The sequence below is a fragment of the Perissodus microlepis genome, chromosome 19 (assembly GCF_051167445.1).
Source record: "Perissodus microlepis isolate ML-2025 ecotype Zambia chromosome 19, ASM5116744v1, whole genome shotgun sequence".
Classification (NCBI taxonomy): Eukaryota; Metazoa; Chordata; class Actinopteri; order Cichliformes; family Cichlidae; genus Perissodus; species Perissodus microlepis.
In genome coordinates, this window is record NC_140479.1 from 15,148,016 (window position 1) to 15,220,104 (window position 72,089).

Genomic DNA, 72,089 nt, shown 5'->3' on the forward strand with positions numbered 1-72,089 from the left:
CATAAGAAGTCTGAAACAGGAAACAGGGCTGCACATGAGCACGAAAATCATGTTTACTATGCCTGTTTTCTACCATAATTTTATTTCTGGTTTCAATATTTTCTGGGAAGCCCCCACCGCTGAAAAAAAAATACCTAGAAACGCCCCTGTTTCTAGGTTACTTTCCTCTACTTCACTTTGAATGCACAGCTTTTAATTTTACTTTTTGATACTTTGACTTGCGGAAAGATTATTACCTCTAATTATTTAAATAAAACAATTGAAATTAAAAAAAAATACAGTTGTTTTATTCTGATTACAGGCCGAAAGATATTTGGCTCGACCCAGGCAGTCAACCTTGGTTATAAAGCCTCACCACTGACAGCCCAAGCAGCCAGTCTGCTTCGGGGAGGCGGTTTCTGAGTCCCAGAGGCGTCCAATCGGATTCCTCGGTCTGCTATGGATTCCAATTTGTCTGAGGCAAAGTTTTTGCGTCCGTCGCTCCTCTATACTAGACCTGCCTACTGCCTGCCTGCTTACGGCTGAGTGCTCCTGCTGGGGGAAAAAAAATAGAGCAGATAGAAGAAGAAAAGAGGCAGAGTTGGAGGGAGAGAGAGAAAAAGAGAGCGAGAGAGGGAAGCCGGGGGTGGACCGTTAATTTCATCCACACACCGTCTTGAATGCGTGGAGGAGAGTAGACTGAGCTGCTGTAAAAAACATCACCTCGCCGAGGACCGGAGGACTTACGAGACAAGCAGAGAGCGTCTATATATAAAGCTTTATATATACATGTATAATATGGAACACTATGATGGAGAAAATGACTATATGCAACAAGAAGATGACTGGGATCGGGATCTCCTCTTGGATCCTGCATGGGAGAAGCAGCAGAGAAAGGTAAGGGCTTTGACTTCCTTCTGTCTCCCGTGCGGAAGTGGGATTTTTGCCTGTGATAATAATTAGGCTCTAATAACACAGCTCATTAATATTATCGCCACAAGTCCGCTTGGATGTGCACTTGGCGACTTTGGCTCCAGATCGATCCGTTAGTGGAGCCAGCAGACAACCAACGGCAGCCCCAAAAACCAGCTGGCAGTGGTTTGCTTTAATTATCAGGCTCATTATCGCGGCCAAAATCACCTGTGCGGCTTCTTTGGGTACTTTTAAATGCGGCTCCAAAACTTTTCTCGCCTACAGATCTCGGAGAGACTTGCGGATATCCCGCAGAGCTGTAGACGTATATGGACCGTGTGTAGGAACAGCACTTTACGTGCAGCAGGAGGGAAAGCGTATGAGGAGGGACAATTAGAAGGCGGACGGGACGGCCACTTTTTCAGCGCAACAGATGTCAGCCATGCGCTTGACTGCATATGGTGTGTACCTGGCCCCTCCTGTCATCTGGCTTATGATGAGACGTGGATTAGGCCATGATTAACAACCCGGGGATGGAGTGTATTTGTGTGAGAAGGGGGGTAAACTCACCATAATTCCCTCCGACTCCCCTTTATTTAGCCATTTTACGCGCGGATTCTACGTATTTTCTAGCGCCACTAACAAAGGAGTACTTGTTTCTAGTTAGGAAGTTGTTTGCGGTGTTATTGCCAGTGATAGAAAGTTAGCCATTTGACTTCTGACACTACTTTTCTTCCCCTTTGAGTGATTATGAGCGCTGTAACCCGAACTGCACAGTTTATATTTTCAATAAAGAGCTTTAAGACGTCTTAACAAGTCCGGATCTTCTACACGCGTCTCCCAGCTGCTGCTCGTTTTCCAAATGGAATATGAATGGTCTGTTTCGAGAATGGGTGCTACTTTTTCCCCTCCCTGTTCCCCATACTTGTCCTCTGCTTTGAAAAAGGGGGAAGAAAAACGCTGTGGAATCTGAGTAAGCTGTGGTTTGGTTTGGGCTGGGCTTGGATGGGAGCAAGCGTGCCCAAAAATGGTAATAATCGGCCCCTCTTGCTGCTGTTGGAAAACTTCTCCCCGAGTTTCTTTCTTGCTCTACGAAGCTCTCGGCTTCTGGTTTCCTGGATTATGTCATCGGCAGGCTGCTACCGGTCGAGAGCAGATGAAGGGGAAGTAAAGGAAAGGTATGCGGGGTTGATGTCAGGTGTGAACAGTAGACAGAAGTGCTTCGGACATCAGTACGTAATTGTCTCCTGCTGGCGCTCCTTTAGGAGCTTTTGGTATATAAAGGTCATCATGCAACAAACGGGCAAGTTTCATCTGGCTGTTTTGTTCTGCCCATATCACAAACAAGTCAGAATTTGTGGTGAAACACTTGCCTGTGATAACCTGCACATTCTTGTGCCTGCATGGCCCTCATTGATCTAATCATCCAGCAGAGAGCAAGAATATTTATTCATGTAAGCTTCCCCTTGTCTGACAGAGCACTGATGATGGGTTATGTTGAGGTCTGACCAGACACAATTACAGACTGAGAGGGATCACAGCAGCCCCCACCTTCCTCTTCAGGCCTGCACCTCTGTCCTTTGCCCCAAGGAGGGCATAGATAACTGTCACACGCGTGCACGCTTCTCCGTGTTCACGCAGCACTCAAAAATTCCTCCCAAGCTTCAGCAATCAGCTCTACTGCTGATGTACAGATAACCAGGAAGCCTTTCATTCTTTCAGTCTCTCCCTCATAACTTTCTTTATTCTGATCTTAGTGTTTAAGTGCTTCAACATCTAAGATGTTGGTCACTGTACTTAAACATAGAATGAAACGATAGCTGATTATTTGAAGGTTTTTGCTGTTGTAGAATATAACTGGAGTTATCTAAACTCGCTGTTGTTTGGATACTGATACAGACCACCAAGATGTGATAATTAGGTGGATAAAAATTTACAACCAAATTAATTCTCTTTGGGGCCAAGTGGCCATATGTGTCCATGCTGGGTGTCTCTTTACTGTTCAAGGGTCTTTTAAACTTTTTAACAGTGCAAAAGTACAAAAAAGAGCACATTACACAGGTGAGGGCTTTTTTCCAGGCTCTTTTGCAATTCACTAACACACACACACAAGCCTGGCGTGTCTGAGAGTGCTTAAAATATTTGGAGTCCGATACAAGTCTTGACCTGACTCCCATGCACAAAGATATCTTCTAATCTTGAAATCCTAATGTCTTTGCATACCCAGGTGTCTGCTGCCCTCTGCCAAAGGTTACATGAAGCTCACATATTGTCACCTTTTATCACATGATACATTCCTTAGTGATCACTCAGAGTGAACTTTATCGTCGCGCTCCTTTAATTTTTGGTCATTTTGTTTTTCTGTAGCTGGAAGGTGGAGTTCAGGTGTTAACTGCTCTAGCTAATTTGTCCAGGTTTGTCCTTATAAGGGTATGAGCTGCAGCACGTTCCACCAGATCTGCCTGTAAACCTCCCGCCTCCTACTTCCCATCTCACACACCCCTAAACTCTGTGTTCCCAACCCACACCCACATTCCCCTGGCCAGACTCTACAAGCCAGGTCACAGATCAGAGCCTCTGATCTCACGATTTGTTCACCTTCGCCAATAAAGTGGAGACAGACGCAGAGCATACCTGTTCTCTGAGGCAAAGAGCAGAAAAGTGTGTGTCTCTTTAATTTGTGGTGACTGCCAGCAGCAGAATCAACGTGCTGATCAATAGATTTCTCTGAATTGTGATGTCAGAGAGTTCATGTGCTATGTGGCCAGGAAGGCTTTGCAGAGGCTTGCCTGTCTGTCTGTGTGATGCATATGTGGGAAGTGTCTGTAAAGCGAATCAGTCACCACTGTGATCAATCAGCACTGGGCGTGGCTGTCACAGGCAGCAGACTTCCCAATTCGGCACCCTGCCCAACATCCACGTACAGTCACTCAACCTCTTCTGGAAGAAGTAGCACGATTAATTTGATAAGCAATAATTTCAATAACTGAAGTAAAAATTTCAAAGATTTTCCCATGTGGCGATCTGCTGAGTGATTTCCTTCACCATACATGGATATTTTAGTTCTGTAAATAAGCAAGTCTGTTGGCTGCTCGTGTCCTAAAAAACATCAAGTTTCATCACTCAGGAAACTGACTCAACACATGAATGACGGTGTGACGTTTTACTTCTAGTAAGAAAACCTGTAAGAGATGAGTGTTTTGTTCCACACTGGCAGCTGTTTGCTACATTGCATAATAGGATGTGTAATGTCAGCTCTGGCCACCTCTCAAAATGCTTCCTGTCATCAAATTCCTCTGTTCCCATGATGCACCTTTCCACATCCTGTTTTTTTTTTTCTTTCTCTTTTTTTTTTAAACAAAAGGAGAAGAGTGTCAGATCGTTGGTGACAAAGTGGTGGATGTCAAAAGAGTAAAAAAACCCTCCAGCCACCCACCTTCCTCTCTGTCTCTGTCTCCCAGGCAGCTCTGCTCTCCACACTGATCAAGGCGTCAAGTGCTGAAATGTTGCTCCTCGTCACTACATAAAACATGAGCAGGCTGAAGAGTGTGTCACATTTATTTTCCATTTTCAGTAAACTGCCCGCCTGTGTCATGTGATGTTTTCCTTGCTGCGGCCTGTCATTGAGCCCTGTTGACCACTGCCACCAAGGACTGCACTCAATCATATGTGCTTATCATCGTTTGTGTACATAGCGCTTGAATGATATTTTGAGCCAGTAAAATGTCATTTTGTCAGTGACCTTATGAGAGAAACAGGGTTTTAAGTCCTATAATAGCAGTTAAATGAAACGCACGATAGGACTGAGATATGCAGAAAATATGAACAACAAAAGAGAAAATGCTTTTTGTTTTTTAAACTTGTGAGGGTCAGTTTGGGAACATAAATTAATACGTGTATTTAGTTTGTTTAAATATATAATATAATCTAATAATATGGATAATATTTGCACTATTTCCGGTCTACAAACAAACAGAAAAACACACACACAGTCAGTGGGAAGAGTTGTTGCTCAGCCAACTTTAATGTAAAACATTCCCAACATGTGCTTTGCAAAATGTGCAATAGTCAAAGTGATAGTGTTAAAATATGTCCACAGTCATGGTTTAACATGTGAACAAATTCAAGTTATCCGCTTCCTCGGGGCGAGACAGGCTACAAAAAAATACAAGCAAAGACCTTTTCTTGGTTTATCCTAAACCGTTTCCAAGTTTGGAAGATGAATTTGTGTTAATGTTCTTTATATCTTCCTAGGAAAATGGGAAACATTTATTAATATGTATGTAAACATGGATTTAAATACAGAATATAAGGTAAAAACAGAGTTTTAAGCGCTAATGAGCTTGAAAGTCAGTATTTGGTATGGCGATCTTTATTCTTCACGCAGCCTGAACTTTCTTAGGAAAGTTTTCTTCCCTTGATGATTCTGATTACGAGACTGGACGTCAGTGGAAAAAGCAGCCAAAGACCTTCAGAAAGCCTGGAGAGCTATTGCCAAGGTTAAGAAGACGAGATGTGACATGTTGCTGGGATGTGTTAGCCACTCTCCCGTTTCTGTGATGTATCTTTATATTTAGAGGACTTTTTAAAAAAAAAACAAACGACCATGTGTGGACTGTGAAGAAGTCCCGGTCGTTTCTCCGATGCGGCCTTTATCTGATTCAGAGATGCTTCAGGGAAGTGAGCAACCTTTTGTCTGTTTGTCAGCAGGAGGCGGTTCAGCATCCTTTTCTCAGTCACTTAGTCATCTGTCAGGGTGGCTGCAGCTCCCTGTGAAGCACTAAAAAGTCTCAAAATTCAATATGTGAGTGAAAGATATCTTATTAGAAGACTCAGGAACTCCCAGGTGGATCCTACTGTTGTGGTTACTGCAGCCAGACTATAAATCCCAACAGGGGCTCCCAGGAGAAGCAGTCATGATACCCCGGTCACGGCTCTCAGGGCTCTGTCTCGTTTTCTGTATTGATGGGGTCACATGCTGACACCCAGGCTGAGAGGGCACGGGATCATCCACTCTCCCCATCATAGGAAGTTTTATGTGCGTGCTCCTAGCTCAGCTGGAGGGGTGTGCTTAGAGGAGATGTGCAAATTTTATATTCCAGATATTAAAGAGCAGAAGTTTTATCTTGAATTGAAATGCAGTGCTTTAATGATACAGACGTGTTTATAATTTTGACTGAAATAGATTTTTATTCATCAAAGAAGCATTTACTGTCAACCTGTTGAATGCTACATGTGCGTTCCCATGAAAAACTGAACGTTTTCCTCGTTTCTTCCAGTTTTCTCATTTGGGATTCAAACCAAAAACAAGATTCCTGCCATGAAACTGCTTCCTTTCTTCTTTTGTAAAATCTTCCTGTAAACTGATCCGGCGTGAACGCGATGTGGGTTTGATGGAGTCGGTTTCATAATTAGCTGAAACATCTTGTTATCTGCTGATAATGAGAAGCTTTCAGTCTGGAGGAAACCCTCTCCTCTTTATGGCCTGAAGCTTTTGGCACATGTACGGTGTGTCAGAAGACTCTGACCTGTGTCTAATGACTCTTACATAACCCCACTCTGCGTCTCAAGAAGGTGTTTTATTCTGCCGGGGCTTTAGTTGGAGGACTGGTGTCACTGTTTGCCCAGGAAATGTCAAATTGAAGGAGCTGTTTTTACTTTAATTGCTTCTTATGTGATGTTCCCTTACTGAGTTCATAATTTTTGGAAGAACTACTGGATGCACTGGCACACAGTTGGACATTAATGGTTCTCAGATGTAACTCAATGAGTTTTCATGATTACCAGCTATGCTATGAAGTAGGTATTGTCTGTATCTTGTGAGTCTGTGTGTGTTTGTCTTCAGGGGAAAATTGAGACCTGACGACACCTTCTTTCTTCAACCGCACCGGCTTTTTTGAGTTTATATTGACTGGATTTGTCAAGGAAATAACACTGCAACAGTGCAAGGCAAAGGCATGAAACTTTGTTAGTTCAAAGTAAAGAGTGCTGGAATCAGAGGGGCAAATGTCAGTTCCCACTTTATGTCTAGTTTCCTTATGAAGTGCAGGAGTATTTTCTCAGAACTCACTGGCATTGTGGTGGGATCTTTTTTCTGGCATGAGTGTGCTTTAGGTCCCTGCATTTGGAGCATTGCTTAGTGTTTGTTTTTTTTTGTTTGTTTGTTTTTTTACCTGAATTTTTCCTTGGATACAGATTTTTCCTGATCAGATGCTGCTGGAAGAATTAGTTTAAACTTGAATATCTGAATAGCCATGTGCAGCACTGTGGATGTATCTCCTCTGTGTGTGTGTTACCATGCAGTGAGAGCCAGCGACTGAGAAAGTTGTTCCCAGCTGTCTGAAGAAAGAAGGTCGGACCGCTGCACAACTTCTCGTCTGTTCTTGGCCTGCAAAAACATTTCCATGCCGTCGGTGAAATTCTCATCGCTGAACAGTTTCTCCTTTATTTGTTTCAGGAAGGTGCATGCTAATCTATCCTCATCCAGCTGAACAGTACATCTTAGTTTGTAAGAATCCACTGTTTGAAAAGTCAAATGTGAGCAATTACCAGGCTCTTATCTGAGCAGCTCCCAAAGGCCCGGGCCCTGATGCAAATTCTTGACTTTTCTCTAGCTCCAAATTTAGAAACGTTGTTTAAAGAAGTCAACCCCAAGCCCTCGGTCATTAAAACAGTTTCAAGACCCATTGTGCAGTGAATTTTAATTACTTAGTTTCACGGGTTTGGATACGTTTGACTGCTTTGCTTCATTTGAAGTTTCATGAATGACAATTAATGCTGCATAGACTGCAGTTTGTTGTTATGTGTACGGCATTGTAGCCTCTTTGAGACCCCAGACTTTTTAGATTCTGCATTAACTCTGAGCTTTGGGGTCAAGGTGCATTTCCTGTGGAGACAACACTGCCGATCCCAAAAAAATAAATCTGCTCAATACCCAATATGCAACCATGTGTGGATCCACTGCACACTTATGGTCACATGTTTTCAATACCGTACGACCCAGAGGGGCGTTTATAGATGATCTGTCTGCATGTTTCCAAGAATTTTTTTCATGCACCACATGGGAAGGATGTAGTCGAGTCTTTCTTCCGCTAATGCTATTAATCACACCACATGCATTCTCAAGTGCATGTGCTGACTGCTTTGAAGCCAGGAGGGGGTTTGTACTGTACTCAGAGGGTCTGTGCACATGCTAGTGTATTAGCTTTAAGCCTCCTCATGGGAGCAGCTGTAGTGCGTTTCCTATACAGAAAAAAAAAAGGGGGAAAAAAAAAGCTTTGAGTAAACAGACACCATGGTAAAAACAGGGCGCAGGCACACCTTTCCATTCATTCATCTGTGTGGGTGTAGCTCAGGGGCAAGAAAGGAGAACATGGGGGGAGGAGGCAGTGAGTGGAAGAAGAGACTCGGACAGAGGAGCTTTCAGGGCTCGGGACAAAGAGAGTGTGTTCAAGAGGCCGTCTATTGTCACATTGTCAACCTGGATTCAATAATTCATCATCATCAGCAAGGTTAGAGTTTGAGCTATCAAATGACTTCCCTCTTCAGGTGCTTTAGCTTAGCATAAACACTGGAAACTGGGGAGATGGCTAACCTACACCGATTAATAAAAGAGAAGATTTGTTTCTATTCCTCAGTTTTTGTAGGAGAAAAAAAGATGGTAAGGTTCAGTCACATGGGTCCACAGACTGGTCAGTGACCACCTACTAACCACCAGTTATGAGGGCAAAAATTAGTATTACCCAACTGGTTGCAAATGGTTGCCGACAGTCGCTGTGGAAAGCTTCATTCATCCAGTCCTAGAGCAATTGCAAAAAGTGTCACACCCTCAGATAGCAGGTAACCTCGTTTTCCAGAATTTGCTTTTGAGTTCATTTAACATTGAAAGAAATGGTAAAACAGGACTCATAGCACTTAACGACCAGCTGCAAAGTTTCCAGACTGAGGGGAAAAAACAGGAAGGACATTCCTAATTAGCAAACGAGCTAAGAACATGGTCAAATTAAACAAATGGATTTCCAGGAAGCAGTTTGCCACCCTTTTTACAGAAAATAATCCTACACCCAGAATATGGAGGCCTAGTAACTATAATATTCCTGAATTCCAGAGTCTGATCTTACACTTCCTATTCCAGATACTCTTTTTTTTTTTTTTTTTTCTTTATCAAAAATCTGCTTTTGTTGATCACTTCCCACATGATGTAAGATTGTTTCTTGGATGGCTTAACTGATTTTGGAAGCTCACTGACAAAGTGGATGTGAAAAACTCATCAGATATAGGGTTAAAAACAATCACTACAAACATCATTCCATAACATCAGCTTGAAACATCTTATCCATCATATTATATTTTCTTTTTCCTTCCTTTCATCCGTTTCTCTCCCTCACTTCCCGTTATTTACTTTCTCTCCACTATCTATCCCCCTTTGTGTGGCTGAGTGGGTGGCAATGGATTTAAGGAAAACTTGTTTTGTTTTTTTCCTCCGTGCTTGTTTTAGTCTGGGCATGTTGAAATCTCCCTCCAGCTTTATCAGGAAGCCACTGCGCACAGGGTGGTGCATCACTGTTTGCACTGTGTGTAGTAAATGGGCAATTGGAGCATTTGAACAATACAGACGGGATGTTTCTTAGTGTTTTATTTACACTGTGGGCAATTAAGTCTAATTCAGAAGGAGGCAAATTCACTGCAGTGACTAAGCCTTCCTAGGTGGCCAGAAAGAGATGAGAGGAAGTAAATATGAAGATGAAAATGATCCTGTGAGTGATAATAAGTGAGTTCTTGGCGTGGGGAGTGTCACTGGGAAAATTGAGGCCGGGGGCTATTTGTTCTGTTGTACTCCTACACTCTTCTAAAGTGGGACAAGTATTGAACGTCTGAATTTCAATCCGTGGCTGCTATTGATCGTGTGGTCCACCGGCACTCATGGTCAGTTAGAGCGGACTCCCTGCAGGCACGTCACATTGTGGTCTGATGACTCTGTGCTATTTGTGATACGCGTTTAAATTGCACAGTAGCAGCGAGGGCTGAGCGACACCTCGGCTCCCTGCCCTGCTCTCTTTTGTCAGTTTCCTGCAGGATTAGCCTGCAACCTCCTGACGTCACTTCATTTATGACGGTAAGCAGCAGCAGCAGCTTCTGTGAAGTGCTCGCAGCAGATCTCATTACAAGTTGTAACAGACACCTCCCCTTGATGGCCCCACCCCGGCAACCCAAAGCAGGAGGAAAGCCAGCCTGCTGCTTGTTGGTGTGTAGTGGAGAGCCCTCGGCAGAGCGGTGGGGCAGCAGAGTGGTTTAAGCTGCGTGAAGTGCTGGCAGGTGCTGGTGCTGGTGGATGGACTTTAGGAGGGAGGGTGGTACAACCGTCACAGTAGCTAACTGTGGAGTTGAGTTGTAGTCTTGGCAGTTGTGTGCGCATGTGTCCTCCTAAACGCCCATAAAAGTCTTCCCACACTTTGTTTTTCTCAGTTTTTTTGAAGGATAATCTCTATGACCAAAAACTAATACAGCTCAGAACAGCCAGAGGAGAAACATATATCACATATCACTTTATCCACTGGTGTTGGATGGTTTTATTTGTATGAAGTTTTCTCTCCTTTCTGTTGATGATAAATTGTGGTTCAGCTGTGTTGCCCTGAGCACAGAGTTTCTCTCAGGAGCAAAACAAAAGTAGGAATAAAAGAACTTAAATTGGGTAAAATGGGGTACATTCATCCTTTCTAATAAGTCAAGTTATCCATTTCTTGGTGTGTTTGATGGCTTTGATTTATGAATCAATCACTGATCCAGCTGAAGGTCATCTCAGCCGAGCATTTACTAGATGAGACTCCAAAGGAAGAAAGAAGAAAGGCCACTGCTCGTTTCAATACTTTCATTAAAGTGTTTCATGTGGGGCCGGTGTGCCTCCATCATAGCTCTCTGCACATTTATCTCAGCTTGCAGCATCTGTCTAATCTAGGTTTGTGTAGCCATTTTTGGTCATTCTTCCAGATGTGGAAATATGAGCCCACATTTAAATTATTTTTATAGTCCACATACCATGTGACTTTTTGCTATTTGCTGTTTCTCTAAATGAGCAATGAGCAAATCATCCAGGCAGTCATTTCATAAGTCTTAAAAAGGGTTTCATAAACTTCATACAGGATTATGAGTACAATTACAAATGTAATTGCCACAGAAAATATGTGGTGCACATATTTAGATGGAAGCGTTTGATTGAAGCTTTTCTGCCACGTTTATTCTGAAAAACTGATATTTAAGCTAAACTCGGATGTTCTTTGGGGTCAGCAGCAGGTTGGCACCACTTTAAGGGGCTGTTTCATGTTAGAGCAGGTCAGCGGCCCCTGGAGCTGAGCTGTATAGGTCAAGGATGCTGTAACCAAGGTTTGGGTGCATGTATTACTTGGACCTTTGGCAGTGCTCGTTTCTGTTGAAGCAAATTTTCAGTTCAGGTTTTTTTTCTGAACTCAGAGTGTTACCACTTCTCTGTTTGACTCGCAGGTGGAACTGATGAACACGAAGTTTAATTTTGTATGTCTGGCTATCAACAGCACCAGACTGCACTGTTTTTATGGCTCAGTGCTGAAACTCAACCGAATTATACACAATAAATTGATGTGTACATGCAAGTCAACAGCTTTAGTGGCTTTCTTTCTTTTTCCTTCCGTGTAATGCCGTATTTAATGCTACATTAATATAAGAAATTGGATGAACAGGTCTCAGTATTTTCCCTTTTTGACGTGGGGAGCTTCACAGATAACATTTTTAGCCACAGAAAAACAAGGAAAGAACCTATTAAAGGCTTGAAACACCCTCATATGGCCCACGTCACATAGCTGTCCCTCGAGACTCTCCCATTAACATTAAAACACTGAACAAATCCGCATTTTTGAGAACTACTTTGGAAACAGATCATCAACAAACACCAAAAACAAATATATTCCTGTGTGAATTGTGCTGTCTGCCACAGTGAAACAATTACAAAGGTAGAAAGAGGAAGAGAACAACTACAGATATGAGGTTTTTTTTTTGGACATGTGAAAGACACACTGACTCATTGCTCTGGCTACCTGCAGAATTAAATATGTTAATTCAAGTAATTATAAATCGGGAAAGCATATTTTGTTTGCGAACTTGGAGAGAAATGTCTGTTTTCCTGGACGCTTCTAGTTTGGTGCACAGAAAATTACTGCAGAAGTGCATTGGCCTTAACAGGACATGTGCAGTATAGCTGATGGGTGGATGAGTTGAAAGTGTCTTTTGTTTGAGTGCAGTGTAGCTCCTCCCCAGCTCAGCATTTCTCTGAGTCAGGTGATGGTCAGCAGTGAAAAACGCTGCTTCGGCACAAAGCAGCACCACGACTGGCTACCTACCATCACACGACGGCTGCTGGCAAACCGAGCTCGAGCTGACTCACGATTACTCTGAACCCGGCCACTGTGCTTCATCGTATCTGTTTACATTGCTGTCCAACTGTTGTCAGAGACAGCTCAGGCATGACTCAGGACTCGAAGCTGTGATAACAAGTTCTCTTTACAGTGCCAGCATCTTCGTAAATTTGTATTTTTTTTTTTTAAACAAAATTGTATTGATACTAACTGCAAATAAACAATATAATTTAATTGACGCAAGCATATAAAAGAAACATTCAAACTACAAGTGTATGCACATGCTGTAAACTCAGCCTCCTGCAAAAACACAGACCTTAATGTTTGTTTAAGTACCAGGAACACAAGCTGTACTTTCATTTTGGACACATACGCTGCAGTGAAATGGGATCCGTCACAGAGTGGCCTTTATGCGGTGGGAGACTCCTGCTTTGAGCCAGCGAAGCGGGGAGATACATGTTCACGCTGGGCTTTTCAATGACTCGCTGCTCAGCAAGGCCTCTTTGATGCCCAGAGTCTATTTGAATAGCATCTGCACATAGATTTGCATCCAATTTGTGTGCTGTGAGATCATCAGAAGTGCTGCGTCTTCTTATCAGCTTGCGTCATACTCAGTTAGACATTTGTCTGGACATAAACCTGCTTGTTCTTAGTCCCATCAAATATGTAAAATTCAGCAAGTAGATAGAAGCTATTTGCTGTTTTATGGATGTCTTCAAAGTTTGCACTTTGTACATTTGAGGAAGAAGAAATAAAACTTCATATTGTAAGATGTTTTTAGTTATTTATTTCTAGTGCATTCAAAAGCTGCAAAAAGGTTAGATGGTGATGCATCTTTCAGGAGAAGTGGTGCTCAAAGTGCGAAAATTTCGAACAAATATTGCTGAGTACAGCTTCAAGTCAAGTCAGTTTTATATAGCGTATTTTAGCCAACCCGAAGTGCTTAACAGGCTCTCTTCCACAGCATGTCTTTATCCTGTCTTCCTTCTCTCACCCCAACCAGTCGCAGCAGATGGCCTCCCCTCCCTGAGCCTGGCTCTGCCGGAGGTTTCTTCCTGTTAAAAGGGAGTTTTTCCTCCCCACTGTCGATATATGGTTGTTGGGTTTTTCTCTGTATGTATTGTAGGGTCTACCTAAATATAATCTAAAGCGTCTTGGGGCGCTTGACTGTTGTTGTGATTTGGTGCTATATAAATAAAATTGAATTGAACAGATACCTTCATTCGCAATCCAGGTCTCCAAGAACCCACAACACCGAACATGCATACACAGACAATATAGTAAAGATAATAACTTGAAAATTAGTCAGAATGTCAGAATAAAAACGTTAAATTCCAACTGTGGTAAATAAAAGAGGAATAGATCATATTTACAGTGACCAAACCGTGAGGGACCTCAGAGGTGACTTAAAGCAACTGAGACTAGGTACAGCTGATTTCAACAATTGTTGAACAGTTTTTTTTTTTTATGAGGGAAGGCCGCCCAGAGGCAAAGACATCAAAGGCCTGATTGTCTTTAGTGAGGAGAGGGCACCGAGAGAAACTGTTGGATTATTTAGGAACCATTTTCTTTCTGTCATAATACATCTGGCTAAACATTAGCTTAACTGAGGTTGAATGCCATTTGATTTACCTCCCAACACGCCGTCACGGATAGATGCTTCCTTCTGTGCAGTGATGTGGTTGACAGTTGTAATTAGGGATGTCACCAGAGCCTCTACTTATGGTAACGTTCCATGCCAAAATTTTGAAAGTGCTGTGGGACTTCTTTCAGCGCTATAGGTAGCGAGTAGGGTTGTCAGAGAAATTGATACTTGGGCACTAATTGATAGTAAAGATTAAATTGGAGTTGCAGCAGAATTGACAGCATTGTTGCAGACTGGCAGCACAAACATGAACATGAGCACCAAAAACTCTGTGAAGTATCTTAAAGTTGACCTCACGCTTTTTATGGAGAATTTTTGAGACCTCACTAAAGCTCTCGTTTCAACAACAAGTGTTGTCAGTCCTTTGTGTCTGGGATGTTACAAGATGGTGCTAAATTTAATAGGATAACACAATTATTTGTGTCTAAGAAGTGTTATGTTTCTCTTAAAGTCCCAGTTTGAAGCAGAGAAAAGTTTGCCAACAACTACACAGAAACAGTGTCAACCTACCTTAACAAATATTTCATCAGCAATGACAATATGGTGCCAGAAGCACAGGAAATAAACAGAACTGCTGCTGCAAGAGCCACTGTAGTTCCAATCATTGCTAACCAAAATCTGCCTTAATTTCCTCAGTTTCTGCCCACGGTATTGAAAGCAGTGTCTATTCCTGGGTGTCGTATGGATTTGAAGTTCGAGCATCATGACAAATCCTGGTGTAATTTGGTAGAAATAAGAGTTTGGGAAAGAACTGAGCTGATTTCTATGGAAGCTGAAAGAAAATCTTTTTTTTTTTTTTGTCATTCGTAAGTCAAAATTTCAGGTTATTATCTCAGATGGTTGAGTTAGTAAGTCAAAATGTGGCTTAGATAGGGGGAAAAACATTTCAGTGGCTAAAAAGCTTTCGTAGATTTCTGGAATGTGACCTTGCTGGTAAGTTTTTGGTGCTTTGGACACTACAGAGGGAGCGCCAATGAGTTCCATTATATATGAAAAATTAGCCGATATCTCAAATACTGGGTAACTCCCACCAAAAAACAATCGAGATGCCTTAATGGAAAAACACGTTCCTTTAATTTTGGAGGCACGGTGGTTGAATGGTTGGCACCGTCACCTCACATTAACAAAGTCCTGAGTTCGAACCTAACCAGCTGGCTGAGGCCTTTCTGTGTGTTGCTCTAACCAGGTACTCTGGTTATCCCCCCACCGTTCAACGACATGCATGGGGTTTGGTTAGTTGGTCATTCTAAACTGGCTGTAGGTGTGAATGTGAGCGTGCATGGTGGTTTGTGTCTCTTGATAAACTGGCGATGTCACCATGGTGTACCTCGCCTTTTGCGCTGTGAAAGCTGAGATAGTTTTCAGCTCAACCATGACCCTGAACCGGATAAGCAGAAGAAAATGGATGGATGTTCCTTTTAATTCATTTTGTGAGGATATACTTTTAACTGACTAAATGTTCTGGTGAAAATCTTTGAATCTACAAGGTAAGTGTATCTGTTGCATAAACTGTCTGCATCTAAAACATATTTTTATTAAATAACATCACTGTTGCATCCTTTAGAAATCTAATGCAGCATCTGTGTTATTATGACCTGAGCGAGATTACATGAACTTTAGGAGTCCAACAGATCATCTCTGAAAAGTTGCTGACATCCAGGGAGGAAGCCACGCACTGAACACAGATGCTTTTGTGGTCATAAACTTGTGTTGCGTGGGGAGAGTGTGTGTGTGGACTCTGTTTTTTAAGAGCCTCTGAGCAGCCGAGCTGTTTGTTTGCGGGTCTCCAGGCTTTTGTGGTTGTCATAGCAACCGCCCAGTGTCGGGCACTCTGCAACATTTTCACAGACGAGCCGGTCTTTGTTAAATGAACACGCCGGAGGAAAGAGCTATCGCCACGCTTTGACTTTCTATTGTGACACACACACACATGAATATGCAGCAGGGCAGCTCCGGGCCACGAGAGAGTAAATATCAGTCGACCGGTCACAATGGCTGCTATTCTTTGTCGGTCGGCGCTTTTTGGCTCGTCCACAGCTCGGTCAGCACGCGCGGGAACAGTGAGGAGCGTGTACATGCATGTGTGCAAAGTGCCTCTGCCTGCACAGCATACAGTATCTCTCTGCACCAGCTGCACGCTGGCTATATGTGCTCCTGTGTCGCATGCTGGTTTTTTTTTTTTTTTTTTGCACTCTCTTTCTGAGGCACACTTGCCTCCTTGCATGTGTGCATGCTGAAGCAGCAGCCAAGGCAATAGTTAAATGTAATGGGATGACTTTGCTGAGTTGGCAGTTTGTAGTAACAGCCTGTTTGAGTGCCTGGTTGGATGGATGCTGCACCTGAGAGACTAGACTTTCACACGCCATCGCACGGCTGGACTGAAATGAGCTGTATTAATCTACAGTACCTGTTTTTGCAGATACTTCAGTGTCATGCATTATATTTGACATTTTTTTAGATCTTTAGTCTGTAGTTTTATGCACACATCGTGCACATATTTCGTGGTATCTCGTGCACATATTTGAGTACCGCCTAACTGGACTGCAAAGCTTAGCAGATTGAGTACAGAAACGCTGGCAACAATTCTGAGATCATTTTCAAGCAAAACTTCATTATGATGCTTTTCCTTTCCTCTGTTTTATATTTTTGTCAGGGGAATATTTTCCAGTTTTTAGTTGGAGATTTTAGGACACCGTCCATAAACAATAACCGCTCTTTTCAGCTGTTAATCAACATTTTATAGGCATAACAACTGGGCAGTTAATTGAAGGTGAGGGAGTTTCAGTTTTATTTGAATATTTGTCCAGAAGTTTTGTGATATCCCCCTAATTTTCGGTCTGGCTTTGTTGTGTTTGTCATCCAGAAACTGTAGAGAACTGTAATACAGGAAGTAACTGAGAGAACAAGAAAGTGAGAGTGAGTGGTTTAGTCATGCAGCTCTTAGGGGGACATACTAGGGAAACAACAGTGTTGGGATTATACCAGAGATGATACTATCACGATATTACAAGCACTATATGACATTATTGTGATTTTTAGCATTTTGTGGGATGATGAGTGTTGCACTAACATGTTGAGATGTAAATTGAGATTGAGATTATGTCCTCAACGTTAATCTTTGTTGATATACGATAAGATAAAGTTATCTCACTTCAGTTATTTTTCTTTTTTACTGTCAAATTAGGTTATTAAGCACATCAACCGTAAAACCTGCCATAAAATGGAAGTCTGCTATCAGTCTGTAATTAATTGGGGCCAAGTTGGCAATTACATGCAATCGATTTCTAATGATACAGCAATTAACTCATAAACCATCAAGAATCACGTATCTGTTGCAATCTACATAGACACAAATTCAGATTTAACTGTTAAAATTGTTCTCTGCAACCTTCCTGTTCTATAGAAAAATAAACAGAATACAACTAGCTGGCAGTCATTCAGACTGATTGCAACCTGCTGCCATGTCTGCATCTATAAATTAGACAGCAAGACCTTTTGCAGACCTTCAGTGATCTCTCTAAGAGTGGTTGCAGGCTGCCCAAGTCAGACTGTAACTGTTTGCAGAAAGGTTGCATCCTATCAACCTGTGCATTTGCCTTATGATGAAACGTGGTCTTGAGTGTGCAAAAAAAAAAGTTAAAATCACCAGAAAGCCACTATTTTTATTTATTTATTTGTTTATAGCTGTAAGGAGGTTGCTCTACTATTTTTTTTTTTTTTTTTTTTTTTTTTTTTTTGTGTGTGTGACTGAGCCATGAGCTTGCTGTGAACAAGGAGGTAGCTTTGTCATGTCCAGCATTAGATGTTTTTTCTGTTTGAGCCAATTAAAATGTAAGTTTGCTCGGCTAATGTTATCTTAGGATGGTAGTGCAAGAGCTGAGCCCTCTTCTTCACAGCATTCCCAGATTATTTTTGTTTATTCAATAAAATATCCATATTTAGTGTCCTGTATCGATACAATATTGCCATGCAAATTATTGCGATAGCATGCTGTATTGATATTTCCTCCCACTCCGCTAGATTATACTGGTAAGTTTTGGTTCAGCCAACTGGACCAGCGGCTCACATGTGCCCTGCAGCCTCAGCCTTGGCCTGGTTCACAGTTTTCACTGCCAGAGAAGTGAGTGCTTAAATATCAGTGTGGGTAGTCAGGCTGCATCCTCTAGTGCGCTTTGAAGGAAGGAGACAGAGGGGAATGAATGATGACCTTTGACCCTCTCAGAACACTCCCTTTGCTAGTTGGCACTCCTGCCCTTCCTCTGTTAGGGAGAGAGAGCACTGTGACTACTAACACAGAGAGAGAGAGAGAGAGAGCAAAGCAGATGCCTTCCCTTCATCTCTCCTCCAGGTTCAGGAGTCAGAAAGGTCATATTGTTCCTGTGCATGACATACTCTGAGCAGGATGGATGGAGCAGCGGCTCTTATTACACACCCGTGCAGGGATGTTAGGAGCCTCTGTTTAGGTGTGTTTGTTTACCTGTCTGACTGACTGGTAGCATCAATGTTCCTAAGTACACGTGTGACATAAATAGATAGTAACAGCTTCATGTTACTGTTGGGAGTTCTGGTCACCGTATTCATTGCTTTTGGTGGATTGTAGTACAACAAAATGCATTAGGGCAGAAGAGGTAACAGCTCAGTGATCAGATGTTGACAGACAGTAAGACTAGACTCTGGGTCAGACTTTAAAAAACAAAAACATGTTCCCAGATCCAGGAGTTGAGCCCAGAAAGTGACAACACTGAACTCATTTCTGCTATGAAAGATGTCGTAGTAGCCCGGTTTGGCTTACACAGTGAGTTCAGTCAATCAGCTACTTCCTGACAAATGACTGAGACCCTTGCTTCATTCTTTAAAATGCATGCTTTGGTGAGACTTTAATTTTAGTGCGTGGTTTCCTCAGTTTACTCTGTGTTCCCTAAAAGGTCAGCAATGTCAAGACAGATTGCAAATCCAGTGAATCATTCTAAAAGACTGCTAGAATTTTATAAATAGCTTTTTTAGTTGGTAAAATGATTAATGAAATGATGAAGCATTTTATATCCCAAAGGTCAACTTGACTGTGACATCACACTGTTTTTGGTCATTGCGCAATGCTATAACTCAGGAACTGAAGGGGGGAGGGGTTGCGGCTTTGTTTCATATTTGGTGCTCACCTATTGAATTCCTTTTTAAATTATTACTCTGAATTTAGAAAATATACATCCATGTAGGGCTGTACGATATAACGATATATATCGGATGACGATATAAAAACGTCTATCGTTTCATTTTACACTATCGCTTGTTTCGTGGTGTCGCAAAATAAACGTTTATGGCAATATTTTTTTTCATCATTTTGATGGTCACTGTAGTGGCTATATTAATTTATTAAAGTTCTCTCTTTCTCTTATATTTTATATAACCACACTACGGACCGGACAAGCGCCTCTTTTTATGGGTTGTCGTTAGCAACAATGACGGTAAAACCATCGCGTACAGAACACTTTCTAAAATACAGAACACTTTCTAAAATAGATGAATCAATATCCCTTCCTATTGCAAAATGGGAAGCAGATTTATCAATCAACTTAGACCCAAACCTTTGGTCTCAGATATGCTTAAAAACCTTTGAATGGATCAGAAATCCCAGTTTGCAATTAATACAATACAAAATATTACACAGAGTGCACTATACTGGTCATAGGATGTTCAAGATGGGCTATACGCCTTCCAACAACTGCTCACACTGCACAGCAAATACACCGGACAATTACATCCACGCTCTTTGGTTCTGTCCACCAGTTCAGAAATTTTGGCGTGAGATATGTGAAGACTTATCAAAGTGTCTGAAATGTAACATTCCAGCCTCCCCTTTAGTATGCTTGCTGGGCAACTTGGATGAGGTCACTGCAGAAATAAACACAGCCCACGTTGTTTTTACGGCCCTATGCATTGCCAAGAAAATGGTCCTCATTAACTGGAAAAATAAAAATAATCTTAATTCTAACCAATATAAAAACCATCTAATAGATCACATTAGTCTTGATACAACCTCTGCCATCACATTTGATCAATCCCTTTGGGCTCCTTTGATCGGCTTCATCACCTAGTGGGGGTGGGGGGTCATGGTTTGGTCCTGCCTTCGCTATTGTGGTTGATGTGGGGGTAGGGACGGCCTTAGGGCGTCTGGGGAGTCCCTAGGGACGTTTCCCTGGAGGGCCTAACCTGGGGGCTGTGGCCATGACCTGGTTAGAAGCTCTGGGGCTCTTGGATGGTGTTTTCCTTGTGGCTGCGTACAGCGGAGATGGGGGAGGGTCTGTGCTGGCGGACGTTGGTTACTGGCCCGGTAGCCTGGCTGCCCCTGGGAGGGTCCGGGACGGGCGTGGAGGCTTGGGGGTCTGGGGGTGCTCCGCCCCCCGGTCTGGGGTGCTGGCCGGGCCTTGGGGGCTTGGGTCCTGGCTGTTGTGTCGCCGGAGCAGTGGGCGGGTGGGTGCAGGGGGGCTCAGCCCCAGTGCAGGGGACCTCTGGTGCATCGGCCCAACTAGGGGGCTCTCTAACTGGTGGGGAGGTTGTTACATCTTTGCAGGTGGTCTCCTCACTACAGGAGCTCACTCTGCAGGTGGGGGGAGAGATATAGGAGAGGGGGAGAATGAACTCAACCTGGGTGTCTATTGTCTTGTGTAGTTTGGGAGATGATTGGATGATGGGGTGGGTGCAGTTTTCTCTGGGGTGGAGTCGGGTGGGCTGCCCCGGACTCTGTGGGGCCTCCCTGCTACTGCAGATAAGGAGGTGGTCCGCTTGCCTCCACCCCAGAGAGAAGGGTTACATCTCCAGGGTCTAGGTGCGGCTTGCCCCTCTGGGGGCGGGGGTACCTGGACCTGGGATATAGAGTATGTTTGGGGAGTGCGACTGTCTGTGCAGTGTCTATTTGTGTCTGTCTACACGTTGGGTGAGTGCCGAGTATTTGGTTGTGCATATGGGGGTGGGAATGCACGTCTGTGTCCGCGTGTGCCTGTTTGTCTGTGTCTATATGTCAGGTTGGGTCTTAGACTCAACCTCTCTGGGTACATCTCAGGCCCTCTAAAGTACGGAGGCCTATCTCCCCTCACCACACTCCCTGCCGGTGGCTGATGCCCTCAGACGTTGGTGTGTTGGTGGTCCTTGTCATCTGGGGCTGGGCGCTCATGCATGTACCGGCTCACTCCTGGTGGCCGATTGGCGGGGCCGGGCGCCTGTGGCCCAGCTGGGCTCCTTCCGGGGGGTGGGATGCCCTCAGGCCTCTGGCCTCTGGGCCTGAAGCTCGGTCCTCTCTGGCACAGCTGGCTGCCGGCGGAGCCCGCGGGCACGCCACTGCAACCCCCTCTGGCCTCTGCTCCGTAGCTGTGGGGTGACCTCTCGTTTGGGGCTCTACTCAGCTCTTCCCAGGAGGGTGGCACGGTTCCCCCCCCCCTTTGGTGGTCCTCCTCGGGTCCTTGTACTCTGGGGCCTCTGGATATCTGGGGCCTGGATCTCCTCCATACCTGCTTCATACCCTGGTGGACGGGGCTATGGCTCCCCACACTCCCTAGCAGATCGTTACATGGAGAAACCTTTGGAATACAAGCATGCTGATCCACACAGGTATGCACACAGGTGTACACACGGGTGTTCACAGACGCGGACTACACCTTTCTTGGCTGCTGCCTCAAAGCACATTGTGCGCTGTCTATCTTGCGTGCTGCACAATATCGTTTATTATTTAGTATCTACTGTTATCTACTGCTAGCTAGTTTATTGTGATGGTGCTGTTTTTATTATGTTGCTCTTTGTTGTTTGCTTTCTCTTCTGTTTTTTTTCTCCATACAGGTGATCCAGGCGTTTTGTTTGTTTGTTTGTTTTTTCCTTTCTTCCCCCCCTTCTCACCGTCTCTTCTCCCCTTTGGTTTTCTTTCTCTCCCTCTCTTTCTTTCATTCTTTCTCCCTGTCCTATCCCCCAGTCACGTCTGTCCCATTTGTAGCAACCGAAAATAAAATAAATACATAATTATAATAAAGGTCAATCAAATGGACCAATATGGCAAGGCCATGATGATCCACTTGGTAAAATAAATCCGCTTGGCATCTTTCTTGGCCTTAAGACAACAATTCTGATGGCTAAAGATCCAAACGGGACACAAAAAAAGAAAAAAAAAAAAAAAAAAAAAAACCCATCGCGTGTCCGCTTGTTTGTTTTCCACATAAACCTTTCACAATAAAGCTCAAGATCCTATTGAGACTTTTCAAAATAAACTGAATCACGTGAAAGAGTATGTAGAGTATTTACGGATGAGAAGCAACAAAGAGCCGTCAGGTGCTAAAAAATAAACCTTTGACTCAAATGTTAGAACAGGCTTTTCCCCGCAGCACGCTGTGTAATAAATACAAAGAAAACGGCGGCCGTTACAACTTATCTAAAAATATATCGTTTCATGCATCGGTTAAAACACTCGACTTCAGGTACACGACGCCCAGCTGGAAACACTTCACACAAGGAGAGCTGTCCGAGATTCACAGAATTTACAGAAAATGTTACATTTTTGTGATTTATATCGGGACGATAGATGTCTTATATCGGGATATGAGATTTTGGTCATATCGCACAGCCCTACATCTATGTAAACCTCATACAACTGCAACTTGGCTAGTTGGTGAATGCCTACAATCTCCAACGATCCAACAGTTTTCATCTGCTTTTCCTAAGTAGGACTGCAATGGCAGTTGTCTAAGCCCCAGCAACATTTTCCAGATCCTTCTGGGGAGTCCTGAGACACTCCTAGGCCAGGCAAGATCTAAAATCCCCCCCCCCCCCCCAGCTGGGCATGGTTTGAAAGGCTTCGAGATAGTAACTCTTGCTGGCTCTTCTTCATCGTCTCTGACTGTGAACATATAACATAGTTATTCCTCTCTGTACCATCAGTTTCTTTTTTTGTCTCCCCCTCAACTTCTGAGATGGGTTTTAAGCCTTCTTGCATGCCAGATGCATGGAGCCACAGCGCAGCAATCTGCAGAGCATCCAGACAGCAGTTTGGCTCGTCCTGCAAGGCTGTTTTTCCCGCTGTGCCTCCAAACTGAAGACGGCAGTAACCTGAATCTTATTCGATCTGCTCTGCCAGACCTTTATTCTCAGTTCTGGGTTTTGGATGGAAGGATGTAACAAATAAATGAAGCCAATATCAGATTATGGCATTGTCAGAAATGCACAGGGAAGCATCAGCTGTGGTTTAACTTTAGCTTGGTTTTCATTCGCGTTTTGTGGCTTTTTGGCCACATAGAGGCTTCTCTTGGATGTGCTTTGGGCTCAGTTTATACCACAAGGCCCTGTGTTTTTGTCTCTTTGGACCTCAGTTTCCTCAACGGCATTGTCAGAGTTCACCAAATTTTAATTAAGCGTGAATTATTTGTACTGATTTGCTTTGCATGTCTGAATCTACACATTTCTGTAATTTATTGGAACTAAAATTACAAACACAGCTAGGATTAAGCTTTTTTCCTGTTTCCCATGAACAGGAAAATGAGGAACAACTCAGCCTTTTATCATTTACCCTTGCGTATTCTTGAGCAAGGCACTCCTCTCCTGCACAGCTGTTCCTCCAGGGTGCCCTTTTAAATCAGAATGTGCTCTCTGTGAGCATGTCTGGTTAAATGCAATGTCCTAATCCATCACACATCAGGAAATCATCTGGGGGTCTGAGGAGGAGGAAAGTGCTGTATGACTGTTAGCAGCTCAGTTTTCCTGGAACAAAAAACTCTCTCCATCAGCACTTTCCTGCCCCACGAGCCAGCGTGAAGTGAAGGTAGGAGAAATACTTAGGATAGAGATGACAGTTTTTACCTGCCTAGGATCTACAGAGGCCCATTTCCATGTCAGCTCATCCAGACAGTATTTATTCTCATTACTGCAGGAGCTGCAAGCAGCAGTACAATTTTTCATGTTGTGGATTTGATTATAAAACAGAAAAACTACTTATTTTTTAACCATCTTTGTTAAACATTTTGGAGGAGATGCTGGAAAGATATTTTCCTAGACTCTATTTTTTTTTCATTGCAGTTTATCTGCCTGTTTCTGGGGTTTTGTGGGGACACGAGAGGCCCTGAGCTGGAGGCTGAGGCTTGAGAAACCGGTTGCAGTGTTGAAAACCGCCTTCCTGTGTCAAAGGCTCTGCCAGCACAGTCTGCCTTTCCTCTTTCGCCTAAACTCACCCTGCCTGTGTGTTTGGATATGGCAGGGGCTCGCACTCATGAGCTGGCTTGTTTCACTAAAAGGATTGTACTAATATGGAACTGGCAGAGAGGCAGGAAATCTTTTTTCTAAGTGAGGGTGATTAATGAAGTGGGAGAGAGGAGAGAGTGGGCAAAAAGGGGGAGGATGGGAGTAGAGGAAGAGGAGTGAGGGGAGGTGGTGGGTTTTTAAAGAAGAGGGAAATATGTGAGAGTTTTATGCCGTGAGAAAGGATTGTAGTTATTTAATTCAGTAGTGGGTAAAGCTCTTTGTAAGTGTTAATACTATTAATCATAGTCACTGCTTCAAAACCTGATTAATTCTTTAGTGCTTTTTTTAAATAAAAACAACAGTGGCTTACTCAGTCGCCTTTTAATTGAGTAATGTCATATGTCAGGATGAGTCTGCTAAAACAAGTTAATCTGTATCATCTATAATCAAGCTTCAGTCGAGCTGACCTTCATTAGATATTTAAAATTCCCAAATCAAATCAAATTATATTGGTAGATTTTTTTTCTTGTAAGTCTGTTAGGGATTTTTCTCCCATTTTCCAATATATGATCAGTATTATCATTTATTCCTGGTAGTTTGACAGGTTGAGGTCTACATATAAGTGAACCTATTAAATCCTTACAGCCACACAAAACAGCTTTGTAAAAAGCACTTTAAAGAATGGCAGTATGGTTGAAACAAAAGAAAAAGCTATTAAGTTTACAGAATTCTTTTATTTATTTGCTTATTTATTTATATAATACATTTTTCTTTTTGCCCCACTCCCTGCAGTTAAACTTGGTCAGTTTTATTCTTTTATTTATTCATCCGTATGTATTAACATTGCCCCAGATGTTCCCAGAAATGTCCAAACCCACAGAAATATGCATGTTTATTGACTTTAATAGTCCATTTTATTTTGGTTGCAGTGAGCTGTTATGCATAACAGCCACCAAGCAAATGCAAACAGTAACAAAACAAGTTTTACCAGTATATTAGCAGAATAACTTTAGCAAGAGTATCTGTGGGTAAGCAGCTGGCTTTGACATATCACAAATAAAAATTTCATGCAGTACATGTCTGTGAACTTCTATGTAACAGGTCTAGAGACTGGTTAGCAACCATCTGGCAAATGGTCACAAGGGAAAAGGAAGTACAACTCAAACCAGATATTAAGAATGTCCGCCTTCAAAGTAAAAGTTGCACCTTTTTAAATGTGTTGGTTGCAGCAGTAAGACTACATTTAATTTAAAGGTGAATTTTCTCTCTTTCTGCTTCGTTAGCATCTGCCAAACCGACATCTGCCATGCAAACTACATGCAACCTGCAAGCCATCACAAGAAAGTTTTCAGTATAGCACTCTTTGCAACCAATTTCATAGTAGTAACTACTAGCAACCATCTTTCCCTAGTGACCAGGAGTTACCATGAGGTTACCGACCGGCCTTTAGGGCTGCATGAATAGTAATCACAGCTACTGCATACAGATTTTTCCCTTGCAACCAGTGGTTGCTAGATGGTTGCTCACTGATCTCTAGCTGTATTTTACTAAAACCTGAGTCAGATTTCTTTCATTGGTGCTGGTGGTTAACAAAATACCCAGTGACATAAATTATTATAGAGTGTTTATAACCACTGAGTACAGGTTATCCAGGTTGAGTATCCTGTGGTATTAAAGGGTCCTGAACTGTGGATTCGGTGGTTGCCATGGGACAAACATTGCATGCAATGATGCTCACTGGCAGACTTCTCCGAAGTTGATGTGGAGCAGATTTCTCCCACTCTTGACCCCTGTTGTTTTTACAGCCTGCCTCAGTTCTGGGAGGCTGAGACCAGACAGAGAAAGAGAGAGAGAGCAGAGAATGGGGGAGGCCTCCAATTTTTACGACCCTCCAGTTCCTCCCACAGACACATTCAGCCCTTCAGTCATGCTTTCACTTTGCTCTGTTACACGTTATGATGCTGAAGCGGAAACAGACTGCGTTAAACGGCAGTAATGAGAACGATTTTGCACTGGCAGGACTCTGGAGCAGACATGTCAACAGCTTACAGAGATTCACAGCACATACTGTACTGACACAAACTGTACAAGGACCAAACAGTTGCACATGGAGTGTAGAGGAATAGTACGAGACACGCCACACCGTGGATTCATATAATGAGCAGTTTTTAATCGCTTTAGGTGCTTCACAGCTGCATGAGTTTTTGGTCAGTTTGCTGTATTGATGTGGGCAACTCTGTCCTTTTGTTGCAGATCCAAAAACAATGACACAGTTTTTTTTTTTTAAATCAGTGCCTGCTTTTCAACAATCAGACAGAGAGAAGTTGACGGTAGTAGAGACACAGAGTCTCAGTGAGCTACAGAGTTGAGATGATGGGCAAACATGGGCTTTCTTTAATATTGTTTTTTTAAAATAAAAGTAAGTCTTGAAGTTTTAAGTATATTATATTGATGTCACATCATATTGTGCCTGATGATACTGTGTAAGGTTTTTTTGACAATGCTACTCAACCTGCATCCTCCTCAGGCTATAAATATATATGTGCTAAGCACAGGGAAAGCCCTTCAGCCTCACTCTTAGGTAACTCTCAGAGGAGGTTTTCCTCTCTTAGCTCTTTTGGGAGTCCACCACGGCTATTAATTAAGTTGGGTTGGCAATCTTCTGCAAAGACGAGTTTGAGTCATATGGAAACTCATTGCACAGTTGTAGTGTCACTTTCATTCCCAAGGAGGAGCAATGGGGAAAACGCCACCTTTCCACTCTGTAGCAGTTGGTGCTGGACAAGCAACTATAACCTGGCTTGTTTTAAAACCAAGAATCCTTCAAAGTGGATCTTAAATCTGGTCTTCCAGGACAAAATGTTTTATTCCAGGAAAATAAATTATCATCCTAACAATTTATTGATGGAAAATTTGAAACAGATCAGATAGTATATCTTCATTTTTAACATTACAATAGAAAGACTTTTAGGTTGAGGACTGAACTGTGCTGGGTAATGTCGCTGGCAAGACCCACAAATGCGGTGACCTCAAGTGGATCTTGGGTCAACAAAATGTGCACATTTCTTTTATTAATTTTCTTTTTTGTAAGATTAGACTGACTATAGCTTTTCAGTTCAAAGCCATGCTTGGCTGTCTGCTCGTGCAGTAATCTGTCTCTCTGTGATCAGTGGAGCAGCAACTCTGAGCCCTGCCCTGCCAAGAGCCTCAGAACACCTGAAGGTGTCTGGGAGTGTAGTCCACAGCGCAGCCAGAGGGGGGTCATGTGATGGTGCAGGTGGCTGCCAGCCTGGACTGTGTGCTGTTGCCAAACTCCACAGTGACCCAGAGACTTAGAGAAACTGCAGGAGGGCCGGCTAATTCCTGTCAGGAGGAGGCCTGTCGTCCAACCCGAAGCAGCCAAACTTGCCCTCCTTCCAAGACATTTAACAAGCTAACATTCCTTCTGGGAACTTTTAGTCGTTTTCACAACTGTGCTCTTTGCAGCTTCACTTTGAGTGTTTTCAACACTCAGGTCTTCATAAACCTGCACTAATCACGAGTTTTAGGTAAAAACTCATTTTATTCTGCTCAGAGCATACAAAACACTCCACTTTGTACTTTTCACACCATTTCCTGTCTTTTTTGCTCTCCTTTAACATGAAGCTGTTTGCAGGTGGTTAGCAAAATTTCCTGATATAATTTAGATCGTCTTTCTGTTATTTTGAAGGTGTTTCACAAAGAGGAGGGAACAAAAGAGCTGGCACTTGTCAAGAATGACATCTTAGACAAAAAAGAGACAGAACATTGTAGGAATCTGAACCTGCAGAGCCAGCAAACACTCTTATCTTAATACTTTGATTAACTTGCACAGTGTTCACACAAGCTGCTGACACCACAGCTCTGCCTCGACTGTTTAAAACATTTGGAAAGCCCCTAAAGGGACTATTGATTAGAATTATTTCAAATATCTTAGTGCCTGTTGGAGCTTGACTTAAATCATGAGTAGTATTGCTGGAAAGTAGTATCTTCTGGGTTCAGGGAGTGTGCCTGCTGTTTGCACATAAATCTTCAGTGCTGGTCTTTTTCCGTCAGTCCTGCCCTTAGGGATGAAACACCATATAATCTGTCTGTTTCCCTTCACATCTTCTACAGTATCTACAGAGTTTCCTCCAGTTGTTTTTTTTTTTTTTTTTTTTTTGCTGGCTGAAACTCCACCACACGCCATCAACCTCGCACACATCTTAAACCCAGCTCTTCCACACTGTAGTTTATTGATAGCCGTGTAAACCTCACGCGACTCCATTTTTAAGCGTGATCTCATCGCGGAAGTTCCACAAGTGCTTCGAACCAGATCGCCAATGACTTTTAAGTGGCTTTTGTTCCCCAGCAGTGGAAAGCAAGCCAGTGAAAGACAGTGTTGGCTTTCATAAACGCCTGGCTCTGCTCCTGCAGGTCCTCCTTCAGCTCTCTGGAGGAAACACAGTGTCTGATCTGCGCACAGTGGATGCAATTAACCCGGGAACTCATAAAAAGGCGTTTTGCAGCAGGGTGCATAACGGGCCCAGTCCTCATGCCAGCTCCTGTTGGGCGGTTGAGGTCCTGCTCCAGATGGTTTCCATTAGCATGTTTGCATGCCAGCAATGCCAGACAATCCAAAGCTTGCTACACCTACTGTATGTATACAATGGTCCAGTGTGTGGAAGTTGAGTGAAGAAAATCCAGAAGTCAAGTTTGTCGGCACCACAGGAAAAGGTGAAAGTGTGGGAGCAGGGATTGCATCTGTCCATCAACAGATTTCCATTGATATGTAACTTTTAAAGGTCCCGATGTTGTGGTTTTTTAGTCCTTGTAGGAGAACTCCCTCATCCCTCATAAACTGTAAACGGAGCTGGCAGTGTTTCAGTATTTTGTTCACAGATATCCTAACCAGACATGATTTCCTGGCAGCTTTTCCCTGTGGATAGCAATGTTGGGCTAGACTGAAAAATGTCAGCATCTACTTCAAATTCTCAGAAAATGCACAAATTTTGTACAAACATTTGTAGTTCCCAAAAGATGAACCATGTTGATCCTCTTATTTTTTACCAAATTTGTGCCCTAAAGCTAACAGCATTCCTGTGAGCTGTTCTTTGTTTTACAGCTGATAATTCTGGTGCGCTCCTGTACCCACATTACTGTTATTTAATATGTCAGAGAAAGATTTAGTCCCATTATTTATGCCAAGTGCAATGAGCCAAAAATGCAGGATTTATGGCATTCACCATCCACTGTGCCCGTTACACTTACAGCAAAAAGGTTACAGTTCAAGACACAACAACAGTGTATACTTTGAAAGGGCAGATGAGGTCTGAAGGGAGGAAGAAGTGGTGTGTGATCTGGAAGGCTGAGAAAATGATGTTATAACCACCTAAGGAAAAAAAAAACACTTAATTAAATAAATCTGCTAATCCAAATAATCTGCTGCTGATGATATTGTCACCGTTGCTTGCTTGATTTTTTTGAACTAGTGCCAATATCATCAGATTGTAAAACTGAATAAGCCTGCAATACAATACAATGCAAACAAAGAAACTCTAGTTGCTTGATAAGTAAACTTGCCCCCTTTAAGAACCTGGTTGGCTCATGTTTGGTGTATATTTTGCAGCACATTAAATACACACATGTGACGGTGTTTTTATCTGATTTCTTTCCCCATCGTATAGACGTTTACAGCTTGGTGTAACTCTCACCTGAGGAAAGCAGGCACGCAGATTGAGAACATCGAAGAGGACTTCCGGGATGGACTGAAACTCATGCTGCTGCTGGAGGTCATCTCAGGTGAGGAAAAAAGCTCCTTGCTTAACAAGATTACCTGAATGAAAACAGCACTTGTTGATTTTTAGCTACCAGAATTCCCCTTACAGGACTAGTCCAAAATATATTTGTATAAAATGTATTTCTGACAGCTAAATCATAGTGTAGATAACACTCTCGTGTTTGTTTGAACTAAAGAAACACAATTTTAACAGCTTTATCTTCTATAATGTGTCTGGTTATGAGAGGAATTTAAATTAAGGCCTTCATATTTGATTATGCAGATGGAAACCAGAGCTGTAGGTCAATTTGAAGGTGGAGTTCAGAACGAAGTATTAAAATAACATTGTTTTTGTAAGATGTCATGCATTTTTGCTAATCAAAAAATATTTTTTTGTAATTGAAAATGTGTTTCTTGTCCAGGCGAACGCTTGGCCAAACCAGAGAGAGGCAAAATGAGAGTCCACAAGATTTCCAATGTTAACAAAGCCCTCGACTTTATCGCCAGCAAAGGAGTGAAGCTGGTTTCTATTGGAGCTGAAGGTGAGTGATGTCACATCAAAGCAAAGGTCAGACAGTTTCCACAAAACCCAGAATGACCTTCTCTGTAGTTAGTTTGCATTTCATGTTGTCACCTGTTGATTTTAATTAGGTCATCAGCCAAGTCAATAGCTACTGTTCTGTTGTAAATAGTTATGTATAATGTGGCCTCCGGCCCTCCCTCTCGCTTTCTCACCCGTTACCATGGCAGTGGCACAGGCTGCTGTGCGGTTTAATGAGATCCTTATTGCCGAGTGCTCGGGCGGAGCTTGTGCTTTGCAGTGCATTTTCTGAGAGTAGATCTTAGGATCAGCAATCCCCTCTGGGGCTGAGGCTGCTCATTGTTCAGCACAAATAACTTGGGGATGTCCATCCTCTTCCCGTCTGAGAGTAAACAAGTCTTTAGCAGAGTAAACACTCGACTTTCACTTTCTGTCTCTCTCACTCTCTCTGACTGTCTGTCCAGTCTTGGCCACATGCATAGTTTGCATACATGTGTTGCAACAAACAGGAAGCCTGTCAATGGCTGTAGATAATCTGAAAAAATCATATACTGTCAGATATTTTTTGGCTTACCGTTTAGTTTAGAGTGAAAGTAAACAGATATTTTGCAGAGTTCCTCAAAACGCTGAAAGATGGCTTTAAAAACTACCCAGAATTACTAAAGATAGTGTGCTGATTTTGCTGTTAACAGTTTAACATTTATGTTTCTGAACACATACTGCAATCCCTAGTTCACAGGTGTCGAACTCCAGGCCTTGAGGGCTGGTGTCCTGCAGGTTTTAGATGTGTCCTTGATCCAACACAGCTGATTTAAATGGCTAAATGACCTCCTCAACATGTCTTGAAGTTCTCCAGAGGCCTGGTAATGAACTAATCATTTGATTCAGGTGTGTTGACCCAGGGTGATATCTAAAACCTGCAGGACACCGGCCCTCGAGGCCTGGAGTTCGACACCCCTGCCCTAGTTCTTGAGTTGGAAACAGGTATTTCTATATATCGTCCAAGGCTGGGGGGAAATCCAGACCTCAAGGGTTGGTGTCCTGCAGGTTTTAGATCTCACCCTGGGTCAACACACCTGAATCAAATGATTAGTTCATTACCAGGCCTCTGGAGAACTTCAAGACATGTTGAGGAGGTCATTTAGCCATTTAAATCAGCTGTGATGGATCAAGGACACATCCAAAACCTGCAGGACACTGGCCATTAAGGCCTGGAGTCCCCTACCCCTGATATAGTCAGTGACTATAAATGTGTATCCCCCAACCTTTTGGCAAGTGGTTGCTGGGTAAGATCAGCTTCACCCAAAAATCTCCCTTTTTCCTGGAACTGTGAAAAAATGGGACAGAGAAAAGGAAATTGGAAAATTCAACTTCAGAGTAAAAGTTTTGCCTTACTGTTGGAATCAACTGGAGGGGAAACTTTTACTTTGAAGGTGTATGTTCTCTGTTTCTGCGGTAAACTACTGGTGACGACCGGCTAGCAACAAAGAAATCCCAAGGAGGAGTGCAGCACCATATATCTCTTTGTGACCTGTAGCAACCTCCAGCAGCCACTCACCTATCAGTGGGATTTTTTTCTGGTTGCCATATGGTTGCTGACTGGTCTTTAGGGCTGTGTGACTGAGGCCTAATGCAGTCAACTCAGCCACACAGCTCTGCCTATGATAACAGAAGTCCCACAAACCTGCATGTGCAAAGGGAGGTTAATCTTAAAGTGAGACAAGCGAAAATTTCTTCATCAAGGAACAATTAAAGGTAAATACAGGAATAAGGAATAATTTTAACTGTAAAAAGCACTCTTGTAGAGTCTGTTCTACTGAAAATAAACAAAACTAAAGCCTTAGAATTTAAGGTTAATAGATTCTCCTTCAATTTATAACTGTATTGACTAAAGATGTATTATATGTTTTAATGTTTTTGTGAAGTGTCCCTTTAATGAATATGATCCCTTGGACGGTGGCTAAGACGGGCATTACTGTCCCTCCCCAATGACTCCCTCCCTTAATAAGGTTAACCTCTGACCAGTCTTAACGCCTGCTGTTCAGAACCTCTAGTCTTTCCATCATAAGCCGGTCTCTGTCAGCGTCGTGCACAAATCTTGGAAGAACTCCTTAGCTTGAGAAGGTTTTAATGACAAAAGCTGAGCTGCAACGTAAAAAAAAAAAAAAAAAAAAGTCACAATTGTGCTTCATCTGCGTAAACATGGATTGAATGGAAAATTGATTTAACATATTTTTAATTCACAAGCTGTATAAATGTCAACTTTTTAAGTGGCTTATAGTATTATTTTATTTTAAAATATAGCAACTGAATAAGATTTTAGGTGAGTTTTGCAATTAGGGGGAATAATTAGTTACTCTGGTCCACCTCACATGAGCTCAAACTTGCGCCCATGAGGTAGATGAGTTTGACAGACCTGATCTGTAATGTCTAAAATATTAAAAAAAACTGGTTGTGTCATTTTTCCAGAGCTCGAGAGATATCAGTTATGTGTTCAGTGAGACCAGCAGTAGGAAAGTCAGAAATATTTGATTACAAACAAAGAACACCAGCGAATAATCACAACCGAGACAGAGCAGGTGCATTTTAAATTTAAATTAATTGAAATAACTTGAAATTAACTAGAGATTTTTTTTCTGCCCAGAGTAATAGTATAAAAACTCCTAAGCCAGACCAACATTCCAGACAGATTATCCGCCTGGAATCCCCTCCTAGCTGTGTTGGTGGGAAGTGACTAGTCGAAGGCTCAGGTCTTTGCGACTCCTCAGGGGGTTTGTTGTGGGTGAGGGATAAAAGATGGGGGGATGCAGTTTCAAATGGAATTAGAAGGATTTTTGTTCTTCCCCTGGTGGATCAGTCATGTTCATTAGAGCTAATCTCAACATGTATCTGCATGTGTCAGCCTGAAGCACCGAGCTCGACTTTTTCCTGCCTCCTAATTCAATCGCGGGCGTCTTTCGCACCGCTTTACATGCAGAGACATCTGACTGGCATCTCGCAGTCTAAGTTCGTCACATTCGAGCGGCCGTGCTCCAAGTCTTATTGGATTAGAGGCAGAAACAAATAATTATTGAAGGCGGGCAAACAGGGTGACCTGTTGAAGGGGATTTTCGTTATCAACAACACAGAGAGGGCTGGACACAGGCAGTTCATTCACAGCCTTCAGCTGCAGGCGCACAGCTGATTGACAGCTTAACAGGTCTTGCCTCAAATCACTGAATCATCACATGTTTCATTCATAAAGGCTTTGCTGCACACATATGGGAAATCATTAAAGTGGAGTTGAGTGTTTAGTTGACCTCTTGGTTATCTTGTTGTCAAATCTAAGCATTGAGATTAAAAGATTTTGAACACTGATATCTCAGCAAACAGCTGTTTTACTAAATAGGGATCAAAATATAGTGGAGTTCTTAGCAGCAAATGAGATCAGCCTCCCTGCGCGTGTGCTGTAACCTGAGCGTCTCCACTCTCTGTTTTGGTAGCTGGTTCGTGTGCAAGTGCATGTTAGGTTATGTGAGTCTGTTAAACTGCTGGCCTCACAAGCGTTCACTCAGTAGTTTAAATATAAGAAACTACTCCAAGTTGGGATGTCGGTGCCTTAGGATGACATCTAATTGCTGTGCTGTATTTTTAGCATCTTTAAAATATGATAATTTTAATGGAAATGTTTTCCAAACACCCAAAATACATATAAGTTTTGTTGCAACAACATTTACAGTAAATGCCTGTATCTATACAACACAGAATAGCCATATAGTCTTTTAAAAGCTGTTATAAGTAATCTTAACATCTAATATTACTGTACAAGTCTCACAGAGCAATATGATGGGTTTTTTTTTTTTTAATTTGTTTGTTTTTAAACGTGTCTGCGTTCCTGAGAGTTTCTTCTTTTATTTTTTTCCCCCTGTTGAAGGAGTTTTATTGAGTGTTTTTTAATCCACATCAAGGGACTAAGAATAGGTGCAGTGTGTAAAGCCTGATGTGGCAAAGTTTCAAAGTTTATGGCAATCCATTAAATAGATGAAACCAAAGGGCTTTGCCTTCTCCTTAGAGCCATGGACAAAATTGTCAGCTTTTAAACCTAAAAATTTAGTTTCTCTTTGCTTGAAAACCACCAAACAAGCCAGATGTGAGAAAAATATATTATAAGTGCCTGCACAATGCATCAGTCCTGAAATGTTACTGGTTTTCCCTCTTGCAGAGATCGTAGATGGCAATGCCAAGATGACCCTGGGAATGATCTGGACCATTATCCTCCGCTTTGCCATTCAAGACATTTCTGTGGAAGGTAGCAGTGTGTGTGTGTGTGTGTGTGTGTGTGTGTGTGTGTGTGTGTGTGTGTGTGGGAACATTTCCACACGCGTCTTATTCATTTGGTTTATTGAATAGAAGCCTAGCTCACTGTCTTCATTTGCAATTGAAAACACTTTTCATTGACACAGTGTCTCAGTGTTAAGACCTTTGTACTGAGCTTAAAAAAAGCTTTTTTTTTTTTTTTTTTTTTCAAGGTGGAAACGTTTGCGATGCGGTCCTGTCCATGGTTAACGTATATAATGCACTTACAGGATAATCCAATTTAAACGCCAGACGTTTGTAAAGTTGGCTTTGTGCGGCATTTCCACACTGTGTTTATTAGTGAACTTTGCTTTACTGGTTTGCTAAAAGAGGATGCTTGACACCATTTGGTATTGACTGGAAATAGGAAAGCATGAAACCTCCAAGCAGTCACACATGCTTTCCATTCTCTTCACCTCCACTTAATCCAGCACTAAACAGGGATTAGTGGAGAGTCGGTCAAAGTAAAAGCCCAAGAGTTCCTCCAACTTCACAATGATCCCTTCTCTCCAACCACAGAGACATCTGCCAAAGAGGGCCTCCTGCTGTGGTGCCAGAGGAAGACTGCGCCATACAAGAATGTTAACATCCAAAACTTTCACATCAGGTACGAGGCTGGAGAGGAGCACAAATTAAGCCACACAGATGGTTGTTTTACTCACATGCTAAGCTGCAGTTACAGTTAATCACATGAGATTGTGGAACCATAAACATAACTATCGGAGGCTCAAAATTTGATGTCAAACAGGGAAAATTAGACTAAAGAATGTGTACAAGCAGGGGTGCCTTCACCTCAGCTAAACACAGTTTTATCTAGGCTTAACCTCAGTGGAAAAATTTACCTTTTGTGCATTTTTGCTTTTGGCTGTTCATTGTTCTAATGCTCATTTATAAGCAAACCTTAAAATAAGATGAGGGGAAAAAGGAAAACAGCCCAGTTTGTTGCTTAGTGTTGGAAATATTTCTGACAATCAGGAGATACAGTAAGCAGATATTACCTGAGCAAAAGTTCAGAGCTGGATTACAGGAGGATGGTTAAATATCGTCCCGTCCACTCTGGGTTATGTTACCTTTGTCTTTGTCGTTTGTCTTTGTTTTGGAAACTCTGGGAAAAACAAATCTTTGCAAATGCACAAATCTCATCATGAAACGCTTAAACACCTCAGGCATGTTTTTGCTCGACTGGCAGGTGCACACACATATAAACAGAAGTGTATTTGTGTCACCTTGTGATCTAGATCTCTTCTAACACTATGAACTATGAATAACCTTAATGCAACACAGATTCTTAGGTTGCGTCCCAGCTGTGAGACAACCTCTCTAACAGGATGCTTCATCATGTGTTTAAATTCTGTATTTGGGTTTAGTCTTTGTTCGTGTTCGAGGACTTGCACTTTCAGGTATCCTGTTGCAACCAATTGTTGCCACCTATGCCAAAAAATTAAAGCGTAAGCCTCTTTCAGTGAAGTGTTTTTAAATTTTGGAAGTCCCCTACTGACACATGATACTTTCCTACTGGTAAGCTTTTTATGCATGAATCCTTCTACCCTCCAAATATCGGCAAAGGGCACTGCTTCAGTTAAAATGTGGTTTTCAGCTTGGCTGTTTCAGTGAGGTCTTTATGTGGAGTTAATTTTTTAAAACACCCGAATTACACAAACACATAATTTCATAAATAGCTCAGACTCAATGCAGATGAGAGCTGTTGCCTCAGACAGCGTTGATAGTGAACAGATCAGACTTGAAATAGCAGAGTGCACACCCTTAACCAGGAACAGACAGTAGACATCCTCGTAAAGTATACTGTGAAACGCAGGAAGTGGAAGTAATTATCCATAGACATGTTGCATGCAAATAATTAATCAAATTACAGCGACTAGCTGTAAGTTCTGAATGTGAAAATACAAGTGAGGATGCTACCCAGGCATCCCTATTTCAGGCCTGGCTGGGCCTGGATCCATGTCACAGAATGCCTCCATGTATGTTGAATTATTGAAAGAAGACCTCTGTGATCCTCAGATGTGGATGAAAGCTGAGATGAGAAGGTGGAGATGAGGTCATTTCAGGAGAATGGGATTGCCAGAGCAGAGTCCCGATCTTTGATGTGGTCTCACTGTGAGAGATGATAGCAGGGCTTTTGAGATGGAAGAGGAGGAAAGAGTACAGAGTTTGCTTTTTCTCTCTGAACGCTCGCATACTGCTGCTTCAGTTATAAGAAGCAATGAGCACCCTTGTAAAAACTCCTGTTGTGCGTTGCAGGCACTTTTTTATGGCGAATAATACATTAAGCATCCCATCTCACTAATTTGTTGTTTGGAGCCAGAAAGCACTAATAAACCTTCTCCAGCTTCCCCAGATTGATGATATTGTGAGGCTCCATCTCATCGTGCTGCATTTAGACCGACTGGTTTCAGCACCAAGGGCACCAATCAATGAGCCACAGAAGGCCAAGCTAAAAATATATTTCAGAGAAACAAAATCACGATCAAAATCAGATTTAGCTGCTATGCCTTGTATGGATTTTACAACCTGGGATCCAAAAATAATAGGATGCAATGACTTGGAAATCATTTAAAATCTAATATCTAATCTTAAAATCGCAAAATATCCACATGGTCGGCTTTTCTCCACATATTGGAGACACGAAAGGCTGGAAAAGTAGTGAAATATAAATAAGAGCAAAACAATTGACAATAGCTCAGTAATATGATACGGAATTATTTTTCAGATTACATCACGGTGCATGATAGTTTTAAATGATTGAGAATTATTTGTATACAAAGGCCTTCTTTGTGCTTAGGCTTACTTAGGTTGAAGGCAATGACGGTTTCCTTTATAAAGCACATTTTATTACACACAATCCTGATGTGCTGAACACAGAGGATTAAAGTCCTGTTTAGGTTAACGGTGCCTTAAGGCAGTGAAAATGGCAAAATATAATAAAACAAAAGAAAACCAAATAAAACAACACAAAAAACACCTGTGGAGTGTAAGCATGTGTGATCAAAGTTTGAAATTCCTTTTGAAAACCATAGACACCCCATGCTCTGGGTGAAAGAGGATCTGGCCATCTGGTGTCTTATGAACACATGGTTGAATTACCAGCATCTGGATGATATGGGAGTATATTAGTGCATATAACATGTTGATCATCAAATGGCCAAATGTTAACATTATTGCCAGTCTCATCAAAAGGGAAAGCATAGGCAGAGAATATCTGCATGAAGATTGTTGTACTGCATCGTTTAAATATGACAAAATGCAGTAAATGCTGAAGATGAATTATAAATAACTTTATATGAGTCACTAAAACCTGGCATTCTATTGTATTTATGCAGAAGAGAGCCAGTTGGTTTCTGCATACAATAAAAAGCGAACCACGTAACCTCTGTTAGTGAGTCGCAGTGAGATCGCTTGCCAAGACAATGGCTCTGGAAAATGAAAGAAAACCAGTACCAAGATATCATGTCTGTTCAGTGTACAAAAGTGTCTGAGCAGGAATATCTTTTTCTTTGAATGTGTTCCAGGCTCTGGCGCTCAAATTCCAACAGATATCAGAGTTTCAAACAGTTTCTCTTTTGAAAAGCACCAAAAGCCCCACCTTCTTGTCTCCTTTGGGTCCCGAACACACGTTGAACATCTGTCTCGTCTTAGTATGTCTTATTTCTTATTCTGTAACAAAAGCACAAAGGAAAATTTCATGGCAAAGGATAAAAAAAACGTTGAATTTCTTAAGAGCTATTGTTTGAGCACGTTTGGTGCAGAAGATAACGGTAAAATGGCACGTGGTGTTGGAATGATTCGGGGTTGACACAGAGCTGATTAAGGAGGACAGACTGATGGGGATGGTCTTGATTAAAGTTAAATTCCTGCCATTTTTCCTGATCACTCTTTCTCTGCCTCGTTCTCTCAGCTGGAAAGATGGTTTGGGGTTCTGCGCGCTCATTCATCGACACCGTCCAGAGCTCATTGACTATGGAAAATTGCGCAAGGTGAGTGTGCTGCTCAAAGGCAATGGAAACCCCGAACTGGAGCTGTAGACAGGAGTCACTGCGTTTCAGATGCCTCAAATAAACTCTGAAAATAAGACAAGGAAGTAACATGATTGTCTTCTGACCAATTAAAGAGAAACTCTAGCTGTACCTTCTGTACTGGTTGCCAGCCCCTGTAGCTAACTTTAATTACCATGCTTATATCTCCAATGATGATGTTAACTATTTCTATGGTGCAGTTAAAAGCAATGTAAAAGTCTTGATGATCTGCTGGTTGTTCCTGTTGCCAGGACGACCCCATGACCAACCTGAACACAGCCTTCGACGTGGCAGAGAAGTACCTGGACATCCCCAAGATGCTGGACGCAGAAGGTGAGCAGGCAGGGAGTCAAACTGTAAAATGACGTCACGAAGAGCAGATTTCTCGCCTCTCTTTGTTTAAAAGCAAAAATCTGCTGTCTCAGATGTTCTCTTCAGAAATCTGAAAGCTCTTTGAAGACCTCGGTGTCACCTTAACTCGATCTTTGTATATTGCATCACTTTATTTCAAGTTTCAACCACTCTAACTGCTTTAGTGTTTACAGCTGTGAGAGCTACTGTGCCTTCAGAAAAGAGTGGAGGACTGCAAAAAATACCACTTTTTCTGTCTATTTGTTGATTTTTTTTTTATTAATGACATTCTGCTTTGACTTTAAATGACAAACTTTTCAACAAGTGCGCGTTATCCTGATTCCTGAGAGGGTATATTTTGGCCTTAGCATTCACTTGTGCAGCTGTGCAAACAATGGGAGACTATTTTCTACTAAATGTAAATATTCAGTTCTTTCTCTACAAATAAATTAAGCCTTACTGACGTCATCCTGTATCTTCAAGTATGGTTTGCTCACCAAGTAGTTTTTAGATGTGAAAACTGGAGGTTTTCTGTTAAGAGATGTAGCTAAAGCCCATAAGCGCATCTGGTCCATACCACTGATTTTGTTTTCGTTCTAAATATTATTTATGTGATGAGTTTTGTTTCCTGTTTCTTCATTTAACTGTTCTGTGTTTAACAACCTCAACCTCCTCCCACTCAACCCTAACCTCCATCCCCTCCCTGACGTCCTCTCTTCCCCACAGACATTGTGGGCACTGCCCGTCCGGACGAGAAGGCAATCATGACCTACGTCTCTAGCTTCTACCACGCCTTCTCAGGCGCTCAGAAGGTATCCTGGATGCAGCGTCTCCTTCCTCCTCCTTCTCCTCTTCGCCTCACTCCCCTCTTTCCCTTTTTTCCACCTCCACGTGTTTCTCCTAACAGTATCCTTCTCTCTGCAGTGCACAACGCCCCCTGCAGGGGTCGTCTTCTTTACTTTCTGCATGGTTCACACTACCAAATGCATGATGGGACAAAAACACGCTGTTCTTAGAGGCAGTGAGTGCAAGTGTGTCTCCAGTCTACCTTGTTGTAATGGCACTGCAGGCTAGCAGAGCCACCCCTCATTAGGGTTTCATGGTGCTGAGCAAAAGCAGAGTGGGAAGTGTGGCGACGTTTATCTGATCAGAGTGATGGTGATTGGCTGTGATAACAGCAATGGCTTGACACAAATTAGCCTGAAGTGTATTACAGAAGGGGATATGTAACTGTTTAATTGGACGATTATGTTCAGCCCTCGGAGTGACAGCTTAAATTGAGAGTGAAGGAATGAATAAAATTAAAACTGGTGCTTCGTAGTCAAGCAGGAGGCTGGATATGTGGCAGCTGGTTACACACAGGAGTCCATTTCCCTGTTTCTTTACAGGAAAGAAGTGCTACTTTGGAGTTTCTCAGTGGGATAACGAATTCCTGTCTGTTAGTTTGACAACAGCGTACATAGAAGTACAACAGGAAATGTGAGACTGTGCTGCACCTCTGCAGCATCATGAGGCAGAAGTTATATAAGAGCCAAGTTCATCTAAGAGGCCCAGCAGTGGAGAGAGCACTTCACCACAGCTGTGTTTAAGCAACGTGCACCAAAAACGTCTGTGTTTATAAGTGGAGAGAGTGGTGTGCCTCATTGAGAGAAGTTAAACTACAGCTGGACTCTGGATTGCATCATAGATAAGGTGTGGGATGACATACAGCTGGCTCTCAATGCAACAAAATGAAAAGTTAAAACACTCAAGAAACCATTACTCCTTATAAAATGAATGTGTTTTCACTTCATGCTTCCACCTCCCACTTTGAATCAAGGCAAGCATCTCACTTTTCACGAGAAAAATTAAGAATCGCTAATAACAAGCAAACTTGAAGACCAACTGCAGGTAAACTAGAGATAACTTGTCACTGCACCCCCTGCTGGCCTTTTTTTGTCTCTGCACACTTTTACACTGGTGCCTTTTTCTCTTCCCTGTCCTCTCTCCTTTTCCTCTGTTCCCTTGGCAGATATCATTAGCACCTTGAGGCCAGATGAGAAGGCCGTCATGACTTATGTGTCGTGTTATTACCACGCATTCTCAGGCAAACAGAAGGTGAGAAATAAAACATAATAAAAAGTAAAAAAAAAAAAATATCACAAAATACCTGCTGTACTGATTGGCAGTATTTTTTGTCTTAGTTCTCTGAAGCTTTTTAGCATTTTTTTAGCTCATTGTTTGGGTTATACAGTTCCATGTTTCCATTCACTTACGCCTCCCTCATAGCAATGTTTACAGTGTCCAAAGAATATTCAAAAACCCTTACTGTACATGATTGGTCCAGCTTCAGACGGAAACAATAAGAGTTTACGTATTTAACATAATGGAGCATGCAGCAGCTAACAGGAAGAGTCTGTGGAGATGAAAAATGGAGCTAAAAGCAGGGTCTATGTTTTGTCACGTTTCCTACTACAATACCATAAGTTTCTAAAGAACATTTTCTCCTGTCCTGCAGTAAAGGCAGGGCACCCAGAGTTCTTCCTCTCTGCACAGCAAATCCTGATTATAGACTAGGTGGGAGTGGGATATCTGGTTGCTCTGACTTCATATTAAAACATTAAGCAATCCAAGAAACACACATATTTGCATTGCTGACATCATTGCTATCTGAAAATTGAGTTTATGTGCCTCGAAGTGCTATCGCTTGATGCATTTTTATTGTGGGTAGCTCCACTGGGAGACTTGGCTTATTCAGAGCCTCCTTATCTCCTCTCTTTCAGCAGTATATTGATCCCTGATACAATGTACACCCCTGCAACTAGTCCCTGCACTCTCAGTGGAATATATTATTCCAAAGACATGCCAAATCCGCTAAAGATCTCCGCAGCGAGTAATAGAGACTTATCACACATGCAGGATATCCGCTAAGTCTCCTGTACTTAAAATCTTTATTAGGATCCACTTCTTAATGGAGCTCTCATGAGAAGCAGGAGTCCGGAAACTGCTGCTGGCTGGCACACAGTTTTACAGCTCTGGCGTAGATTTCAGAAACAATGGGTGGAGGAACAGTTACTCCTCCTCTCTTTAACACCTCAGATTTCACCCTTTAGGGCAGATATTTAGCAATAAACACTATGAGTTAGACATTCCTATGTTGGAACGCTCTGCACGTGGAAATCCTCACATTAACTCAACAAAGTTAAATAACAGTATTGTTTTTTAAGGAAGTGTAATTCCTGATAATCAGGTTACAATTCAGTCTCTGATCCAAAAATAGATTCTGTGCTACATGATTATGTTGTTATTCCTTTTTCTCCCTTGTTCAAAAAAGGTGGCAGCAAGGAGACACGTGTGTATCACCTGTTTGCTACATGACAATGGAACATGAATATAAAAAACTATTAGTTATTTCTCTCATTGTGGAGGTTTCATTGAGCTTTGATGGAGTTTGTAGTTACACACATATTCCATCTTCTTTAAGGCCCAATTTTAAGTTATGGCCCCATAATTAATGTTTTTATTAACATTGGATCACATGGTCCATTTTTATTAGCGCATAGTCTGTGTGGCGAGGAGAGTGCCCAGAATTTTATCAGTTTGTCGCTCTTCTGTGCTTTGTTTTAGCTTCTTTCAGCTCTTAATTTTGCTGTCAGACATGCCAGTTTATTTCTTTTGTTTCTCAGTCAGTGTTGTCAAATGTTTAAAGTGAAAAGCTCAGTTAAACTTCACACTAGACAAAAGAACTCATTTTTAGCTGCTAAAGAGACAGGAGGGAATGTGAGGGAAAATTGCGATCATGCTCAAAATCTGTTATTTGGTAGAAATTTGAGGTGTTTAATGAGTTTTTCTGCTGTCCCAAAGGGGCTAAAAAATTAGTAATTGCAAGTTTAAGGGCTTGAATCAAAAAAGGAATGTGAAAAGAATCAAAGAACTATGATCTCTAGGTTTTAATGCGGGACCTATTATGATAAAATTTCCTTTAATTGTTCCATTAAAAATATTTGTTATATCAAGTCTTGGTGCGCCCCCTTAGTTTTTCCACTGTCTGAAACAAACAATCTCTTCGAGTTGACTTTCTTCTGACCTGAAGGTTTGAGCAGCAGGTCTGTGGGGCTTCTGCTGATCATACAGAAGAGACACAAAATAGGGCAGTGTCCACAGTGGCACCGCAGATAAATGGGAAGATGGTTTTCACCTTAATAATTTTTCCCTCTGGTCGCTGTGATGTCACAACAAAGTAATTCATGAAAGAGGTCCTGGCTGTCGAGCCTTTCATTAAACAGGCCCAGCATGCAAACATTTGCTCACAGAAGCACGACCGGCACATCATGGCTCTCCTTTTAAGGCAACTCCTGGTGGAACCCCCGGAGCATGTCTCTGACCGAGCCAAGTTTCCCCTGTGATCTCTTAACAAAAGAGGCTGGAAACAGTCCTCAGTGTGGGATGCCAGGCTGTGAACTATGAAATGGGGCAGGAGGGAGACTCGGGTTTAGCTTACTGAGTCTGTGCACTCTCTAAAAGGACACTGCTGCAAGGCTGTGCTGCCTTTTCAATCAATACATTTACTTGTCAAGCACTTCAGAGGTATATTGCCAATGGTTTTGATTTGCTGCAGTCGCAGATGGAGTTTCTTGTTTTATTCTAAAAACTGTGTCTGGGTGTGCTGCATTTCTCAGCTAAAATCTGCTGCATATTTTCCAGACTTTATGCATGTCACTTCAGTTTCTGCTTGTATTTTCTTTCAGAATTCTTTTCTCTTTACAGCATTTTCATCTTACACACAACAGGTTACCCGACTACATATCGTCACAGTGACTTATTCATACATTGTGCATTCAGTATTAAAGACTGAGAGAGGTGTTATGTCAGAGATGAGCCCCTCTGTTCCCCCCACTGGGCTTCACTCTACATTTCTCCAGTCAGAGCTCTCTTTATGTAGGTTGAGAGGCTAAAATAACACTATTTGCTGCTGCTATGCTATAAAAAGATAGTGTTGCAGAGAGAACGCTGCCCCTACACCTGATGGCAGGTACAGTTTAATGCATCATTGTTACAGCTCTCTGAGTTGTCACCGTTGCTCTCTAGAGTCATGCCTGCTGGAAACAGGCTGGACTCTATTTAATCTTGGGGCATTTCATTGACGTTCTCAGTACAGCACACACGTCCAGGCATCATTATACATTATAGGTATGGTAACATGCAATGACTGTCCTGATTTTACTTCCCTGCAGAGCTGTTGCTGATGTATTGCTTTATTCCCTAAAAATGACTCATTTGGGAAATCTTGGAGTGCTTCTGTGTAGGCAGTATGGATGGATGGATGCAGTCAGATCAAATATATCACCTGTGGCACAGTCACCAGTTAGATATGCAAGGAACATAAGAGATAGCTGCATAACACCAAGGCTCAAAATTTGCTCTCTCTCTCAGCTGTGGGTCTCACTCTGTTTCCCCCCCTCGCTCCCGCCATTTAGGCAGAGACAGCGGCCAACAGGATCTGCAAGGTGCTGGCTGTCAACCAAGAGAATGAGCAGCTGATGGAGGACTATGAGAAGCTGGCCAGTGATGTGAGCACACCCCAGTTTTTATCCTTTAATTGCCCTGCAACTTCTCTCCCCCCCCCCCCCCCCTTTCTGTTTTCCTCACCCTTACTGCACCACTCCCTCACCTCCTACCCCTGGGGGTGTTTGTGCTCTAAACAGGTATAAACATGGCAGATCAAGATAACCAGCGGCCAGACAAACAGGTTTTAGACATAGAAGTGCACCAGATAAAATCTGATTTTATGGTAGTCGGTCTGTTTTCTCTCTCATTTTATACCATTTGCTTATAAATGAGGTTTTTTGATGTAGCAGAGAATTAGACCAGGTTGGTAAAGTACATGCTGCATGATAACATTATAGAGTTACCTCACAGTTATGTACATTGTCACAGATTAAACAAACAGATATGAACTTTCCGTGTTTATTTAATTCTATCCTTACGTATTTACCTACCACAGTACCGTTGGGCAGGTTCAGGCTAGCACTTTATGCCACTGAAGCTGAGACTTTTATCTCTCATGACAAAAGAAAGTATGTCTATTTCCCCAAATGATGAACAATTCCTTGAAAAAAATCAGTGGATTTTTAGAAGTTAACTGTTTATTAAAAACTATTTTAAAAAGACTTATTTTTGGTGCATTCCTGTTGTAAAGTCAGGTTAATTTAAGTGAACTTTCAATACAAAAATATTTGTGTATATCTGATGCTGTGTTATGGATAATGGTAAAGAAAATGAGAGAAAACATACAAAAAGACACAAAACATACATTTCGTTGCAATCAGTTAGTAAAACGTAACTAGTCAACTAATTATCTCACCTTATATTCTTTCTTCACATGTCAATCACATCCAACACATCTCATCTTCTTCCTCTCTGACGATCATTACGCTCCATTTTCTGTGATTTGCATGGTTCTTCTTCCCCATTCATTTCCATGAACTCATTTTCCCTCCATCTGCCTCCTCATAATCTCATCCTTTACCACACACGCATACATACATACACTTTTCCACGCATTACACAACACCCCAGTTGCTGGAGTGGATCCGTCGCACCATCCCCTGGCTGGAGAACCGAATGCCGGAGAACACCATGCAGGCCATGCAGCAGAAACTGGAGGACTTCAGAGATTATCGCCGCCTCCACAAGCCGCCCAAAGTGCAGGAAAAGTGCCAGTTGGAGATCAATTTCAACACCCTGCAGACCAAGCTGAGGCTCAGCAACAGGCCTGCGTTCATGCCCTCTGAGGGAAAGATGGTCTCGGTAAGTCAGGGCAGTTTCTGAAAGAACAAACTTGAAAAAGTTTGAGATGTCAGAAAACATTGTAACTTTTTTTACTCTAACTATTTTTGCATTTTCTACTATTACATAATATGAATAATTACGCCGTGACAACAATTACATAAACATTTTACAATTTGTAAAGTCTCAAAACATCAGGAGGCATTTTTCCCATTATAACTGTGAAATAAGTAGTATACGAACAAATCGAATAAGATTCCACCAACTGTAACTTCACTGTTTTCAATTCCCTTTTGGTTCAGTCTTAAAGCTTTCATTATTAACTGAAAAAGGCAATAAAGCCTCATCTGCAAAGCATTTATCAAAGCTCAAATACAGCCAGACAAAAGTAACAACTGCTTTTGAACTTCTAAATGGCTCAAACGGCAAGTTTCTAAAACCATTTTTGTGTAATTAAGGTGCTCAACATTTGCACATGCAAATTCCAAGCAATTTGAATGCATGTAAAACATTAAGCATTTTCAAACAGTGCAACAAATAGTACCTTAACATTTTACACTCAAGGTTTAGCAGTCTCAGCTCCACGTTGAGGACTGATCTAAACAGAATAAGTCGTCACTCCTTAAGTAGAATATATACAGTTGCTAAGTACAGACTTAAGACAGTGAGCCATAAAAGTAAATGTGAGGTTTAAGTAAAGTAATGCTAGGTTGTGGATGTGTGTATTTGTAAAATAATATATGTAGTCACAGAACATGAAAGCTGTTTTGTTTACTTGGATTTATAGCTCAGATTTTCATCCGTTGAAGTCACAGCCTGTTTTAGACTGTTTCTCCTTTGCCTCATGCAGGACATTAACAATGCATGGGGAAATCTAGAAGGAGCAGAGAAAGGCTATGAAGAATGGCTCCTCAACGAGATCCGCAGGCTGGAGAGACTCGACCACCTGGCAGAGAAGTTCAGGCAGAAAGCAGCCATCCACGAAGCCTGGACTGAAGGTAACGAACCAGAGCGCTCCTGTGTTTAGTGCTGTGTGGCTGAGGTAAAGTAAAAATGCAGAAGTATAGGTGGGAGATATTTTAGCTTTAATGATATACTTTCTGTGTCTCCCCCTGAAGGTAAAGAGGACATGCTGCAGAAGCGGGACTATGAGACGGCCTCTCTGTCAGAGATTAAGGCTTTGCTGAAAAAACACGAGGCCTTTGAGAGTGACCTGGCGGCACACCAGGACCGCGTGGAGCAGATTGCAGCCATTGCACAGGAGTTAAAGTAAGAGAAGTGAACAGATGGAAATCGTAAATTGTTCAGGAACCTTCTGTGGATCAATAAAAGGATGAAGTAGAGTTGGATAATTTAAGGGCTCTGTGCATTTACAGCTTGCCTGTTTGCACAGTAAGAGCTGAGCCTACAACTAGGACATTCTGCTCATTCTCATTTCACGCCACATAAAACACAAAATCAACAAATCAAGATGACAGACAAACAGGAACAAAATTCTTATCTATGAAAGATGATTAATGTGAGTTAAAGCTGCTCTGCTGCAGATAACGAGCCACTTGTGTTCCTGTCTCTTTTGTGCTCCAGTGAGCTGGACTACTATGACTCCCCCAGTGTTAACGCTCGCTGCCAGCGGATCTGCGACCAGTGGGACGCTCTGGGAGGTCTGACCCAGAAACGCAGCGAGGCTCTGCAGGTAACATGGGACAAGCCCAAAGGGAATCGAAAGTAAACAACCTAGCAAAGAGTCACATTTCTGACTCGCTTTAAAGAACTCACTTTAAAGTGTTTTAAATTCCCCCTGTCCTTCTTTATGCTGGTGAGGGCAAAAATTTAGAGATGAAAGAGTTTTTCCTCACAGTGAGAAACTGTGACGACAATTTCAGAGTTTCTGCTGGCCTTGAAAAGCCTTTCAAGTTTAGAGACTTTATTTGTGAAGATATAACCCCCCAAATCCCTCTGAGCTCTGTGAATGCTCATGCAAAAAAATAAGCCTCCGCGAATTCTTGAATTTCACCCAAATAAACTTTGAAGGTCAATAAAAACCCTGTAAATTTATGTTTATCTCATTTTTAATGCTCAACAGAGAACAGAGAAGCTCCTTGAAACCATCGACCAGCTGTACCTTGAGTTTGCCAAAAGAGCGGCTCCGTTCAACAACTGGATGGAGGGCGCAATGGAGGACCTGCAGGATACATTTATTGTCCACACCATTGAAGAGATCCAGGTGAGATGGGGAAAAATACATGCGACTTTAGGGAATAAATAGAATTGTCAGCCTTTAAACACACAGCAGGGGTTATGTAGCTGCGAAGTTAACGCAGGTATTTGTTCGTTTGGTGCTTCTTTACTTTCTTGATGAGCGTTGGCTAAGCAGCTATCATCTATGTCAAGTTAATGTGAAGAAGCAACATATTGCCTGCTACCTTAACAGCGTATTGCACCTTCTAGTGGTACATAATGGTAATAAATGAACATATGACCAAGTTGACATATCTTCAGTATACTAAATAGATGCTTTGGATAAGTCATAATGGTTGTTACTTTACATTTTGCTGAGTACTTCTTATGATGTGAGACTACTAAAATCATAAATATGCTAAGATTTATGGTTTTATTTCATGACTACATTATTATATGGAAACAAATTCTCCAAAACTTTTGCTCCTAGCTAGTCCAACACCGTCTGTTTTAGAAAGATCATTCAAACTCTAAAATGACCGGCTCAATTGTGCAAAGTGTGCTTCTGTAAAGTTTTGGTGTACGATTTACCATTATCTAAATATTTAACGACTTGTCACACAAAAAACAAATTCCATTAATTTCAGTTCCATTCAGTATTCAGAGCCTTTGATCTGTGGGCTAGAACAGGGAAGGAAGCAACAGCAGAGTTCAACAGGAATGGGCTCTCTTTTGTCCTCACCCCCAACCAGCTGTAGCAGATTGCTGCCCTTCCTAAGCCTGGATCTGCCAGAGGGTTCTTCTCGTTAAAAAGGGAATTTTTCTTTCCCGCTGTCACCAAGTGCTTGATCTGATTGTTGGAGTTTTCTCTGTAATATTTCAGGGTCCTGAGGTGACTGCTGTTGTCATTTGGCACAATATAAATAAAACTGAATTTAATTTAATTTTAAGGTCAAATGACTCCAGGAGTATTCTAAGATCATATGAAAATTATGAACTGGACAACAGGCAGGGTGTTTTTGCTACTTAATGATTAAGCAGTGATAACATGAGCTGACTGTTTGTTTTGAATTTCTCTCTATAGCTGCTTAGCACTGAAATTGGGGAGCCTATTGTTAACAGTTAAGCACTTCCAGGTTTGTTTGCACTATTGTGTGAGGTACTTCCTCTTTGCCACAAATCATGTTTGATCTAACAGAGGAGAATTCCAGCCCAGTGGCAGGATGGCTGTAACAGAAAGCTTTCATAAAATAAAGCACTGTCTGGGGCCTCTTTAAAACTGAATTTTTTAAATTAAAAACTCTCAGCAGGTGGATGTTGTTCTCTTCTGATGGGCTTCAGACTTAAATCTGAAAAATCTATCAAACAGATTTGACACAGACACACAGACATGGATCTTCTCATCTCACTCACAGCAGGAATGCAATTAAACACAATATCAAATTTTGACTTTGTCAGATTCTGGTATAAAACCATAAAAGCAGATGCAAGCAGACCTAAGCAAGTTTGTCTTAACTAATGAATCAATCAAGAGAACAAAAATGAAAATGCAGTTGTTTGAATCAACACTTCATCAGACTGAGGAAGCTTATATTACATGTGTTTTGTTTTGGCTGCTTCTTTTTTAAATAAAACTTTCGTTATATAAGTTTCATATCACTACAGTTTTTAGGCAAAAAAATTCAAACTCTAATTTTTTTATATTTCATAATTCACAAAAAAGGCTAGTCGTCCTAATTGTTTGTCTACATTTTGTGTCTCAGGGATTAAGCACAGCCCACGAGCAGTTCAAAGCCACGCTACCAGAGGCTGACAAAGAGCGCTTGGCCATCCTGGGAATTCACAATGAGATTGCCAAAATTGTGCAGACCTATCACGTGAATATTGCCGGCACCAACCCCTATACTACCATCAACCCACAGGAGATTAATGCCAAATGGGACAAGGTAACATAATCAATAAACATATAAAATATTATGTTTTTTGTTTTCATTTGTTGGCGTTTTCATGTGTGGGGTTTTTTTTCCTTTTTTTTTCTGTGCATGATGAGTGAAAATTTGGGGTCTAGTGCATTTTTTTCCCCTTTCAGTTATCCATTCCCTTCTTAATCCAGATTTTTAAGTGATCTGGACTGTCCATACATCGAACGAACGAACGAACGAAAGAAAGAAAGAAAACCTGTGAAGGAAATAAAAGCAAAAATGTACACGACAAAAACTTTGGATGAGGCATAACATAGTAAATAATAGAGGTCTTGGAAGAAGAGTTGGTAAAGAGAAAAACATCAGGGAAAGAAAAGCTTGTTTTGTGTCATGTTGGTTTTTATTACTTTTTAATATTTAATCAGTCAGAATACAAACCCACATTTTATTGCCTACAATTCTGCATAATAATTCAGAGATAATTAAATTTAGAACAAAAGACGGGGAGAAAAAGGCAGGCAACAAAAGAGACAACAAAGAAAATGTGAGCTCTTTAAAGTAATGTAAAATGAGTATGGCAGCTCCAGTCAAAGCAAATTCGTGCTTTGGTAAGCTTTAGTGGCATAAGAGATTTATTTTTATATTCAGTAAGGGAATAAGAACTTGTGTTATGAAAAGAGTGAAGTGCTGAGAGAAGATCTTTTTTTTTTTTTTTTTTTTTAAATGGGGGGGAAGAGTTTCTCCATTCAGGTTGCGTTGTTCCCATCTTTATTATAGCCACACGAGTCAGTATTAACGCACTTGGGTGTTTCCATCAATCTCCCGGCTGCTGTAGGTCAGGCAGCTGGTGCCGCAGCGCGACCAGGCTTTGATTGAAGAGCACGCCCGGCAGCAGAACAACGAGCGTCTGCGCAGACAGTTTGCCAACCAGGCCAATGTCATCGGGCCTTGGATCCAAACCAAGATGGAGGTCAGTGTGAGCAGAAACCGCAGTCGGAGGAGCACGTTATAAGTTGAGAATGAGGCCAGAGTGATGGTTTGGTCTTTAGGTCTGAACTAGAGGTTATTAGTTTTTTTTTCCTGTCACAGAATTTCATATTCAATTTCATATTAAATAATGATAAAATATATAAGACTTTAGTTTTGGCTTTTTGATAGTTGCTCTTATTTGGTGTTAAAATATTATTTGATAACACTTTGAAATGTGGGAGCTACTATAGCCTTATATAAAGGAGACATTTTTATGTTCTTGAAAGCTTGATCCAGGTGGTACTTACATAATGGTGACATATGTTATATTCAGTAAAATAGCAGAGATGCTGCCCTTTAAAAAGAAAATAATTGATGAACGAAAAGCTTCAAAGCCAGGCTGTGGTATTTGATTTTTGACTATTCTTGAATGGATTCATGTATGCATGTCCTCTCCGCTGTGACTCATTGTTCTCATTAAAAGGTGTCATAACCTTCTCTGTGTGCTTACACAGGAAATTGGCCGCATCTCAATCGAGATGCACGGCACCCTGGAGGACCAGCTGACGCACCTCCGCCAGTACGAGAAAAGCATCGTCAACTACAAGCCAAAGATTGACCAGCTGGAGGGAGACCACCAGCTCATTCAGGAAGCTCTCATCTTTGACAACAAGCACACCAACTACACCATGGAGGTAAACATTTCTTCTGGCACCAACAAATATTCACATTACTGTTCCTAATTTCACTTCTCACTCCGGCTTTTTGACTCGTCTGTCTGACTTGGCTGTGTCCTGTGAATACTTTGGTTTTCTTGGTTTCCAAACACTACAGAACAATAGATGGCGGTATGTTTACATGCCCACAAGAAGGCCTTTAAGAATATGGAACTTTTGGCGGTTTACCATCTGGTCTTCAGTGTACAGTATCAACTTTCTGGCTCATGAGCCAAGTTTTGGGGAACTATCCCCGCCAAGAATAGCTTTTACAAGCCAAACTAATTTGTATTTTGGCTGCATAATTACAGACATATTTTCCAAACTTTTATGTAGGCATCTGTCCAGAATCAGCTACTGGGAAGCAACAAAAGCACCTCGTCTACTGTTTTTTAGTAAATGAAGGACATTCTTTTTTCTTATGAGAGTAGATCTCTTCTTAATCTACTTTCTTGTTGTCTCACACAACAAATTACATGAAAATATTAAAACCAGCAATAAATTCACTAAAAGCTCACTGGTGTATTTCTGTGCCAGCGAGCTCTACTGTTGTCCAAAAATTAGAGAAGAAACACATCTGTTAGCCGTGATGTCGCCCTTTGTTTAAGGGTCAGTCCCGTATATACAGTCCTCTCCATACACCACAGGTGTCGAACTCCAGGCCTCGAGGACCGCTCTCCTGCTTGTTTTCCAACTAACCTGCCCTTGTAGCTTCTTATTGGCAAAGCACACCTGATCCAGGTAATCAGCTGCAGGTAGGGCAAGGATATCTCAAAAACAAGCAGGATGCTGACCCTCGAGGACGGGAGTTTGACACCCCTGCCTTACACGCACTGATCTGCAGTTGAAACTAGTCCCCAGCAAGTAGAATATTGGCTCCTGTTGCAATGTTTGCCATGCTCGGCTGGTTTAGTAAACTATTTTGCATATTTGTTTGTGTTTTGACCATTTTCTAGTTGCACATATTTGAGCAGAATCTAATGGATTTGAACCCTGAATACCACACGCTGTAAAATCAGTGCTGATAGATGGTTTAAACATGGTTTTGCTGTTTTTATGGGCTTTGTTGACATGAACATAGTTTGGAGGATGCTGTTTTATACACAGCTGAGTGAATTGTACTCAGTCTGGAGTGCGGTTGATAGACAGCCATCATTTTTCACTGTAATCTTTGTACCTGTTAGAGCAAAAGGGCAGACAAATAATAGAATGTGCATTATCAAAGCATTCAGATAGTTGTTCTAACATTTTATTCTTCAAAAGTTCAATTTACAGTCTATATCTGACACATCTGCCTTGTACTGAGCTGCAATTTTCCTCTTCTCTTTACACAGGACATAAAACAATCTACAAACCACCTCGGCTAAAGCTCAGCTAAAACCAGTCCCTCTGAAACTCTTCTTTAGCCCACCTTAACACTTCCTTTGTCTTCATCTTTCTCTCCCCTCCAGCACATCCGTGTGGGCTGGGAGCAGCTGCTCACCACCATCGCTCGTACCATCAACGAAATCGAGAACCAGATCTTGACACGAGACGCCAAGGGCATCAGCCAGGAGCAGCTTAACGAGTTCCGGGCTTCCTTCAACCACTTCGACAGGGTCAGTACTCGCACTGTGCAGACACACTGGAGAGGTCCGGACATTTGCAGACAGCTTTAGTTTGTTTTAAACTTGTGACTATTTTGACATTTGGGAAATATGCTTTTAGGTTCCTTCACTAACAAATTTGATGCACCTCTCATGTTTGTCTGATAATCGACATCGGACACTAGCTGGTTAATTAGCATGCTGTACCTCATTTGCATTCAGCAAATGAGATGAAAAGGTTTCAAAGTGCAAGTTGCACAGTTTGACAAGGGTATTAACTCAGACTGTTTCCTGGCCAGGTCTTTGGGGTTTCTACACATACACACACCAATAGCAACAACCTCAAACCTCTTTGGGATGTGCCAAAAATTCCTCTATGCAGGAAAAACTCTGAGGTGCCCTTTTGTGAGCTTTATGAGCTCTAGCCTAACCATGTACTGCCTCTACTATTAGACAATGCATTTTCCCGAAATGTCAAACTATTCTTCTGCAGATTTAAGTAACACTGTGGCATGTGGAGTCACTCATTTTTCTGTATATTCAGACATCACCAGCAAAGCAAAGAAGATGAGGTGAGGCTGTATAACCTAACCGGTTTGAGATAATTTTTTTTATCCTGTCATGCTGCCCGACGTGTGGCTAACAGCGATCCTTTAACCAGAAACTTGAAGAAAATGAGTGTGTAGAGTAGAGTTGTTTGTGGAACGCGTAAGGGTGCACCCAAGGGTTATGGCTGGGTTGAAAAGAGACTTACAGTTCAGTGACGCAACATTCATCTTTAAAAGCTTTCAGACATTTTTGGAAAAGTGGTAGTCTGGCAGAATGAGCCTCAAGGCTCAGCTGGATGCTTTTGTGATACGTGAAATTAAGATGGAACAGAAGAGGAATATTAAAGTTCACATTACAGGCTTTCCTTTCCATAGCTGCCTCTGTAAAGCTCCTTCTCCTATCTCCAGAGCTTAGTGTTTACACTGGCGCAGACATGTCAGGAGCAGCATCAATTATGGATGAGATTTTATTTATCTCCACCACACCACCCCCGCACATTACCATAAGTTCATGCCTTCATCCGGAGCCATCCTATTGTTAATCACTACCTGAGCTCAATAATCAGAGTCCACAGGAGCACAAATGTAGACCTCGTCCTGCTTTGGTTTACACATGTTTAGCTGAGCTTTCAGCTAAACATGAGTTGGTAGATGTGATGGGGACCTAAAGTGCTGCAATTATCTGCTTTTTAAATTCTACTGAGGATAAAAGCAAAACGTATTTCCTGGTTGTCTCAGGATTCACATCTTTCTCTGAAGGTTATCTTTGTTCATGTTTAATGAACAGCTTTTCTGACATTGCTTGATTAGCCAGATATTAAGCCAGATTAGCCAATACTGAAAAAAATAACTGAATAATGATGGTGGTTACAGCTTCTCAAATGGGAATAGTTGAGGTTTACTTCATCTTCTCTCATATTAAACTGAAAATGTTTGTTTTCGAAACCCAAACTGACGCTCTTAAACCATCTGATTTTGTGATTTAAAAAAAAAAAGACTTCTGATTGTGAGAAGTGTTTTATGACGTGCTCACTCCAGTGTTTTGCTGTAAAAAGAAAGCTCTGCTTCTAAGAAGGATAATCATTGTGTTGCTAAGTACATGTGCCATCAATGATATCGATAACCTCTCCACAAGGTCCTGTAGTCTGCCTGCCACACTGCACATTAACGCCTCTGAATGCCTCGCCAAGCATGGCAGCACTGCTGCCACCGTGTGTTCACCTGCCAGATCCTAATGAATATGCACTGTGTTCTCTGTTTTCTATCTCTTGTGCATGGCCCTCTTCACCCCCTCACCTCTTTTTGCCCCCACCGTGCATGGTGCACTACCCCCTCCCCCCACCAACTTCTACTCCTTCCCCACCAACACCACCTCACCTGTCCTGCCCCCTTCCACCACCACTCCCTCACCTCACCACCACTGACACCCCTGTATGTGTTGCTGCATGGCCTGTGGCCCCGACGCCTCGCCTGGCACTGGCCTCCCACACCCCAGGACCACTCGGGCACTCTGGGCGCGGAGGAGTTCAAGGCCTGCCTGATCAGCCTGGGCTTCGATATCGCCAACGATGCACAGGTACTTAATTGTAGCCACGCCCTTGCGGTGAGAGGTTTAACTGGTTTCTTTTTTTTGTTTTTCTTTGGCTTTTTCCCCCTTATACTTCAATCCCTCCCCTTCTATTCTATTCTTGCTTTTCTTCCTCCTCTCTACATGTCCCTCTGTGGTTTCCCCCTCACCTTGCAACATCCACATCACGGATTGTGTGGATTTCTTCCTTAATTCTACTCTTTTTTTAACCTTTAATGCTTCACATGGCTATCCCTGCCCCTCCTTCTCTGTTTCTCTCTTTTCCACCTGGTTTTGTTTTTCCCTCGCTGACATCTTATAGAAGAGAACAGGAATCATGGACCCTGAAGACTTCAAAACCTGCCTTATCTCCATGGGTTACAACCTGGTAAAGCCATGTGCAGTTTTCAAGTATGACCATTTGTTTATGTGTTAGTAACGAGAAGCGGTAATGAGATTTTTTTTTAACCTTAAATATGATCAAATACTGTGCTGTTGATGTTATTTTGGACTTGTATAATTTTTTTAAGTGCAATTCAATTTATTCTGAACTGCTTAAAATTTGCTTGTTTATTACATGCACATTAACAGTAGGACAAATATATCACTGCATGCAGGGTGTCAGTCATTTGCTGTGCTTTGTGCATCGTCTCTCATACATCCTCTCTGTTACCACAGGGTGAAAACGAGTTCTCCCGCATCATGAGCATAGTGGATCCCAACAGAATGGGCCTCGTCACCTTCCAGGCATTCATCGACTTTATGTCCCGCGAAACAGCCGACACAGACACTGCCGACCAAGTCATGGCCTCCTTCAAAGTTCTGGCAGGGGATAAGGTAAAGTATTATATTAAACAACACACAGCCTATATATATTGGTAAAAATTAAACATAGATAATTCTGAAGCTTAATCCTTTAGAATTGCACTTAAAGTGGTCATAGTTAATAACTGAGAGCTAACAATGAATGGCATGACTACCATAAGTACACAGGAGATTATCAGCAATATCTGCAATACATCTCAGCTCTGCAGCGCTTTTGACCATCATCGTTTGGTTTCCTGGCTTTTTCTATTAGCTTATGTTTGTCTAATTTTGTAACATCTCTTGTTTGTTTTTGTTATGCCTGTTTAGAATTACATCCTAGCTGATGAGCTCCGCAGGGAGCTGCCTCCAGACCAGGCCGAGTACTGCATCGCTCGCATGGCCCCGTACACTGGCCCCGACGGTGTCCCCGGAGCCCTCGACTACATGTCGTTCTCCACCGCCCTGTATGGAGAGAGCGACCTCTGAACACTGTCAGTCGTCCTGGCGCGGGACCACCAGCCTACTCTAATCAACCGCCACGTCCTCCGAAATGCCCAGTCACCACCCTCCTGTTCCTTTTTTTTTTTTTTTTTTTTTTTTTTTTTTGTATGTCTCTGGCCTTATCTTTTTGTCATTATCCTATGTCTCCTCCTGCTTTTCTCCCCCTCCACCTGTCCAGCCTCTCCACCGCTCCCTCACACTCTGTCTCCGTTGTATTTGCTTCCCACGCAATGCAGCAGCTCTCCAGGTTTACAAAGAGGGAGAGACAAAAATATTTTTTCTGTTTTTATTTTCTTGTTGTCATTGTTTTTCTTCATGAAATGAATAAAGTTAACATATTTTATTATACTGAACAAAAAAGGTATTTTTCTTCACCTGATTGAAAATAAGAGACAACAATTGTAATAAAGAAAAAAATGCTATACTTTCTCTTCTAATTTTGTTTGCTCCAGGAATCATCAGTGGCATTTTTTTTCTCCAAAGAGGGTTAAGTGGGGAGTTTGTGCCTGTAGTATATTTTCTTACATCTTTAAACTACCTGTATGACTCCTAAAATCCAAAGAAAAGCTGGTAGCCAGTATATGTGTATATATAGACATTTTAGGCCATCTACTCATCGGAAGGTTGGTGTATTCCTGGCTGCTCCAGTCTGCATGCCAATGTACCCTTGAGAAAAACACTGAACACCAGGTTGCTCTCTGATGCATCCATCAGATTATGAATGTATGTGAATGTTACACAGAAACTAGAAATAGTGCTCGAATGAATGGGTGAATGAGACATTTTTTACACAGAGCTTTGATTGCTCAAGTAGAGTAGAAAAGCCCCATATAGCAGCCAGTTTAATTACCATAGATGTACATAAAATGATCATTAAAATTATTCTCGATGTCACAAATTAGAAAAATGGGGGAAAAAAAGTGGGGAAAAAAGAGAGCACACCGGAAAAGAGCCAGAGGCAGCTTTCGCTTATTAATAATTATCCTTGCGTTATTTGTTATGGCCTAGAGGTGAGTGAGATGGTTCTATGATAAATTTGACGTAGAGCGCCACAATAATCCACAGAGAGTATTCCTGTTAAAAACAATAGAAACTCATAAGTCATATACAGTGGCTTGCAAAAGTATTTGGCCCCCTTGAACTTTCCCACATTTTGTCACATTACAGCCACAAACATGAATCAATCACGTGAAAGACCAATACAAAGTGGTGTACACGTGAGAAGTGGAACAAAAATCATACATTATTCCAAACATTTTTTACAAATAAATAACTGCAAAGTGGGGTGTGTGTAATTATTCAGCCCCCTGAGTCAATACTTTGTAGAACCACCTTTTGCTGCAATTACAGCTGCCAGTCTTTTAGGGTATGTCTCTACCAGCTTTGCACATCTAGAGACTGAAATCTTTGCCCATTCTTCTTTGCAAAACAGCTCCAGCTCGGTCAGATTAGATGGACAGCGTTTGTGAACAGCAGTTTTCAGATCTTGCCACAGACTCTCGATTGGATTTAGATCTGGACTTTGACTGGGCCATTCTAACACATGGATAGGTTTTGTTTTAAACCATCCCATTGTTGCCCTGGCTTTATGTTTAGGGTCGTTGTCCTGCTGGAAGGTGAACCTCCGCCCCAGTCTCAAGTCTTTTGCAGACTCCAAGAAGTTTTCTTCCAAGATTGTCCTGTATTTGGCTCCATCCATCTTCCCATCAACTCTGACCAGCTTCCCTGTCCCTGCTGAAGAGAAGCACCCCCAGAGCATGATGCTGCCACCACCATATTTGACAGTGGGGATGGTGTGTTCAGAGTGATGTGCAGTGTTAGTTTTCCACCACACATAGCGTTTTGCATTTTGACAAAAAAAGTTCCATTTTGGTCTCATCTGACCAGAGCACCTTCTTCCACGTGTTTGCTGTGTCCCCCACATGGCTTGTGGCAAACTGCAAACGGGACTTCTTATGGTTTTCTTTTAACAATGGCTTTCTTCTTGCCACTCTTCCATAAAGGCCAACTTTGTGCAGTGCACGACTAATAGTTGTCCTATGGACAGATTCCCCCACCTGAGCTGTAGATCTCTGCAGCTCGTCCAGAGTCACCATGGGCCTCTTGGCTGCATTTCTGATCAGCGCTCTCCTTGTTCGGCCTTGTCTTGGTAGGTTTACAGTTGTGCCATACTCCCTCCATTTCTGAATGATCGCTTGAACAGTGCTCCGTGGGATGTTCAAGGCTTGGGAAATCTTTTTGTAGCCTAAGCCTGCTTTAAATTTCTCAATAACTTTATCCCTGACCTGTCTGCTGTGTTCTTTGGACTTCATGGTGTCGTTGCTCCCAATATTCTCTTAGACAACCTCTGAGGCTGTCCCAGAGCAGCTGTATTTGTACTGACATTAGATTACACACAGGTGCACTCTATTTAGTCATTAGCACTCATCAGGCAATGTCTATGGGCAACTGACTGCACTCAGACCAAAGGGGACTGAATAATTACGCACACCACACTTTTCAGTTATTTATTTGTAAAAAATGTTTGGAATCATGTATGATTTTCGTTCCACTTCTCACGTGTACACCACTTTGTGTTGGTCTTTCACATGATTGATTCATGTTTGTGGCTGTAATGTGACAAAATGTGGGAAAGTTCAAGGGGGCCGAATACTTTTGCAAGCCACTGTATAACAGCTGACTTACTGGATGTGATGAAGAACCCATTATTACATGTAAATGTGCATACTTACAAAACTGTGATCCTCCAGAAATTGCTTAAATTTTATGGAATGTTTAAGGTTGAGCCCGGTTTAAGCAATAAGGACGTAGATCTATGTTTGTAGAGCTGTCAATAAAGTAACTCGATATAAGACATGCTCCCTGCCCCGAAAGTTTTAATAAATGTTGTCCCTATGAGGGACCTTATTCTCATCAGAATTGTGAGTGAAAGTCAGGCGACTTTTGAGATTAGTTAGAAGGCAACAAAAACAAGAAACCCTTTACATTATGGAACCATTGGCAAGAGATATATTTGACCGATCACAGCCAGGTGCTGAAACAACAGCCAAGGAAGAGCAGCACCGGCTGTTTGCTTGCATCGTATTGCTCAGAGTCCTGAGGAAGTGTAATGCTCTCCAAAGCTGCACTAAAGACAAGCATGCCACCCACACTAAAGTGTTGCTAGACCAGACAACAGAGGGCCTCAGCGTTCCAAAGAGCATAGATGTGTCAAAAAAGCAATGAAGCAATGAAAGTTTCAGCAATGAAACTGAATTTAAAAGAAAACTTAGTTGACATTCTGTTGCGTTGGCAACCACCAAGATCCCACTGCCAACAGACATTCAGTAATACTCATTGCATAGTGTTAATAAATATCTTTCACTAAACATGAAAGTTTTCCAAATGTCCTACTTTACGTGATTAAAAGAAGTTATTATGTGTGAGAATCTCTCAAATGTCAAATACTTTTCCACTAAACAGTTGTCTTCTACATTGGTTAGGTTTTTTTTTTTAACAAACATTTACTAAAACGTATAGTTTGCTTTGGAGGCTGAATTGGAGGACCAGTGTAGGAACCAAATTGAGCAGATAGAGATGCTCCAGAAACAGCTCCTAGCATGTCAAAATCAACTCCAAGAACAGGCAGTTAAACATAGCCAGGACCAGGAGACACTCAAAATGGAAATCAGACACCTGAAATCCCAGCTCTGCTCCAACAAGACCATTCTTCAGGAGCCTCTGGAAGAAAAAGAGACCGGAGAACAAGAACAGGAAGAAAAAGAGGACTCCCTGCCACAGACCTCATGTCTCTTCAGGAGCCTGCGGGAGAAAAGGACACCAGAGGTTAAGAGCCCACCAGAGGTAAAACCACAGAAAAAGAAGAAGCAGAACTGGTGTGAGTAATCACATCTTGACCACTTCTTTGCACCACATTTACCTCTAGACCTTTCACACATTTGCGTTTGTTCTCCTTAATTGTAGACCTTATTTGCTCACACTAACCATTCTTTTCTCTACACATACGACCACATTTCTTGTTGAGGAGGAGTTGTGCCAGACCTGGAACAACAGTAAGTTATAGTTATAAAAGAAAGAATACTAGGTAATCCCCTATCCAAAATCCCCTATACCAAATCACCTATGTTGCCAAGTGCGACATAGGTGATTTGGGGGCTTTTTGCAAAACGTTCAATGGCATCTCGCAAATATGTTTTAAATTTAAACATATTCATATAAACAGAGACTGCAGCGTGTTGTGTGCTCTGCTGAGAAGGTGATTGGCTGCAGACTCCCATCTCTGCAGGACCTGTACACCTCCAGGACACTGGGGCGTGCAGCTCGGATCTCAGCTGACCCTTCTCACCCTGGACACAGTCTGTTTGACCTGCTCCCCTCAGGCAGGAGGCTCCGGTCCATTCGCACCAGAACCTCTCGCCATAAGAACAGTTTCTACCCCTCTGCTGTTGGACACATGAACAATAACCATATGACTGTTCCCACCACTAACACATGACCCTACGCTGTGTTCACTGCATCATTCCATGTTTGGCACTGATCACCACCTGCACTCATGTATATATCATGTATATATCTATCTACTTAGCACTTTTAATTCTTAATCTTATTTTTATTTTCATGTCTATTTAAGCATAATTTATGACAGTATGTTTGCACTGAAGCACTGCAGCAATTTCCTAATGTTGTAAACCTGCTCAACATTTGGCAATAAAACCCGTTCTGGAGGATGTAAGCTACATAGGTGCACATTCAATTCAATTCTGTTTTATTTATTTAACGCCAAATCACAACAGCCGCTACATCAAGGTGCTTCATATTGTAAGTAAAGACACTAAAATAATACAGAGGACACCCCGACAATCAAACAACTCCCGATGAACAAGCATTTGGTAACAGTAGTAAGGAAACACTCTTTTCACAGAAAGAAACTTCCCACAGAACCAGACTCAAGGAGGGACAGCCATCAGAGGTGCAGCCACATGTAACTTAATGAACAATGCCTTATTAAGAATGATGCAGACAGATTTTTAGTATTGATATATGGAAAAAACAAACCAACCCCAAAGAACCCCCAAAAAAGAGTCTCCTGAAAAAAACAACAACTTTGACTTAATAAGCTAAAATGTCATCATTTGGTTTCAACACATAAATATTACTTTACTATTTTTATTGTTGTTTTTTAATTTAGCAGGTTTCTTTTATTTTATGGACATCAGCTATGCCATCAACCAACTGAGATACCTGCTATAAAATGAAACTGATTCTATAGACAGTTTGTTTCAGCCACAAATACTGTGAAAACATTTTCACAATACAGCGTTAAATTTGCAGTTAATGAGGGACTGTTGAAATACATGCTTTTTCTTATTTTAGTGTTACTGCCTTCACAGAAGTGGAGAGAGACGGAAACATACCAGTGTTTACAGGAAATAAGCTCTGCAACGGAGCTGAAGAAGAGTCCAGATTATTGTTCTTACAGTACAATATTAATGATAAAAGTACATTAATAGCAGCATTATTTAATGACTGCGTGAATGCAGCCGATTTTAGTTTTATTGTGGTGAAGAAAACATTTTGGATATGTTATTGTGTTAACAATTTCTAGACAAAAACAATTAAAACACTGTAAAAAAAAATGCTTAAAGATCCAGTGTATTCCTTACTTAGAAATGACCTATCGGATGTGATGCTAACACATTATTTACCGTCAGATGATCCTGGCAACTCAACCGTTGTTCCCTCGTTTCATTAAGCATTTCTGCATTATCGCATTTCTGGACTGAATGCGACACTGCAGGCATTCCTTAAACTTTAAGAATCTATTTTCCACACACACGTTTGGGACACTGCATTTACACAAGTAAATAAAACCATTTAGATCAATTCACCTGGAAATACAAAAAAAAAAAAAAAGATTTATAAGTGTGCGGGTGTGCGCACGTGCGAATGTAAACCTTCGATGCGTCACGAGTTCTCTTTGATGCGTCACAGATATGAGAATTCGCGAGGGCACATATATAGACCTTAAACTCACCAAAATTGTCAGTGAACGTGTGGCGAGTTTTGAGATTAGTTGGAGAACAACAAAAACAAGAAATCCTTCATATTTCTTTCCTTTTTTCTTTTCTTTGTTTTGCAATTATAGCGTTTTTCGATTTTCATATTTAAATTATGAAACCATCTGCAAGAGATATATTTGACCGATCACAGCCAGGTCCTGAAACAACAGCCAAGGAAGAGCAGCACCGGCTGTTTGCTTGCATTGTATTGGTCAGAGTCCTGAGTAAATGTAATGCTCTCCAAAGCTGCACCAAAGACGAGCATGCCACCCACACTAAAGTGCTGCTAGACCAGATAATGGAGGGCCTCAGCTTCCCAAAGAGCATAGATAGGTCAAAAAATGTAGTCAAACGGATCAGCAGGGCTGTCCTCAGTGACCTTCAAAAGGTACTAACTGCTGAGAAACTGAAAAACACAATTACCACACCAGATCCTGCTGTGGACAGAGTAATTGTGAAGGTTTTTCAGTTCTGTATGAACGAAATCCTCGAGCAGATTGCAAGGAGGCCAAGGGGTTTTTGGCGTGATGATGCCATCAAATTCCTAATTGTTGCTGCTGTATTTGTCTGTGCCATTCTTTTGGCGGCATTCCTCATCTGATAACAGAGGTAACAGCTGCAGATGGAAGTTTACAACACATTTGCGTTAGTTCTCCTTAATTGTAGACCTTATTTGCTCCCAATAACAATTCTTTCCTCTACACATAGCACCACATTTCTTGGTGAGGAGGAGCTGTGCAGGACCTGGAACAATTGTAAGTTATAGTTATAAAAGAAAGAATACTAGGTAAGGGAGTCATCTTCCTTACAATACAGCTAAATTGTCAGTGAACATTTAAACGCCACCTGGTCGCGACAGATGGCCACCCCTTCCTGGGCCCGGTTCTGTCGGAGGTTTCCCCCAAAGGGGGGTTTTTCCTCCCCGCTGTCGCCAAGTGCTTGCTCATAGGGGATTTGGGGGCTTTTTCTTTTTTAAATGTTCACTGGCATCTCGCAAATTTGTTTTAAATTTAAACATATTTGCGAGTCACATTTAGTTGTATATAATAATGAATAAAATTAATTAAAACAAATGAAAAAAGAATATTGGAAAAAATACATGTCTCATTGTTTCATATAGATTTCAAATAACATACCATTTGATGTCAACATATATTTGTTACATTTGCAGTGCTCATAGTCTTATATTCTTATGATTCTGTTCATTTTATGAGTATATCCTTCTGCCTTGCTTCACATATTTACTGCTGCTTGGCTAGCTTTAATCATGCCAGCATGAGCACAGGCAGAAACAGGTACCAATCAGAGATATCACATGTAGCTTGTGTTTATGTTCAGAGTGTTACGGTCCTGGGCTGGTGGCCCAGTGTCTTGATTTTGTAATGTTGTTTATTAGTCTGTTTTCCTTTTGGTTAATGGCTTATGACTACTGGTGTTTTGGTTTCTGTTGTGTGTTTCCTAGCTGGTGTATTCCTTTGCCCCTCATGTCACTCTGGTCCCTGTACTCTGTGTTCCCTTCTTTCTTTCAGTCTGTGGATTTCCTGTTTTATTTTGAAGGTTTATGTCTTATGTCAGTGTTCTAGTTTCGCTTCCTCTGTCTCGTTAGGTCTAATTTCTCCCGGCTGTATTCCCACCTGTTCCTCATTCCCTTATGTGTATTTATAGTGTGTGTCCTCCAATTTTCAGCGTCGTGTCGTACCCTCAACTTGCTGTGTGTTTTTCCATCCATGCTGCCAGAGTTTATGCCACAGTGCAATAAAGCTGCCTCTTTTAGTTCACTGTGGGCCCTCTTGTCCTGCCTGCACACAGCACACCATGACACAGAGTGACATCTGATTTATAATCAGGGAGCAAAGGACACTGAGATGTTCAGATGGTTTCTGACTCTCAGTGTTCTAATCAGCTGTCTTAGCATTGACATGTATTATTTGTTTCATATTATTTGTCTTGGAGGATGTAAGCTACTTAGGTGCACATTCAATTCAATTCTGTTTTATTTATTTAACGCCAAATCACAACAGCCGCTACATCAAGGTGCTTCATATTGTAAGTAAAGACACTAAAATAATACAGAGGACACCCCGACAATCAAACAACTCCCGATGAACAAGCATTTGGTGACAGTAGTAAGGAAACACTCTTTTCACAGAAAGAAACTTCCCACAGAACCAGACTCAAGGAGGGACAGCCATCAGAGGTGCAGCCACATGTAACTTAATGAACAATGCCTTATTAAGAATGATGCAGACAGATTTTTAGTATTGATATATGGAAAAAACAAACAAACCCCAAAGAACCCCCCAAAAAAGAGTCTCCTGAAAAAAACAACAACTTTGACTTAATAAGCTAAAATGTCATCATTTGGTTTCAACACATAAATATTACTTTACTATTTTTATTGTTGTTTTTTTTAATTTAGCAGGTTTCTTTTATTTTATGGACATCAGCTATGCCATCAACCAACTGAGATACCTGCTATAAAATGAAACTGATTCTATAGACAGTTTGTTTCAGCCACAAATACTGTGAAAACATTTTCACAATACAGCGTTAAATTTGCAGTTAATGAGGGACTGTTGAAATACATGCTTTTTCTTATTTTAGTGTTACTGCCTTCACAGAAGTGGAGAGAGACGGAAACATACCAGTGTTTACAGGAAATAAGCTCTGCAACGGAGCTGAAGAAGAGTCCAGATTATTGTTCTTACAGTACAATATTAATGATAAAAGTACATTAATAGCAGCATTATTTAATGACTGCGTGAATGCAGCCGATTTTAGTTTTATTGTGGTGAAGAAAACATTTTGGATATGTTATTGTGTTAACAATTTCTAGACAAAAACAATTAAAACACTGTAAAAAAAAATGCTTAAAGATCCAGTGTATTCCTTACTTAGAAATGACCTATCGGATGTGATGCTAACACATTATTTACCGTCAGATGATCCTGGCAACTCAACCGTTGTTCCCTCGTTTCATTAAGCATTTCTGCATTATCGCATTTCTGGACTGAATGCGACACTGCAGGCATTCCTTAAACTTTAAGAATCTATTTTCCACACACACGTTTGGGACACTGCATTTACACAAGTAAATAAAACCATTTAGATCAATTCACCTGGAAATACAAAAAAAAAAAAAAAGATTTATAAGTGTGCGGGTGTGCGCACGTGCGAATGTAAACCTTCGATGCGTCACGAGTTCTCTTTGATGCGTCACAGATATGAGAATTCGCGAGGGCACATATATAGACCTTAAACTCACCAAAATTGTCAGTGAACGTGTGGCGAGTTTTGAGATTAGTTGGAGAACAACAAAAACAAGAAATCCTTCATATTTCTTTCCTTTTTTCTTTTCTTTGTTTTGCAATTATAGCGTTTTTCGATTTTCATATTTAAATTATGAAACCATCTGCAAGAGATATATTTGACCGATCACAGCCAGGTCCTGAAACAACAGCCAAGGAAGAGCAGCACCGGCTGTTTGCTTGCATTGTATTGGTCAGAGTCCTGAGTAAATGTAATGCTCTCCAAAGCTGCACCAAAGACGAGCATGCCACCCACACTAAAGTGCTGCTAGACCAGATAATGGAGGGCCTCAGCTTCCCAAAGAGCATAGATAGGTCAAAAAATGTCGTCAAACGGATCAGCAGGGCTGTCCTCAGTGACCTTCAAAAGGTACTAACTGCTGAGAAACTGAAAAACACAATTACCACACCAGATCCTGCTGTGGACAGAGTAATTGTGAAGGTTTTTCAGTTCTGTATGAACGAAATCCTCGAGCAGATTGCAAGGAGGCCAAGGGGTTTTTGGCGTGATGATGCCATCAAATTCCTAATTGTTGCTGCTGTATTTGTCTGTGCCATTCTTTTGGCGGCATTCCTCATCTGATAACAGAGGTAACAGCTGCAGATGGAAGTTTACAACACATTTGCTTTAGTTCTCCTTAATTGTAGACCTTATTTGCTCCCAATAACAATTCTTTCCTCTACACATAGCACCACATTTCTTGGTGAGGAGGAGCTGTGCAGGACCTGGAACAATTGTAAGTTATAGTTATAAAAGAAAGAATACTAGGTAAGGGAGTCATCTTCCTTACAATACAGCTAAATTGTCAGTGAACATTTAAACGCCACCTGGTCGCGACAGATGGCCACCCCTTCCTGGGCCCGGTTCTGTCGGAGGTTTCCCCCAAAGGGGGGTTTTTCCTCCCCGCTGTCGCCAAGTGCTTGCTCATAGGGGATTTGGGGGCTTTTTCTTTTTTAAATGTTCACTGGCATCTCGCAAATATGTTTTAAATTTAAACATATTTGCGAGTCACATTTAGTTGTATATAATAATGAATAAAATTAATTAAAACAAATGAAAAAAGAATATTGGAAAAAATACATGTCTCATTGTTTCATATAGATTTCAAATAACATACCATTTGATGTCAACATATATTTGTTACATTTGCAGTGCTCATAGTCTTATATTCTTATGATTCTGTTCATTTTATGAGTATATCCTTCTGCCTTGCTTCACATATTTACTGCTGCTTGGCTAGCTTTAATCATGCCAGCATGAGCACAGGCAGAAACAGGTACCAATCAGAGATATCACATGTAGCTTGTGTTTATGTTCAGAGTGTTACGGTCCTGGGCTGGTGGCCCAGTGTCTTGATTTTGTAATGTTGTTTATTAGTCTGTTTTCCTTTTGGTTAATGGCTTATGACTACTGGTGTTTTGGTTTCTGTTGTGTGTTTCCTAGCTGGTGTATTCCTTTGCCCCTCATGTCACTCTGGTCCCTGTATTCTGTGTTCCCTTCTTTCTTTCAGTCTGTGGATTTCCTGTTTTATTTTGAAGGTTTATGTCTTATGTCAGTGTTCTAGTTTCGCTTCCTCTGTCTCGTTAGGTCTAATTTCTCCCGGCTGTATTCCCACCTGTTCCTCGTTCCCTTATGTGTATTTATAGTGTGTGTCCTCCAATGTTCAGCGTCGTGTCGTACCCTCAACTTGCTGTGTGTTTTTCCCATCCGTGCTGCCAGTTTCTATGCCGCAGTGCAATAAAGCTGCCTCTTTTAGTTCACTGTGGGCCCTCTTGTCCTGCCTGCACACAGCACACCATGACACAGAGTGACATCTGATTTAAAATCAGGGAGCAAAGGACACTGAGATGTTCAGATGGTTTCTGACTCTCAGTGTTCTAATCAGCTGTCTTAGCATTGACATGTATTATTTGTTTCATAGTATTTGTCTTGGAGGATGTAAGCTACTTAGGTGCACATTCAATTCAATTCTGTTTTATTTATTTAACGCCAAATCACAACAGCCGCTACATCAAGGTGCTTCATATTGTAAGTAAAGACACTAAAATAATACAGAGGACACCCCGGCAATCAAACAACTCCCGATGAACAAGCATTTGGTAACAGTAGTAAGGAAACACTCTTTTCACAGAAAGAAACTTCCCACAGAACCAGACTCAAGGAGGGACAGCCATCAGAGGTGCAGCCACATGTAACTTAATGAACAATGCCTTATTAAGAATGATGCAGACAGATTTTTAGTATTGATATATGGAAAAAACAAACCAACCCCAAAGAACCCCCCAAAAAAGAGTCTCCTGAAAAAAACAACAACTTTGACTTAATAAGCTAAAATGTCATCATTTGGTTTCAACACATAAATATTACTTTACTATTTTTATTGTTGTTTTTTTTAATTTAGCAGGTTTCTTTTATTTTATGGACATCAGCTATGCCATCAACCAACTGAGATACCTGCTATAAAATGAAACTGATTCTATAGACAGTTTGTTTCAGCCACAAATACTGTGAAAACATTTTCACAATACAGCGTTAAATTTGCAGTTAATGAGGGACTGTTGAAATACATGCTTTTTCTTATTTTAGTGTTACTGCCTTCACAGAAGTGGAGAGAGACGGAAACATACCAGTGTTTACAGGAAATAAGCTCTGCAACGGAGCTGAAGAAGAGTCCAGATTATTGTTCTTACAGTACAACATTAATGATAAAAGTACATTGATAGCAGCATTATTTAATGACTGCGTGAATGCAGCCGATTTTAGTTTTATTGTGGTGAAGAAAATATTTTGGATATGTTATTGTGTTAACAATTTCTAGACAAAAGCAATTAAAACACTGTAAAAAAAAAATGCTTAAAGATCCAGTGTATTCCTTACTTAGAAATGACCTATCGGATGTGATGCTAACACATTATTTACCGTCAGATGATCCTGGCAACTCAACCGTTGTTCCCTCGTTTCATTAAGCATTTCTGCATTATCGCATTTCTGGACTGAATGCGACACTGCAGGCATTCCTTAAACTTTAAGAATCTATTTTCCACACACACGTTTGGGACACTGCATTTACACAAGTAAATAAAACCATTTAGATCAATTCACCTGGAAATACAAAAAAAAAAAAAAAAGATTTATAAGTGTGCGGGTGTGCGCACGTGCGAATGTAAACCTTCGATGCGTCACGAGTTCTCTTTGATGCGTCACAGATATGAGAATTCGCGAGGGCACATATATAGACCTTAAACTCACCAAAATTGTCAGTGAACGTGTGGCGAGTTTTGAGATTAGTTGGAGAACAACAAAAACAAGAAATCCTTCATATTTCTTTCCTTTTTTCTTTTCTTTGTTTTGCAATTATAGCGTTTTTCGATTTTCATATTTAAATTATGAAACCATCTGCAAGAGATATATTTGACCGATCACAGCCAGGTCCTGAAACAACAGCCAAGGAAGAGCAGCACCGGCTGTTTGCTTGCATTGTATTGGTCAGAGTCCTGAGTAAATGTAATGCTCTCCAAAGCTGCACCAAAGACGAGCATGCCACCCACACTAAAGTGCTGCTAGACCAGATAATGGAGGGCCTCAGCTTCCCAAAGAGCATAGATAGGTCAAAAAATGTCGTCAAACGGATCAGCAGGGCTGTCCTCAGTGACCTTCAAAAGGTACTAACTGCTGAGAAACTGAAAAACACAATTACCACACCAGATCCTGCTGTGGACAGAATAATTGTGAAGGTTTTTCAGTTCTGTATGAACGAAATCCTCGAGCAGATTGCAAGGAGGCCAAGGGGTTTTTGGCGTGATGATGCCATCAAATTCCTAATTGTTGCTGCTGTATTTGTCTGTGCCATTCTTTTGGCGGCATTCCTCATCTGATAACAGAGGTAACAGCTGCAGATGGAAGTTTACAACACATTTGCGTTAGTTCTCCTTAATTGTAGACCTTATTTGCTCCCAATAACAATTCTTTCCTCTACACATAGCACCACATTTCTTGGTGAGGAGGAGCTGTGCAGGACCTGGAACAATTGTAAGTTATAGTTATAAAAGAAAGAATACTAGGTAAGGGAGTCATCTTCCTTACAATACAGCTAAATTGTCAGTGAACATTTAAACGCCACCTGGTCGCGACAGATGGCCACCCCTTCCTGGGCCCGGTTCTGTCGGAGGTTTCCCCCAAAGGGGGGTTTTTCCTCCCCGCTGTCGCCAAGTGCTTGCTCATAGGGGATTTGGGGGCTTTTTCTTTTTTAAATGTTCACTGGCATCTCGCAAATTTGTTTTAAATTTAAACATATTTGCGAGTCACATTTAGTTGTATATAATAATGAATAAAATTAATTAAAACAAATGAAAAAAGAATATTGGAAAAAATACATGTCTCATTGTTTCATATAGATTTCAAATAACATACCATTTGATGTCAACATATATTTGTTACATTTGCAGTGCTCATAGTCTTATATTCTTATGATTCTGTTCATTTTATGAGTATATCCTTCTGCCTTGCTTCACATATTTACTGCTGCTTGGCTAGCTTTAATCATGCCAGCATGAGCACAGGCAGAAACAGGTACCAATCAGAGATATCACATGTCGCTTGTGTTTATGTTCAGAGTGTTACGGTCCTGGGCTGGTGGCCCAGTGTCTTGATTTTGTAATGTTGTTTATTAGTCTGTTTTCCTTTTGGTTAATGGCTTATGACTACTGGTGTTTTGGTTTCTGTTGTGTGTTTCCTAGCTGGTGTATTCCTTTGCCCCTCATGTCACTCTGGTCCCTGTACTCTGTGTTCCCTTCTTTCTTTCAGTCTGTGGATTTCCTGTTTTATTTTGAAGGTTTATGTCTTATGTCAGTGTTCTAGTTTCGCTTCCTCTGTCTCGTTAGGTCTAATTTCTCCCGGCTGTATTCCCACCTGTTCCTCATTCCCTTATGTGTATTTATAGTGTGTGTCCTCCAATTTTCAGCGTCGTGTCGTACCCTCAACTTGCTGTGTGTTTTTCCATCCGTGCTGCCAGTTTCTATGCCACAGTGCAATAAAGCTGCCTCTTTTAGTTCACTGTGGGCCCTCTTGTCCTGCCTGCACACAGCACACCATGACACAGAGTGACATCTGATTTAAAATCAGGGAGCAAAGGACACTGAGATGTTCAGATGGTTTCTGACTCTCAGTGTTCTAATCAGCTGTCTTAGCATTGACATGTATTATTTGTTTCATATTATTTGTCTTGGAGGGTGTAAGCTACTTAGGTGCACATTCAATTCAATTCTGTTTTATTTATTTAACGCCAAATCACAACAGCTGCTACATCAAGGTGCTTCATATTGTAAGTAAAGACACTAAAATAATACAGAGGACACCCCGACAATCAAACAACTCCCGATGAACAAGCATTTGGTAACAGTAGTAAGGAAACACTCTTTTCACAGAAAGAAACTTCCCACAGAACCAGACTCAAGGAGGGACAGCCATCAGAGGTGCAGCCACATGTAACTTAATGAACAATGCCTTATTAAGAATGATGCAGACAGATTTTTAGTATTGATATATGGAAAAAACAAACCAACCCCAAAGAACCCCCAAAAAAGAGTCTCCTGAAAAAAACAACAACTTTGACTTAATAAGCTAAAATGTCATCATTTGGTTTCAACACATAAATATTACTTTACTATTTTTATTGTTGTTTTTTTAATTTAGCAGGTTTCTTTTATTTTATGGACATCAGCTATGCCATCAACCAACTGAGATACCTGCTATAAAATGAAACTGATTCTATAGACAGTTTGTTTCAGCCACAAATACTGTGAAAACATTTTCACAATACAGCGTTAAATTTGCAGTTAATGAGGGACTGTTGAAATACATGCTTTTTCTTATTTTAGTGTTACTGCCTTCACAGAAGTGGAGAGAGACGGAAACATACCAGTGTTTACAGGAAATAAGCTCTGCAACGGAGCTGAAGAAGAGTCCAGATTATTGTTCTTACAGTACAATATTAATGA

At 41.5% G+C, this 72,089-nt stretch overlaps 1 protein-coding gene across 7 annotated transcripts; it reads left to right on the forward strand.

Moving 5' to 3' along the window:
* The first annotated feature begins 445 nt into the window (after positions 1-445).
* Positions 446-57,149, forward strand: actn1 (actinin, alpha 1). Of its 7 annotated transcripts, none has more exons than XM_084914555.1 (22): positions 446-876; positions 29,814-29,928; positions 30,328-30,447; positions 34,648-34,734; positions 35,301-35,388; positions 38,695-38,773; positions 39,064-39,145; positions 39,890-39,975; positions 44,620-44,712; positions 45,722-45,952; positions 46,782-46,929; positions 47,050-47,200; positions 47,516-47,624; positions 48,015-48,155; positions 49,873-50,055; positions 50,867-51,001; positions 51,516-51,695; positions 53,168-53,314; positions 55,346-55,426; positions 55,740-55,805; positions 56,096-56,254; positions 56,552-57,149. In XM_084914555.1, the coding sequence occupies exons 1-22, from the start codon at positions 769-771 to the stop codon at positions 56,708-56,710; spliced, it is 2,748 nt and encodes a 915-aa protein (XP_084770681.1). In that variant the 5' UTR covers positions 446-768; the 3' UTR covers positions 56,711-57,149. The 7 variants fall into 7 exon arrangements, with proteins under 7 accessions (XP_084770681.1, XP_084770680.1, XP_084770682.1 ...); XM_084914554.1 differs by lacking the exon at positions 39,890-39,975 and adding an exon at positions 41,175-41,260; XM_084914559.1 differs by lacking the exons at positions 446-876; positions 39,890-39,975 and adding exons at positions 9,072-15,887; positions 41,175-41,260.
* The last annotated feature ends 14,940 nt before the right edge of the window (positions 57,150-72,089 follow it).

Bases quoted from the DNA above. Each gene is read 5' to 3' on its own strand.
- actn1 (XM_084914555.1), top strand. From the start codon at position 769: ATGTATAATATGGAACACTATGATGGAGAAAATGACTATATGCAACAA. The intron at 48,156-49,872 runs GTGAGATGGGGA...TTTGTGTCTCAG, and splicing joins ACACCATTGAAGAGATCCAG to GGATTAAGCACAGCCCACGA. The intron at 56,255-56,551 runs GTAAAGTATTAT...ATGCCTGTTTAG, and splicing joins AAGTTCTGGCAGGGGATAAG to AATTACATCCTAGCTGATGA.